The sequence below is a fragment of the Cinclus cinclus genome, chromosome Z, assembly GCF_963662255.1.
Source record: "Cinclus cinclus chromosome Z, bCinCin1.1, whole genome shotgun sequence".
NCBI classification, from domain to species: Eukaryota; Metazoa; Chordata; class Aves; order Passeriformes; family Cinclidae; genus Cinclus; species Cinclus cinclus.
Window position 1 is genome coordinate 77,275,350 of NC_085084.1, and position 60,948 is coordinate 77,336,297.

The 60,948-nt window shown below is 41.5% G+C and overlaps 2 protein-coding genes across 7 annotated transcripts; one reads left to right on the plus strand and one right to left on the minus strand.

Annotated features, from left to right (window-relative positions):
• Nucleotides 1–1,386: 1,386 nt before the first annotated feature.
• Nucleotides 1,387–22,391, plus strand: KIF24 (kinesin family member 24). The gene is made up of 12 exons (XM_062512764.1): nucleotides 1,387–2,000; nucleotides 5,244–5,433; nucleotides 6,684–6,781; nucleotides 8,036–8,251; nucleotides 9,341–9,428; nucleotides 11,315–11,436; nucleotides 13,048–13,153; nucleotides 14,952–15,023; nucleotides 15,676–15,785; nucleotides 16,698–19,067; nucleotides 19,964–20,057; nucleotides 22,251–22,391. Exons 1-12 carry the CDS (start codon nucleotides 1,387–1,389, stop codon nucleotides 22,389–22,391), a joined length of 4,221 nt encoding a protein of 1,406 aa, XP_062368748.1.
• Nucleotides 22,392–26,348: 3,957 nt separating this feature from the next.
• Nucleotides 26,349–60,001, minus strand: UBAP1 (ubiquitin associated protein 1). Of its 6 annotated transcripts, none has more exons than XM_062512771.1 (9): nucleotides 59,893–59,926; nucleotides 59,444–59,678; nucleotides 42,664–42,704; nucleotides 38,183–38,307; nucleotides 35,396–36,319; nucleotides 31,990–32,025; nucleotides 31,340–31,537; nucleotides 29,913–30,014; nucleotides 26,349–28,479 (listed from the first exon to the last, which is right to left on the minus strand). In XM_062512771.1, exons 3-9 carry the CDS (start codon nucleotides 42,695–42,697, stop codon nucleotides 28,339–28,341), a joined length of 1,560 nt encoding a protein of 519 aa, XP_062368755.1. In that variant the 5' UTR covers nucleotides 42,698–42,704; nucleotides 59,444–59,678; nucleotides 59,893–59,926; the 3' UTR covers nucleotides 26,349–28,338. The 6 variants fall into 6 exon arrangements, with proteins under 6 accessions (XP_062368755.1, XP_062368750.1, XP_062368751.1 ...); XM_062512766.1 differs by having other exon boundaries at nucleotides 31,990–32,028; XM_062512767.1 differs by lacking the exon at nucleotides 59,444–59,678 and having other exon boundaries at nucleotides 31,990–32,028; nucleotides 59,893–60,001.
• Between the last annotated feature and the right edge of the window lie 947 nt (nucleotides 60,002–60,948).

A 60,948-nucleotide genomic window follows, 5' to 3' on the forward strand; every position in this document is an offset into this window, starting at 1 on the left:
CTGTCAATTTTGATTTCCCCCACCCAGGATCTAGCAGCCTCAGCAGTGACTCAAACTTTGCTTCAGGATTCAGAATGTGCTGCCTACAGATTAAATAAATTCACTTACATGTGAGTTTTTTGGTCTTGGAATTTGTTGTTGTTGAATGTCATCATTTTAGCCAAAGCATGGAGTCTAAGTAATTTTAGATGTTCTCTACTGCGCATTTTGGTCTCTGTAATGTCTTACACAATCAGTACTTTATGTATTAATCTTTGTGATGTTATTGTTGTTATTACTTCAACATAATGTATTAATTAATTATATGGACTCAAATTTGGGTCCACCTCATTTTCTTCTATAATGTCCTTGTAGAGAGCCTTGAAAGTACTCACAAAGGATCTACCCTGAACTACAGGGAGGAAAATGTAAATAACTTGTTTTTGTTGAGTCTTACTGCAACCTGCAAACATGAGTAAGAGCAGTATTTGTTAAGGTCCTAGACTGAACAAAGATAGGAGAAGCCAGTAGGCAGCAGATATTTGAATTGCTATCATTTTTGTGTTTTATGGAACAAGTAAAAATATCTTCAGATATTAATCCATTGGGATACAGACAGCTGCACCATGCATTGCCAGTAAGACATAAGTGAAGAAGTTGGGGGATTTGGGGCATACTTTTCAGTGATTCATGTTTCTTTTTTGGGTTTCCCAAGAATGCAAGTATGGCATTCCAGTGGCATATATAGATTTAGAGAAATGCTGTCTTTCAGATTTTGCAGAATTGTTTTTTTATTTTTTCTGTCAAAGAGACTCAGAAATGCTCACAGGATTCATGACATAAAAGAGAAGGTTGCACAACAAAACTATAACTTTGCTATAGTTCATCTCTATGATGAATGGTCTTAAATAGGCAGCTTGAGGTGAGGACAAGTACAATTTTTTCTCCTCTGGTTAGTTAACCAGGGGTAGCTGAACCACATTAGACCACGTGCCTTGATATTAAATTGAGTGTCTAAAATTAGGCATTTTACATTCTATAGCTTGAGGACAGAGTTTCAGTAGCTGTGGCATTCATCAAGTAGATATCAGGCGTGTAGGAGCTCTGTGGCAGTGAGTAATATCACCTTGTGCATTTCTTACATGTTGTGTATTGTATATAGTTTTAAAATATAGATTCATGGGTAAAATATTTGTTTCATGTTTTAGTTTACTGTTGTTATTGCTGTTTTCTGTAGTGTTTGTCAGTCTATGTGATAAACTTGGGAGTTAAACAAGCTTCTAGCCTAACTGCAAGTAATGGAATCAGGAAACGTGCAGTTTCTTCATTAGTAACTTTGTCAGATGTGATGTTTCATATGATTCTAATGTTTATTTTGCTTGATTTCTTGTAGGCTCTTGATTGAAGATGGCATCATGCCTTTATGAATGCCTTTGTGAAGCAGAACTTGAAAAGTACTATTCCCACTTCACTGCCTTTGGTCTTCAGAAAATTGATGAGCTTGCCCAAGTTTCTATGGAAGATTACACCAAACTGGGGGTCCATGACATAAATGACCGCAAGCGTCTTTTTCAGCTCATTAGAATAATAAAAATTATGCGAGAGGAAGGCATTGCAGACTTAAACAAACAAGACTTAAAACCACATGGCCTTTTCATTCAGCCTCAGGTGACCAGGTCAGGACCCCGCAGACAGCTGCGTTTCGAGTCCTTCTGTGAGGAAAATGATGAAACAGTTAAAGACTCTGAATCTGAATTGTATCATTCACCTAATATCAGTGCCAAGGAAGAGAAGAACAGTGTAGGGGAAATGCTGGGACACATTCTACCACATGATTCAGAGCCGATCAGATTAACTAGAAGAGACCAAAGTATTGCTGGAGTAGGTACAAAAAATTACCTGAGCTGTCCAGCAGTTTCTGATGATATTGCTCCTCTCCTAGGGGATTCTGAAGCTCCTATTGTACAAAGAGTAACTCATATTTCAGGTTATAATTATGGACTACCCTATTCCTCTGTCAGGTAATAATCACCTTTATTTTGCTTATACTTCAGGTTAGTCATAACTAATTATTTCTTAGTTGTGGAGTAGAATCTGTCTTCCCCACCTCCAAATAAGCAATCCAAGCACCACAGAGCAATGCAAAGTCTTACAGACAAGATAGATATTAATAAGCATTTGCAGTTCTGAGTCTTGTAGAAGGAATCATCTGAATTTGACCAGCTGCTACTCACTAAGGCTGTCTAAGAATAGTCTTTATTATCTTTCAGGATTTAAGGCTTTGTTTTCTTGGTATTTGAGCCAATCTTTGTCTTTCAATGGGACTATCTTTTAAAACATTATTTTTCCAGAACAGGGAATTGCCTGATGTTAAATTTGTCAAGCTTTTCCTGGTAAAATGGATACAGGCTGTGATGGCTGTATTTTTTTAAAAAGAAATTTCTGAACTGAAGCTTTAAAAGGAAGCAGAATGAATACAGCTGGGAAGGGTTACAGACCTGGTGGTGAGAGGGATGCCTTGCAGCTGCTCCTTAAGCATGGACCTGTAACTTTTCCTATTGTTTGGTACTGGAGGGGCTGTGGTTATCACTGGTAAATCTACCCTGGCAACATTTTTAAAGTGCCAAATATTTTTTTCCTGATTCAGCAGCAGAGCACATATGCCTCTGCACATGTAATACCAGTATCTAGCTTGTTGCAATGCAGTCATGGTAGTTAAAATGCAATGAAGAGAGGTAGTTTTATGAAGTTAGGCCTGGTCTGGGAAGTCTGTGGGGGAAAGACTTGGTACAGGGAAAGATCCATGGAGTTGAGGCGTCAATTACAGCTCCCACTGAGACTGCATTTAGATGGAAGGGTTAGATGCTGCTGCCCCAGTGGAAAAGTACTAAGGTGACATAGTAAGTAGAGCATTTAAACTGTGAAATGTAGAGCATTTAAACTGTGAAATGCAAGCCAAAAGTTTATAACTCTCCTTGGCTGGGGAAAAAAACATTCCCACCTTCTGGAGAAGTGTACCAACCTCCAATATATATTTGGTGCATTCTCTCTCTCTTCTGGAAGTTGAGCCAATGTGCAGCTGAAAGGACAGGATTTATAATATTGGCAAATTAAAAAAATGATACATTATTAAACCTAATGGCTCAACTAAAGGAGTTAAAGATTTTTAATCCTGCAATATAGTCATGTTCTTCATTGTTCTCACTTTCTTTCCTTGCTCTCTTTTGTAAGCGCATTCTTCTGTATCTAGCATTATGGTTCATCTTGTGGGCTTTCTGCATCCTCCTCCTGATATGCCTCAACTTAATTTTCTCATGTTTGGAGAGTTGTGCATTTCAGGCAGGCTTGAAGCAGCATGCTTACACTCAGGTTTGTGATTCCTGTTTTACAAGTGTGCTTAACTGCTTTGCTGAATCCATCCATTCCCATGTCACCTTGTGATTTTACCACTGTGAAGGCTTATCTAGTCTCATCTATGAGAAATATTGGAAAACATGACATTCAGATAGCAGAAAGACAAAGAGCTCTTTTAATATGTTCAAATTTATTTTGAACTTGCCCACAGCAAATAATTTGATTTTGCAAAAACATAATGGTTCTTCTGACCTGTTATTTAGTCACATTCCTGATGATCTGTGTCATGACTTTTATTTGATTTTTTGTTTCCTAGTAATGAAAAATTATTTTATTATAAAATGCAATTTATTTTTTAAAGGCATTAGTGAGAAATATAAACTTTGGGTTCAGCATATAGAATTAACATGCATTCTATTCCCATACAAAATATGCTCAACAAAATATGCCTCTGTACTAGAGAGAATTTATTGCTTTTTTCTCATTAACAAAGTCTCTAGGTTTTCAGTTTTTCTTTTCTCCAAATATTGCAACCCTTTCTGGTTCAAGCTCTTAGAGCACCACAGGCACTTGCTGCAGGTCACCAGTTACACCCATTGGCATGACAATTAAACTTCAGAGCCTCTGATCATTTTTTGGACAGCATTTGGTGCCTAGTGATATGCATAAGCTCACACCAGCTTATGAAGCATCTTATTTCCAGTGTTATTGCCTTTCTTTTGTGATGAAAGAATTTTCCAACTAAATGCAGGGCCTGATCCTGGACTGCACAGGAAAGCTGTACTAAAATTAAATGGACTCTAGTGACAAGTAACGACTACTTGTGTGTGGTCTTCAAAGACACATTTTGCGATTTAAAATCTGCATCTCATGTGCTTGTGAGGAATCATGGAGCACAACAGCAGTGATACCACAAGCCTGTGGATGTTAATGAGACATTGAGTAACCTGTGGGTTACAATTTGTTAGACAACTGATATATATGAGTTTTCAGTTGCTATGCTAAGAGATTTTGGCATCTGAAGAGTGTCGCAGAAACAGTGCTTTTGGGCAAGTTGGGGCTTGATTATTTGAAATGCAAATCCAGGCTGAAAATCATTACTGATTTGGCTGAAGACACTTGAAGGAGGAAGAGATGTAATGAATACATTTTGGCTAATTCAAGCCTATTCTATTAGTGAAATGCTGTACACAGCAGGTTAATCACTGAAACATGAAATTACCTCCTGTTTGTGAGGTATCTGGAGGGGGTCTAAAGTGAAATTGCTGAAACATGAGAGCACAACTTTGTTTATGGTCTGAAACCACATAACATTTTTATGAAAAAAAGACCAAAGGAGAGACAAGGATAAGTTCAATATTTCAATTTTTTTTTCTTTTAGGTGAAAGGAACATGGTAATACTATCTCATTTGCCAGTTTGAGTCATTTACTCGTAACCAGTTAGACCCTCTATAATGGGAATAATAAAGTCCAGCATGAGGGGAAAAACAACAAAGTATTGTAACTTCCCTTTTCAAGATGAATTTGTACTTCTATTCTACGTGATTAGGTGGCTAATTAATGATTGTAAATAATTTCAGCAAGATTATATTTCATTACATTAATTTGGATATTATGCCAGCTTCCATCTCATGTTTGTGTACAACTGAAAATATGTTGGTCCAGCAACAAGTTCAGGAGTGTAGCTGTACAAACACAACTATTGTTTTAGCAGAAATGCACAGGAAGCGTTGAGTCTGCTTACAAAAAAGCATCAAAAAATGCACCATGTGAAAATGAGATACGTTATGGAGTTTTTTTGATAGGTATTAATGACAGAAACATTCTCTGATAAAGGTTACAAATTCAGGCATATTGTAGATTCTGTTGTAACCTGATTTTAAAATGTGGACCTCCACTGTTGTTGTAGATCCAACACTTTCGACAAAGAGACTCCATGGACAGAGAGAGAAAAAATCAGAGTGTGTGTCCGAAAACGTCCTCTCTGTATGAGGGAGGAGAGACGTGGGGAGGTTAATATAATCAGAGTGAAAGACAAAGAAACCCTACTTCTCCACGAGAAGAAAGAGGCAGTTGATCTTACGCAATACATTTTACAGGTAACATCCTCCATTGAAGGTTGTACTTACGGGCCAGTCACTTGCATGAAAGGTTAAAGCTTGTTGTGCATGGAGTTTCCATGAGGGAAAACAGAAAAGTACTTTTAATATTTCTTACACTGAAATAGGTGGTGGGCTTTTCTTTTTGCTCAAACTAGTCTATATTTGAGTTGCTTCTGGTTTATGCTAGACTGTGCCAGCAAACCTGAGCCCGGAAGTTTAAGCTCTAGAAGTATGTCTCTTGCAGCTTTCTGTGTATGTGGCAAAATAAACCCTCTGCTACATTGCTGCAGGAGAAATACCTCCTGGTGGCTTTCTAGGGTGCTTCAGTGAGGAGTTCCCTTTCACTGTTTCAGGATTTTAGGTCTGTTTCAATTAATCACATACACCCTTGTCCCTCCCTTCCTTTTTTCTCAAATGCTTTTGAAAATTAAATTCCCTTTTGGTCTTTGTCTGTTAATCCCAAATACTTTGTGCTGTCCTAATTCAAATGTCAGACTTGTGACTGACAGCACCAGGAGCAGAACTGATTTGTACAGGCATCAAGCCGTTCTCGCTCTCCTGTGTGTTATTTTTACAGTCTGGGCCTTAGGAACAACTGTTTGGAGTATCTGGTAAAATTTCAGTTTGGATCTCTCTCAGGCCCAGTTCATGTGCTGCCTTTTACAGTGGGACATATGCTGCATCATTTCCACAGACACTGCTTCTTTGAGTCTAATCTGAAATGTGGGAAGTTTTGATTTTCTTGTCCCCTTCCGGGTACTGGCAATGTAGCTTTGCTTAAGAACAGCTTCTTTCTTCTCTGGCACAAAACTTTTTAAGAACAGAGGAAATTAATCACAACTTAGTCACAAGTAAGAACTAATTTTGAAGGAATCAGGAGCTGAGTCTCAGTTCTTTTAACTGTTACAGTCTGACAGCACATCTGTAGGCTGATTAATTTCATGAATAGGTTTTCTTTAAATAGCTTTTTTTTTTTTCTTGTTTAAAGTCTCTGGTATGTTATGTTTCAGAATGATGGAGATTGAGAAATTTTTGTTTCCTTTTTTTTCACCCCTACCCTGAATCTCTTGGCTGGTGTGTTCCAACATAGGTCATGCTGCATATTAAGTGTGCTAGATCACTCTACGTAATCCAAAGCCATATGAAGTCACTGGAAAGACTTCCATTATTTCATTTTATCTTTGGATGGAGTTGGAGGGAAAGTGAAACATGTTCATTCTTATGTAAAGACTATCTTTGTTTTTCAGCATGTTTTTTATTTTGATGAAGTCTTTGGGGAGTCATGTACCAATCACGATGTGTATATGAAGACAGCATATCCTCTCATTCAGCATATTTTTAATGGGTAGGGCATCAGTGCTTACATTTGTTATTTTTTGCCTTTTTCTTTTCCAGTTTAATGTGTTGCCTGAATTTGCCTTTTTGCTTTTCATCTTTTGAAATGTACCTTTATTTCATGTTTGCTACATTCCTTCCCTGTTTCAGAATATCTTTGATTGCAATTTTGACAAAAATAAATCAGGGAAAACTTTCTTCACACTTGGTAACAAATCTTAGTTACAGAAGAAGGTTAAAATTGAACCTTAAATGCAACAAAGAGACAGCATGGTGAGCCTGGAAAAAAGAAATGTGTCCCAGGATTTCTGAACCCTCATCTTCACTCTAACAAAGGCTCCTGTGTGGCAGAACACACTCATCTGTAAAGAAGTAATATTATCTCTTTCCTGAAACTACTGAGAGATATTTTTGCATGTATTTTTATAGTTCACAGGGTAATAGAAATTATGAATAACCTTGTGATTTATTTTTATTTATTTTGCTTATAGATTTAATCATAATTATATACTTCCTGATTAATGGGAAATTGATGAGACATTTCTATGCAAGGTTATATATATAAAATATATACTTGAATATAATTACTTTTTTTGGTCTTTGAAGGAAAAGATTACATATCCATGCTGAAGATTAACAAAATGGAGTATTTTGTTACTGAAAATCTCCAAGTGTCATCAACAGAAACAGAGTATCATGCTCTTGAGAAAAGGAAAGTGAAAAAGGAGAATGAGGCTTGTACCTTGCTGTGTAATAATCACTAAAGCAATGATTCACATTACAGCTAATCCAGTAATGCCACCAGAAAAGAATATGCTATTTTTACCCAGATTTCCCTTTATTTTTTTATTATATTTTAAAATATAATAATATTTTATTATCCCTCCTGCTGACATTCATTTAATCTGACACCATGGTGAAGCCAATCTGCAATCTAAACTGGCAATAAATTGTTCACTGTGATTACTGAAGCCCTACATCTTTACCCATTCCTCAGGAGTACTGAACCAGGTACAAAATCTTTTTTTTAAGAGGGGCAGGGAAAGGAAAAGAGTGGAAGAGATCCAGCATCTTGTGCCACATCAGATCTCCATAGGGTATACTTGGAAATCATTGTTAAGCACTCTGCAGTTTCCCAGAGATGGTACCAGACCAAACCTCATTGCTAAGGGACCACTATATATAGATACCAGCATTGCAGAATATTATTTAATAGATATGAATGAATGAGATGTGGTACTAAACACATATGCTGTCTTCACAGAGGCAATGCAACTTGCTTTGCATACGGGCAGACTGGTGCTGGCAAGACTTACACCATGATAGGGAATCAGCGGAACCCAGGACTCTATGCCCTGGCTGCCAAGGACATCTTTAGGCACCTGGAAGCATCACCATCCAGGAAAGATCTTATTGTTCTGATCAGTTTTTATGAGATCTACTGTGGACAGCTTTATGACCTACTAAATGAAAGGAAAAGGTATTTAAATAAATACAATTTACTATAAGCCTGTCATTGTGAATCAGCTGGTTACTGTTTGGAAATCAGTTACTGGTTTTCATGTGATTACATTTAGCATACTAGCATTTATAGCAAATGTTATATATGTAATTAGGGTTGTTAGTAGGAATTACTTAGGGAGGAATGCAAAATTGGACAGTAGATACTGTGACATTGGTAGGGACTCCTGGTTTATTGTTTGAGGGAAAAATAAGTACTTATGTTTGATAGCTGAAGATCCATAGGTAGAGAAACAAGCTTTTTGTAGCCAGAAGTTCCTGTCTTAGAATCACAAAACATTTTGAGAAGGAACTTTAAAGATCATCTGTTCCACCTTGCTGCCCTGGGCAGGGACAACAACCACTAGACCAGGTTTCTCATAGCCCCATCCAACCTAGACTTGAACGTTTTCGGCATGGGACATCCACAACTTCTTTGGACAGCCTGTCATGTGTCAACCATTGTGGAGTCCCTGTCTTTCCCTGGTCAAGCATAAACTCTGGCTGTCCCTCCTGCTGTCCCAGTGGGATTTGGCTCTTGCCAATCCCTTCTCTGAAGATCCTGTTGATCTCCTACATGCTTGACTGTGCAGAGCCTGCTCACCTTCTCCCTGGGGACATGTATCTGGCAGTGCAGTGACTCAGCCCAGCAAGCCTCTGGAGGCGATGTTGAAATATGACTCTAACTCTATAGGAGCTGCTTTACAATCCTGTGCAAAAATCCTTAGAATATGAACAGAGCAAAATTTACAGTCTGATGAGAACTTGGAGGAGCCTTAGATGTAGTTTAAAGAGAGACAGGAACTCTAAAAATGTAATTTATTTCTCTGCTTTATTATATTCTTGAACTAGCAGAAATACACTGGTAATGTCTCTTTAGCAGTGAAATGTCAGTGGTACTTGTTATAAATGAAGTACCTCTTCAGCTCTGAAAAAAAAAATGACAGCAAGGCCTCTCCCCTGTCAGTAGCCTCAATCTCTTTTTCGCAGAATCATGGCACGAACATGTGTTTTCATTGCTGCTTTCTGAGATTTCTGATATCTCCTTTCTGGCCTGTTCTGTTTTCAGACTTTTTGCAAGAGAAGATGGCAACCACGTTGTTCAGATAGTTGGACTGCAGGAGGTTCAGGTGGATACTGTAGATCATCTGTTGGAGGTACTGTTTGGGATTAGTTCTTTGTGTTCTGCAGCTTGATTTGCTGATTTGTGCTGTGTGTCACTTACAGAGATAATTTTCTGTGTAGCTGTTTAAGGCCCTGAAATTGGCACCCCAGCAGAGCACGGAGGGGCTCTATTAAAAGTGCCTTTTTTCATTAAGCTTTTTCTTATGTTAGCCACATGCAAGCACGTGATTCACAGCTGTCGCTTCTGCTGCCATTCCTTAGGGAAAGATTCCAGAAGTTAAATAGTGTCCCAGTAAAGGACCTTAAAAGATGGATATGTATTTTTTTTCCAGTGTGGTATCTTGGGGTTCTGTGAACTTAGATTTTTATATATAAAAGGTACATGGTTTTGGCACAGAATATATATATTTGAAAATTACTAGAAACAGAAACTAGAAAATACTTAAAATTGCAATATTTGTCTGAATTAGGATTAAAAAATTGCTTACATATGTGCAGGATAACAGCCAAGTAAAATTAAGATCTTTAAACAGTAGCTGACATTCACCATGAACAAGGCTTCAGTTTTCCTTCCCTACCTGGCTGAGTTCTAAAGAACACTGGACTATTTTCTGTGTTGTCCTGTAACAAGCAGGCTGATTAAATCTACTTTCTATTTAGACTGACTTTGCATAGTTTAATTCATTTTTTTTGGTAAGGAAGTGTCAATTGCAAATGTCTGATACTGTAACTGACTCATTAAAATTGTCATAGTGTTGTCCACTTATATTGCACTTAACTTAGTTGTCCATCTTCCCATTAACTCCAAGCTTCAGGACAAGCTGATGATGCTTCTGCAGGTTAGAGTGCAAATTTACTATATGGTTAATTTACAGTTCCTTGGTATTATCCCATTCCACACACAGAAGAGCTATTAAATTACTTAATTCTTATAGATATACTGGGGGAAGAATTACATTGTTCACAGGCTCTTTTGAACACAGAAATGTCACTGGCTTGCCTCAGAACCTCTTGAGTATTCTGCAACAGATACATGGAAAGAGCTTTGAACACATCCCTGGTTATTCACTACTCATTGATGTTGACTTTGATTCAGAAATTATCTGCACTTAGCACAGATATAAAGCTTAGAAGCTGCAGTGGTTGGTTATGTTGTTAATTGAGAACTGGCCACTGAAAAGCATAATTCACATCTATCAGCTGATAGTGTATTGAATTTTCTAGGCAGTATTTGTTCTTGTAACCAGAAGCAAAATTCATGACTGATCTATGAATGCCCTGCTGCAGTCAATGCTAGACTTTATGCAACAGTGCTTTAAAGTTTTTAAAAAATAATTATCTAGATTTGTACATTGAAGGAGCCTTTGTCCTTCCTTCCTTCCTTGTTTTCTTATGTTATTGTACTGAGTATAATTAATCTTTCAACTTTGTCCCTTACTCTGGCATATTTTTTTTGTTTGTTTGTTTGTTTTGGAAATTTAGAAAGATTTTAGTAGTTCATAACTTTTTGTGTGACTTTCTGGTTAACCATACTCATCTACTACAAGAGAAAGTGAAATTTTAAAACAACACAATAAATGGTCAGTCTCGTGAGTCTCTTAGGTTGTGTCTAAGTATGCCAGCAACATAAGAAAGAATTTAATTTTATAATTCGGATATTTTGCAAATATGAGTGAGTGTGTGATGCAACAGATTCTTACTTGCAGTGTTCTCTATAAGCTCTGTAGAGTCACTACAAGCAAATCAATTCACAGAGCGCTGAAAGAAATACTGGAAGGGATCCATTCTATCTCTACTGCCTTGCACCAAATTTTAAGGCTGTAATGAACCTTTCCTCCCAGTGTTTCCTGGTCTTAGGAGGACTAGATCTATTTCTGAGAGATTGTGGTTTTATTTGCAATTCACTTGGATTTTGCAGGTAATTTTGAAGGGGGGAAAAGAACGTAGCACAGGAGCCACTGGAGTCAACTCAGATTCCTCTCGGTCTCATGCCATCATCCAAATTCAAATTAAAGACACAGCCAACAGGGCATTTGGAAGGTAAGACCAGAAGCAGAAGTGCTCAGTGCAGATGTCAAGCCCAGGGACATCCAAGAGACAAAGAGGAAATCTTAGTGTATGAGTGTGAGTTTAATTGTAAGATAGGGTTAAAAGAGACTTTGATAAGTTCTACAGTCCTTTCTCTGTTTACAAGGAAAATGTTTTAGGCACATCTGCAAGAGCTGTGTCAACATTGTTAGTACAAATTTCCAGTGTCAACATTGTTAGTACAAATTTCCAGTGTCAACATTGTTAGTACAAATTTCCAGTGTCAACATTGTTAGTACAAATTTCCAGTGAAGGAGTTTGACAATCAAATGCATCTTCTCATCTTCAGCGTTTAATTTTGCTAAAGGCAGATACCTGCTGTGGACATATCCACATGTGAACTCATCACCTTTGAAGTCAGTAGAATGAAATTGCCACTTCTGGGATTTCTGCAGAGTGACCTAAATTAGGTCAGATGCGGTTGCCCCTCAGAGCATTTTGTCCTGTAATCGACTACAAAGGGATTGTGGTACGACTAGCCCAGGTGGAGATGATGCCATGACAGATATTTGCCTTAGTCCAGAAGAATCAGAGTACCTCTCATAAACCTCCCTGATAATTTGAGTGTGTGACTCTGATTCTATCTGCAGCAGACAGAAAAAGCAGTTTACTTACTCTTGTGGCATCCACTTTATGTATTCAAAAAGTAATTGTGCCTCTTCTCAGTCATCTTTTCTTCAGACTAAACAACCTCAAGTAACAGGTCTGAGGAAGAAAGTCTGCGCATCTGCATTACTGCCGAGTGTCACAAAATCCTGCTGACACAACCTTCCATTAGCTGCCACTCAGTCTTCTTTCCCAGGATCTAATTTTGAACACAGGGCAAAATGGGAGAGCCATAAACACTGAAGAGAGGAAAAGACAGAACAAGCAGGCATAAAAATAAAAGTATAGAGGTTATGTAGGTGTGGCATCTGGACTGGGGGCTTTTGTGTGTCTGAAAGGAAGGTGGAGCTGAACTGAGGAAAGGGTGCCAAGATGTGCCTCTAAAAGAAGTCAGAGCTGTTGCAGAAAAAGAGGAAGGACAAAGACAAGGATACAGTGCAATAGTCAGTACAGCAGCTGGCACCCAGAGCTAGGGAGTGTGAAAGGCAGTAATGGAGTTTTGTGGAAAGAAACTGAAAGCTTAGTGTACTACTTGCTACACTGAAATTTTCTGTTCCTGTTGTCCCAAATTCCCATTTGACATGGCAGTTGTTTGTTTTACCTGGAAGGAGAAATCAAGACACATACAATTTCTTTTAACTGTGCTCTTAGGAAACTACAAACACAGTGATTATCTGGAGAGATGCATGCTTTACACAGCTTATCCATTAAACTGTGGAGCACTGTCATCATGTGTAACTACACTTTCTGTTATTTAATGTTAAGATGCTCTGACACTGTTCCTGCTGCTATGCTTATTTTGGTATCTCATATATTCCCATGGATGTTTCTTGTTGTTCAAAAGTAGTCATTTCTAATCACTCTTCTGATGTCATGTGTTGCAGCCTGCTGATTTAGTGAAAAAAGAAGAGGGGAGAAAAAGCCCCTAAGATAAATACAACTTTGTTTTTTTTCTAGGATATCATTCATTGACTTGGCTGGCAGTGAAAGGGCAGCTGATGCCAGAGACTCGGATCGACAAACAAAAATGGAAGGAGCAGAAATAAACCAAAGTCTTTTGGCAGTAAGCTACTATTATGTCTAGGGAAGGTTTTGTATTTAATTACTAGCATGTGTTTTAGGATAAACATGAACCACAGAATAATGCGTGTATATATTCCAGGAAGAGGATAATATAACCAAGATATTAAGTATGTTCCATTTAATTTGTCTCATTACTGAAAATTTAAGAAGGAAGAGATATCCTTATGAAAATTAAGTATTTTTAATCCATTCTTATGCCAGACAGGTAAACATAGCATGGAGAATGTTAGGTGTCATATAGTGTCCCATATTTTATATAGAAGGTTTTGTCCCCTCTGAAGAATATTGGCTTGGAATTGCCATGTTTGTTTCATAAAACCACATCTGTTCCTGCCAGTTATTTTTACCACTTAAACTCAGGCTTCTCTTTTGAATCAGGACTTAAGAGCATAAAAACTAGCAATTTATGTGTGGAGAGGAAGGAACAGGAAGAAATGCACTCCTAAGGCAAACTGTCTTTATAAGTGTCCACAGTCAGGCAAAGAGGGACAAAAGAGCAGAAAAATGCCATCTAAGATAAAGCAGAAGTGTCTGTGAGTGTAAATCCTGCAGAAAGCTTTGCACCTCCTTTAATGCAAAGAAGCAAAACTCAGTGGTGACTGGGGGCTTCTCTAAGTGAGGCTGAAGGTGATACAGGTTCCTGGGTATGAGCCAGCAGTGCAGAAGTCAGTGCACACCACTGTACCTCTTAGTGTGCTGTGAATAGGAGCTGGCTTGCTCTGCTTTGGGAATGTAGATGCTCTCTTGCATAGAGGCTTTTCCTGCACTGGAATATGAGTATCTGTGCTGGGAGGTAGCCTGTGAAGTGAATGTGGTTCTGTACTTCATGCTTTCTTGAGTACTTGCTGGTGAATAACTGAGTGTTATGGGGAGTTGGGACCTGAATAGAAAGAAGTCTGATCTTGAAGGTCTTCTCCAGCCTAAACAATTCTGTGATTTCTGAGAATCCTGAGTGTAAACCCATGAAACTCTTTTAAAAGAAACTGTAAAAGCAGAGTCTGTATGTTTTTGGCATTGTGTGAAACTAAGAAGATAGCTGGACAGTCTACAAGTAGTGACTGAATTAAATATAAAAAGCATCTTTGGGTAAATCTTCCTAATCTGTAAAATCTAATCTGCAGCCTGTAAAACATAGCTCTGGCCTCAATGATCATAACACTCTTCTCATACCTTTAAACCCATGAGATTTGAAGTGTGCTGCTGGTTTGAATATTTATGTTGTTTTCAAGTGGAAAACCTTCAGACACTGCAACTATGAGAGCCAGACTAAAGAATTATAATAGTTTGATCTCTTACTTGTTAGAGGTGCAGTTTTTAATAAAATGCTGTAAAAATGAGAAATAAGTGTCATTTTCAGTGGGAGTTTGTACAATGTAGACAGGCTGTAAATGCTTGATGGCAGTATCATCATGACAATACTGTAATCTGCTATCTCCAGAAGAAAGAAAGTCAGAGATATAGCTCAAAAAGCTCTGTCCTTTGGGTACAAGCCCTGCGAGCTGCAGCATAGTGTAGCCCAGACTGGCTTCAGACTAGCTAGACATAGTGCAGGCAGCAGCTCTGTGGAGCTCTGTGAGTGCTAAAGGTATGTGCTTACCCAGGTCCTTGCATTTGGTGTAGCCCATTAGGTAGGGCACAAATTTACCTTGCAAGGGACAACACACAGTAGGAGTCAAAGGTGACACAAGACTTGGGTAGGTTTGGTTTGATGTGGTTCAGTTCCTTGCCAGTGCATGACTGATTGATTTTTCCCTTCTGTTTTTTCTTTCTTTTGGTAGCTAAAGGAATGCATTCGAGCATTGGATCAGGAACACACACATACTCCTTTCCGGCAAAGCAAATTAACTCAGGTAAAATGAGCAGAAAGGCAAAAGGAGAGGTTTCCCTGCTGAGGACAAAAATAAGCAAATAAATAAATAAGTAAATAAATAGATGGCATAGTTCAGTAACTGCTTCCCCTGTTGAGGAAGAGAAGAAATGCATAGCTTTTATAAATTTTAATTTTAAAGGTAATCACAGAATTAAAGACAACTGCCTGTTTCCTCCAGCCAACAATGGGGACTGTCAAAAAAAAAAGAAACAAGCAAAAACTGAAACCAAACTAAACCCCAAACACCACCTTCCAGATTGATACAGAGTTACCATCCATCTTCCTCCAGACAAAACCAATCTTGCATCTTCTGTTCAGTTATCCCAGTGTTCTGGGAGCTTCCATCAATATTTCCTGACTTCAGCGGTAACATCTGCTTTATTCCTCGAACCATATTGGCACCCTTGAGGCATCTGGAACAAGGGCTTGTTTAGAGCCCTAATTAATACTTGTATTAATTTTAAACTGTAAACAAATAAAGGCAAGAAGAACTGAGACAAGAGGACTACATTTATAAAAACAAAAAAGACAGTACCCCGTGTTGAATTTCTTTTGTAGTTACTGCTAATTTATAGAATTTGCAAGGGACATGAACTGCTAAGAACCCAATTTTTTTTTTCTTTGAACCCTAGGTGCTAAAGGATTCTTTCATTGGGAATTCCAAGACATGTATGATAGCCAATATTTCACCAAGTCACATAGCTACAGAGCACACCCTGAACACTCTGCGATATGCTGACAGGTAGGAGGTGAAACTCAGTCTTGCCAAGGTGAAAATCATAAAGTAAAAAGTAATGCGTGATGTTTTTAATTATATTTTATTCTAGTTGTATTGAAAATGTCGATTTAGGCAAGAAACAGAATCTTTACAAAGCCAATAAAATCATTACCTATTCCAACTCAACATTTTTTGGGTCCCATAAGTACTTTCTGATGACTGCTTTTAATGATGAAAATATCATTGTATGCCCTGTAACTGCAGGATTACCTACATCAGCAATCAAAAGTTTTGGTTGAGTTTCATATTGTGATTCTACTTAGAATGTGTGCAAGTCCTTCACCCTTCCTCCTACAGAGCAGGAACTAAATTACAGGCTGTACAGTGCTGGTATTAAAAGGACAAGAGATAGCTTAAAGAGCAAGAAGAGCAAAGGGAACAGTTGAGGGTCAGGGAGGTAGGGGAAAGGGTGATACCAGTTCATCAGCTCTTCACAGTTGCACTGCTGAGTCTGATCCAGGAGCAGTGCAGCCTTGTGCACATTACCTGAGCTTAGAAGCCCCTCTGCAACTACTCCAAAAGTCCTACTTTGAGCCTTGTGGGACTCTGTGATGTGCTGTGGAGAATACCAGCTTGTTTGCTGCATTGTAACGTATGGAAATGCCACCTCCTTGCACTGAAACTGAGGCCATTTCCAGTCGCTTGACCTGTTACGCACTGCTCAAGGAAGCACTTAAAAAGACGCTATAGATTTTTCCAAAAGTCCAGGCATTTTGGCAGAGGGGTTTTGCTACCTGTGAAGATCACAAACAGAAAACAAACCATGATGTTGAATTCCATATTTAGTCTTAGTATGTGAAAACATTGATTTGTTCTGATGATGCCGTTATTTATCTGAAAGTGTGACATCTTATAAATCCATCCTCTTTTTTACAGGGTCAAGGAGCTGAAGAAAGGGATTAGATGTTCTACCCCTGTCACAAAAAGGCGTCGCAGAGCTAGAAATATATCTCCAAAACATGTCCAAAGCACTCCCTCTTTGCCACCTGGGGAAAAGAGCTCTCCAAAGAAAGTAAAGCTAGGTCTTCAGCATCCCTCAGGTGTTACAAAACCAAAGGCATATGCTGCAGCACTCCAGCCACATGGTGTCCCTCTTACCTCTACCCCCAAGGGAATTGGCAAAGGACATACCTACAAAGGAAATACCAGCACTCCCTGCTTCCACCACACAACCCCAGTTAAGGGGGTCCTACGGATAACACACCCCCTAAAGAAGAAAAATGATGATCTATCCCCCCAGCCTGAAAAGAGCCCCTCCATGAAGGATTTCATTGCCTCAGCAGAAACAAAAGAGAGTGGCCAGCAAGACAAGTATATGCAAAACAGAACTCCTGTCCAGTGCCTGAAAGTCCAGAGAGTGCAACCTGTTCAGAAACAGCTTTTTCCTAGAGATGATAATTCCTTTGGAGATGGAAGTCTGCCCTCTGACAGTGAACAGGAATGGGAAAATCCTTTTGTTAAACAGTCTTTTGAACCTTGGGCATATCTGCCTCTGTTTCAGAAGGAAAGAGAAGAGCATTTACGTCTTTATCACCAGCAGTTTCAGCAGCCCCCTATTCTAAAGCAAAAATTGAACTATCAACCCCTTGAGAGGTTTTTAATGCAGTACAAGCCCGAGGAGATTCAAGTGAAGGAGGAGCTGAGTCTTACTCCAACTGAAGTGCAGAGCAAAGAAGGGCTGCAGCTGGAAGAGCTGGATGACAGTGATTTCAGTGAAGATTCTTTCTCACCTGTCTGTAGTCAAAAGAGCATGAAAAGTGGAAATTCCAACAAATGCAGTCAACATTCATTTTTCCTTCATGAGAGAGAACAAGGAACTGAAGAAGAGCAAAAAAGCCAAAAGCGACAGGATTTATTTTTTAAATATGCAATACCCATGGAAGATCATAGATTGGATTGTAGTGAGGGTAGCCCAAAGGCAGAGGAATCCATTAAAACTGCAGGCTGCAGCAATACTCCTGCAGGCTGGAGCTGTGACTTAGATGTTGAATCCTCTCCAAGCAATACTGCAGAAAAACCTTACTGCCTGCAGGAAGATCCTTCTTGTAGCTGGAGAAATGGCAAGGATTTCCTATCTGATCACAAAGAGTACAAGTCCAAACCCAGATGTCTTGTTTACTCCAGTGAAGCCACTTCAATTTCAGAAAAGGATGCTTCAAACCCATATGTATCTCCTGTATTGAAATCAGGAGCTCCAGAGTGCAAAGCAACTGATCTCCAGCATGAGGAGAAGGAAGAATCCACTTTGGATAAAAAGGCTGCCCTTGCAGGAGGTATAAAATGGAAAGCTCAAAAAAATGGAGCTAACCACTCTGTTTTTTCTGGTTGTTCCTCAGAATTCACCTCTGAGCTCCTGGTGTCCCCTCTTGATGGTGAGGACACAAGTGAAACAGAGAAAGCTTCTTCCAACCAAGAGAAGCCTCCCTGCCAGAAGCAGGTGCCAGACAGTGAAGGCCAGAGCAGGTTTGAGGAGGAGGGCTGGCAGTGCACCAGGAGCAGATCTCTGACTGACAGCATGCTGGAGCTGGGGGAGCAACCCCACCAGAGGGGAAGGCTCTGTGCCCTGCTGGGCTCCCCTCGAGCCTTGCACAAGCCGCTCCCACCCACCTGCGGCCTCGTGAAGCCATGCTGCTGTCACCTGGGATTGACTTTGTCCAAGAAGGGAGTCCGGCGCAGTTTGTTTGTTGGGCATGACACGATGGAAACATCCACAGCTGCATCCACAGCTGGATCTGCAGCTGGATCCTCGGTCCCCAGGCCAGAGAGAGAGAGTGGGGGGCTTTGCAGTGACTCCCCCTGCAAAGAGCACTTGGGAGGCAGATGGTGTGGCGCTGATGTTAATCAGCATAACAATGCTGGTAATTCAGGGAAGTTTAACTCAAGTCAAGGGCACCGTGATGATGAAATAAATGCTGAAATACCTGAAAAGAGCTATGCAGCCCAGTCCCCCTCTCGGGAGAGCAGCCTGCTGCTGCAGCCCAAGCCAGGACTGAGGAATGAGGACCTCACCCGTTCTGAAGACCTTTCCAAGCTGTCATTCAGCAATGAGGAAACAGGGTTGCTGAAAACCAAGTTAAAGCAGAGTATTTTTGCACAAGAGACTTTTGCTGCAGATGCAGGATTTGCAACCAAAGATAATAAGCCAATAGCAAATGCAAAGTGCTCCTCACACGTGTCCAGCAGCAGCTCTCCAAATGCTGCATCAGCGATGGGGAAATGGCAGAGGGAAGCCCTAGAAAAGGCACAGTAAGTCTTGCTCATCATAGAGTTTGTAGTGAAGCTTTATTTGTATGTCATATTTACATGTACATTCAAAAACCAATGGTTAATAGTTCTATTAAATAATTATAAGATTAATCATAATTTAAAATAATTATCTTAAAAATAGGTGGTTGCTTGTTATTTAGTGATACTTCAAAATCTCACAGGAAGCCAATTATTCCATTAAAGCTTCTAGGATAATGCTAGAGGAATAAATATTATAATACAAACAGCAGTTCTCAGTAATTAATTGGCTTACTGTGAGCTGCAAAGTGCCTAAAATATATCAAAACCTTCTATCAAGGATCAGGCTATAATTGTTCCATCAATGAAAAGAAAAGCTGTAAGAGCAGCTGGGCAGTCGCTGAAGATGTAGGTATAAACTTCTGAGTACTCTGAGCTGTCACTGTCAGCTCCCAGGGACAAAACAGACTGCGTTCCCTTGACTGAAAATACATTGTTGGTCAGTGAAACTTGCTCAGAGGAATCAACAGCAGCACTGCATTCCTGCTTGGCCTGTTTCTCACTGAAATTACTTACAGACTCATGGTTAGAAGCCATTTCACCAATTAATTAGATTATTGTTGTGCTCCTTGATTCTCCTACAGTGAAAAGCAGTTGTGCTGTCTGAGCTAAAGAAGGGCTGTGGTCACTCATCTGTAGGCAGCCCCGAGTCACCCAGCTCATCCTGAAGCCCAAACCAGTGCAGTCCACTGCACTTCATGGAGCACTGGTGTGCCCTTCCTGAGTGCCAGGGACACAGGGCAGCAAGGCTTCCTCTGGGTATTCCTCTTTCTTGAAGGTTTATTGAGGCCAGATGTGATTACAGTTAGTGATTATACTACAGGCTGTGTAACCAGTGTGTGTTTTTTGTTAATCAGACAGGCTGTAATTCGTGCTCATCGGCAGCAGCTGAATGAAATGGCATGCTTGTGCTTCAAAGAGGAGTGCTTGATAAATCAGATGTCAGCAATGGTAGGTGTTTCAAATGATGGTTTTGGCGCCCATTGAACCTGTATAAATTTATCTTAGAGATTATTGAATTGGTGATGTGATTTTCCTGGTCAGTTCAACCCCTTCTCCAAGGCCTGTCTTAGTCCTGGAAAAGGCCTCTCATTTTCAGCGCCTGTTGTGTCTGCCAGTCTCTACTCTGACAGGACCTTGGGGAGCAGGACATGGATGGGCCAGCCCTGAAGCCTTGTCTCTGATAAGAGAGCCTTCCCTTATCTTGCATCATGGGGCAGACTGTAGCAGGCCATCTATCCCTGTGATGGTTTAGTTCTTGCAGCCTGGGACAAGTAAGCCAGTATCACAGAACAAAGCACACCCATAAAGTAGGACACTGGTGGCATTTGGCTCTTCCCTCTGGGAGCTTCTTTACCTATCACACTGCAGGTGTGCCAACAACCTGGGCCTCGCTTACTGAAGTGTTCTGACCACTGTGGCTTCTGCCTCACACACTCTTGGCTTTGGTTATTCAAGTATTTCTTGGCTTGTTTTTTGCCTCAGATGACAGTGGTGTATGTACCCTAGACCTAAAAACTGGCACCTGCATGGCCCCACTGCTAGCTAGGCAATCCCAGTTCTCTGTTTCTCCTGCATCCCAACAGATGTGTGTCACAGCTGTGTGAAAATACAGACTATGAATATTTTCCAGTGAGAACTCCTATCTTCCCAGTTCCCTCACCTTCTCAGTAAGTCCAAGCTCCATTGCTGCATAGCATTATCAAACCATTTCAATTCCTGACACAGTTCAGATCTGAAGGAATCTTCCCCCAGGGACTTTGGAGTGAGGCCACCATGTGGCTCATTCACTGTGATTTCAAGCTGCATATGCTGTTTTACAGATAACATACAGTTCAGAAAGCAGCACAGGAGACATAAACTGTATTCGTTTTGTGGCAGACAATGCAGTGAAGCAAAGCTATGTTTCATCTTCTTCACTTTTTTAAAAATCTCCTGAGATTGTTCTTTGTAAGTCTGTTGGTCACTGGACACCAGCTCTCTTCCCCACCATTTATTTGCCCCTTGCAGCAAGAAGTTATTTTCTGGCTAGCAGAATTCTGACAAGCTTGCCAGGCCTCCCAGCAGTGTGTGAATAACATACCCTGCAGTTTTATTTCACAGCATGACCTTTTTTGGGTAATGTGCTTGGGCTTCATGCACAGCTTCTCTCCTTCCATTTTCAGATGGTTTAAACTTCTTCAGCCATGAAACTTTGTCTGCAGGAGAAACTCCTGCCAAGACCAGCCATGCACTTAACAAAGCAATATTTAAAGTGCCTAAGAAAAATGTGCCACAGCAGCTGGGTTAGTCTTCATCACTGACCTGATTTCCCTGCAGGACAGAGATACAGTGGAGGAGATACATCTGAAGTACTGCCAAATAAGCTTTTGTGTGACTGATTTTCATGCCCAGCAGCTGAATTTCCCAGCCCTGGGGATGCTGACACCTCCCAGCTTCTCAGGCACAGACCTGTGAACAAAGGCACCAAACTGCTCTCAGCTGGAGAGCAGAGCACATCCCAGTGCTCTGTTATTAATAAAACCCCTACTTTAAATAGGATTAAAACTGCATTTCTGTTTTAATCAAACTTCCATATGGATTTTTATCTATGTGACTATGGAAGGTGTAGAGCTCCTTGGGCTGAGGCTGGGTACAGTGCTGGTATTGCTTATGGCACACCTGCACCCATGGCCCCATGACCTGATCGGAAATAAATCCCTTGTATCTCTCAAGATTGGGCTATTGTATATGATGCATACTATGGCCTAACTCACCATTTATTTTCCTAATCGATAAATCCAACATGAGAGGTGTCAGGAACAGTTCAGTACATAGTAAAACTGGGTGACCAGTCCCAGTACCAAACTTTTGAAAAGCTAACCAGAGTAGAAGAGCAACAACAGCTGCTTTATACATTTTTATTTTTAAGCCACTCTATGAGCTGCAATTTCACCAAAAGATAAAACTACCAGAGCCAATGAATCTTGGTATTTAGAGGCACTGACCTTTGTCTGTGAGGGCTGTGACTTTAATAAGGAAATGCTCATTTAATCTACTAGTCTGCAGAATGCTTTTATGTTCTGCTGCAGTGTAAAAAATAGACTGATTTTCTCCAACCTGCTGATACTTTTCCCTACTGTTTCCTTGTGCCTTCCTCACCAGGATTTTCAGAATTTCATGACCATGCTGGATGAAATCTTGGTACTGAAGTCAAAATGTGTCCAAGTGATGCGAGCCCAGCTTCAGCTCTGTTTAGCCTCCCCTGGCACTGACACATCACTGGAAGCACCTCCACCAGTTTAGACCTTCTTTGCTTCCACATGCACTGGAGCAGCTATAGGAAACCCCAGCCCACACTTTGCTGTGCTTGGTGCTGCAGAGTGTGGGTGGTAGAGGGATAGCTTTTGGTTTGATCTTTGTGACTAGTGTGTGTTTTATACAAGAATGGAGAGAATTCTGAGTAAATGAGAGATGACTAATTAGCACCATAAGCTTTGTATTTCATTAATAACAGTAAGCCACTGTTCTGAACAGTAACAATTCAGCAGCCTTAAGTATCTCACCAAGCAGCAGACAAGTCATGTTCATGTATCATAGCAGCTTCTCACATGTTAAACGCAATTCTATGTTGCCAAGTAAGGGAAATAACTTTGAAGCCAGATACAGGTCTGAACAGAAATGCTCAAAAGCTACCCAGCAAACCTGCTGTACTTTGCAAACAGAAGTGAGGAAAAAGAAAGGAGCCAGGGGTTGTTACACCAAGGTGATTGGACCTTAAGTATTTGGAAGTCAAGGCAGAGTTAAAAGTGCTGTCAGTTTCAGAGGGAGGAAGCCTATTATTGAGTTAGTTCTTGGGATGAACTCTCCAGAGCTCCTGAAAAAGGTGGCTTTAAGTTATGGGTAAGGAGCATTTTAGCAGGGACTTCATACCATCTGGCATATTAATAAGCACATGGTTTTCACACTGCTGCCCAGAGGAAGACACCAGCAGCTGTACCTGCTGCACGCCCTGTCTAATGCCTGCACTGAGCAGAGCTCAACAGATTTCTCACATGAAAGGGTGGTCTGCTTGGAGGCACTGGGCTTCCAGAAGCTGCTGACAGCACCGTTATGTGAAACTGGTATTTGAATCAAGAGCTACGGAGCAATCAGCTGGAGCCCTGCAGAAGCCCTGGTGCTGTATGCATTGCATCTGAGCCACAGAGCCAGTCTACTTGCTTTGAAGGCACCAGTGACCTTGAGACACGCTCGCTGACAACACGCTGTGTGAGTGCTCCCACTCCAAAATTAGGGCTGTCGCAGCACATTCATCCATCTCTGTGTCTCCTCAGTAATGCCTGTGGTAGCTCATTCAAAGCCTTCTCAGTAGCCAGAAATGCCAAGGGGAATGGAACACTGTGGCCTGACCAGCTGTGGGTTTTGCTGCCTGCCTGCACAGCCTCCCTGAGGAGCCCAGGTTGGGCTGAGCAGCAGGACAGTAAGTGCAATGACAGTCTGGGATGCATATTTGGTGCAAACACTTCCCAGGGATATCACCCAATGTAGGCCTGGGGAACAGAAGCAAATCCCACATCACTGCCCTGACTGTTGGGTTGTTTTTAGTGCTGGTTAGTCTCCATCTTGCAACTGAAACTGGATTGCTCTCTGGAGCAGAAAGCTGAGTTTCTCTAGGGTCTGAGGTTATGGCTCTCGAAATGGTTCCTGTGTCCTGGTCACAGGCCAGCAGTAAGCCACACCTGAACCTGGGTCAGAAGCCTCCCTCACTCACCCAGAAAGATGAGGCACCCAGGAACAAGACACATATTTCTTCATGGCACAGAGCATTGGTGCCTGACAGCCATCAGAGAGCTGTAAAGCAGTGGGATATCAGCACTCTGCTGAAACCAAGCAGGGAGGATGAGTGCTTAAAACCAGCAATTCCCTCTACTTCCTGGGGCCAGGGAGGGCTTTCCTGTAAGGTGAGGGGAATACGAGGCAGCTGGGTAGTCTTCCTGATAGCATAAATTAGATGTGGGCACTTAGTTTCCCCCAAATTCTCAGTGAGCATACAGCAAACACTGCTGTCAAGGAGCAGCCGAGGAGTTTGGCAAGTCTGTTTCCAACCAAGGAAAAGGTCAGACTGTAGATGTGTGCACAGGTCACAGGAAAATATGATGCCCAGGCAGAAACAGTGTGAAGGAGGATAATTTTCCCTTCACATACTCTGACATTTGGGAGATGAGTAGTGGGTGATTGCTTTTTCAGGTTTTTAAAAAGCAGCTGAGCAAAGTATATTTACAAGCTTTTCAAGTGTCTTACAGAAGCTGGACATTCCTAAGCATCACACAAGAATCATTTGCACAACCCATAACACCATGTCCTAACCCTGGTATCTGCAGGCATAATTGTGACAAGACAGATGAGTGACCAAAAATTTCTGCAAGCAGACAAGAGTTAAGTCAGCTGCCAGAGTGGAGCCAGCTGTGAATCCCATCTGATCAATTGTGAAAAAAGCAAGTCTCTGGCAGATCGGAGCCCCAGCACCAATTCCCAGAGCAGGAGTTATTTGCTGCCTTGAGGAACGGCCAGGAGTTTCTCAGTGTCCACTGAGAAACAACAAATAATCAAAACAACCCCACACACCATTTTCCAAGGGAGGTCTGATGCAATCTTTTTTGTAAAGGGGTTATCCAGCCAATCCACATGACTGTACCTTCTTAAATATATTTTGTCTGTTCTCCAAATTTTATTTTCTCAATGGAAGGTGAGACCAAAATAAAGAAATAAAGCATGGCCATGAAAATCAGCTCATCCCTGGCAATAAATGGACATGCTTGAAGTGCTGCACACCCCAAAGATACCAACACTGGGTTCCTCCTATGCATCAGAAACTATCAAGCTGTTGTCAGAAATGGTAATGTTTTTATCTTCCCTTTGAGGGTTATTACCTAGTTGCTGCTTTAATTCTTGTGTGAAAATGTGCTAAATGAACATTTTAAGTGTCATCCTCTTCCTACTGTTTGGCATTTCTGACAACTGCTACAAAAGGTTTTCACTTTAACTTGACCAATATGTGTTAAAGTGTCATTAAAGCAATCTAAGAGATTCAGCAAGCTTGGCCATGTACAATCAAGTAAACATAGAACTAAAAAGGATTCACTTTCGTATGCAGATGCAACAATGACTATTAATGCTTATTAGCAGACGCTTAATACTTTATTTCAATAGTTGACAGAATTTAAAATAAAATTCAATTTGCTACAGAACTCTGGTAAAAATCATTTTGGGTAAACGTGATGAAAATGCCCATTCGATTGACTGCAAAAGATTAAGTGGGGCTTGAAATCTGTATGAGCTCCCCTTCTCACAGGGCTTGTTGGTATGGTTTCAGAAGCCCTGACCCACATCCAGAATGACCCTTCCTGGCCTGGACAGCAGCCACAGAAAGCTGTTGACAGAGGTTCTGTGCTCCAGCAGGTCCGGAGCAGAAACCACAAAGCCTGGGGCACTGAGCAGCTGTGGCTCCCATTGCTCGACTGCAGGATCAGAAGCCCTCAGCTGCCATGGGGGTGAAGGGCCATTTCCAGGCTGCTGCTGTCCAGAACCAGCAGGAGGGAGCTCAAAAATACTCTTGTTGAAAGAAAGCACAAGCAGTTTAGGCTCTGCCTCTACACTTCTCACCAGCCTTTCCACCCAGGCACACAGACCTCTGACAAAGGTACAGCAGGGACATAAATCAATGTGACCTGACAGACTAAGGAAAAGCTCCAAGGTCATAAGTGTGACCCAGGGTGCAGCCAATTTCACCAGCCAGCAGCAGGGCAGAGCCCAGCCTTGCTCCAGCCAGCAGGACCCCCCCACACCCACAATGAACTGTGCCTGGACAGAACAGTACCAGATTAAAAAGTGCTGCACAGCACCCTGAACATTGAACTCTGGTCACATTGGGTCTCATTACATATTCATTCAGCAACTCCTCCAAGCCACCCCCTTAATCCCCTCACTCTGGTATTGTGAGATGCCAATGCAGGAAATAAGACTTTATGCCTTCGACTACACAATTTTAATCCAGAAACATCACAGCCAAAGCAAGAGTAGCATCACTAGGGTAGACCCAGGTGGGCACGGCTCTCTGAAATAAGACCTTGCATCTTCACAGGTGCCACTTCCCATCTTCACCTCCTTGCTCTCACCTCCACAAAAGCTCCAACAGCAGAGTGGTTATTCTGTGGGGTTAAGAGCCAGACCTTGGAGGGGAACTGAAAAAAGAACACACACTAATACAATCAGAGATTATTTTATTCAGAGGTTTGGTCTAAATAGTTGTTTCTTTACTGGAAAAGACTTCTTGCCCCTTCAGGACTGTCTGGTACCAGACAGACACTCACTGGGGTAGCAATTCTGAGAAAAGCAGAACAAGCAACACAACCAAATCCTCTCTGCAGTGACAGTAAAGCAGTTTGAATTTTGTTTTCAAGGTTTTCCAATTAATCAGGAACCCCATTTCCTCACTTCACTGTTGCATTTCTCACCTGGGAAGAAAGAAAAGCTGGGCATGACCTAAACTCTCAGAGGCAGCAGCTGCTATCCCACCAGCTGCTGAATGTCCTTTTTAGACAAGCTTTATTTTAGCTCCACCACTAGAAAATGGTGAAGGTCAACAACACTATAAAATATGTGCATGGCAACCTGCCCTGCTCATCCTCATCATCCCTCTCCACATCTCCTAGACACTTGCCAGCAGATCCCTCTCTTGCATCATTTTAAATAAATGTGTGTAATTCACACAGTTGGGCACCCCAGAGAGAATTCCAGGAGTGCACACTATGCCCAAATTAGATGTTTTGGTCATAGAAAGTTAACAACATAATGGAGACAAATGCCATCTCTTTTGGAGTCCTGATGAGCTGAAACCTCCTACTGAAAAACAATCTGATGCAATGAGCTGTTTTGCTCTCCAGCAGTCCAATGCTCCAGCTCCAGGCTCTAATGTGAGTCTGGATCCCCAGGCTGGGATTTTGACATAAAACAAAAATAAGCCACAGAGAAGCACAGCACCTTCCACCACTGCAGCTGCAGCCCAGAGACCTCTGGTTGGTCTGCCAACAAGAGCTGGCAGCACCTGGGCAGGCAGGATCCAGCAAGTTCCTTGTCTGCTACAGCCAAAGAGCATGAGAGATGGGAACCATGACTCTGGGAGTTACATTTCAGGGTTTTATTAGTTGTTCTTCTGCAGAATCAAAATATTTAGCAAATTAGAGATTTCTCAAGACTGCCGATACTTCATCTATTTAGAACTTGATCAATGTACAATGTAATACTTTGAGCTATCTAAAATAATCCCAAACCTGATTTGTAGTACTAGATGGTATTATTATGTAATTCTATAGCAGTGTGAAAAATTGAACTAATGCAGTGAGTATATTTGTTTTAAAGAAAGTGCTTGAAAGAAACCTCCTGCATCACACTGTGTATTATTTAAAACAAAAAGATAACTGACTTTCTAGCAGGGCATTGTCTTAAATATCCTACAAGTCCAGGGGATTGAAAACACTGACCCCAGGTCTCTGCCTTCAGGTTCAAGAACCAACACAAGTTGCAGGTCTAGGTCGTGGTCACAGCTTACCTGCTTCAAGGGAAACTCAGCATTGGACACTTGTGTCTGGCAGAAGTGTTGGATGCATGGGTGAAAAACAAAAACCAAGAGGACAAAACAAGGATTGCTCTTTATGCATAGTGACAGTTTCTGAACCAGTGTTTTACTAAATTACAGACTAACTTTCAACCAAAAAATAAAACTCCATTGCACTAAAGGTCAAATTTAACCAGGTAATCTGGACTGTGACACAGTCAAGTAATTCAGTACAAGCAGACAAGACACCATGAAAGCAGCTTCAAAGAACCAAAGCATCCTAGTTTCAGAACCAACTTAATATTCTCCTGTCCAACTCCAGTGCAACAATGAAGGGGGGAACCACTCCATCTCTACCTATGTACAATTCCAGTCGAGGCTGGGCAGTCTCAACTTTCCGTGGCCAAGCTAGAAAAAGGAAACTTAGGAAAGGACACTTTAAAATTTAATTTAAGAATGAAAGCTGGCCCTCAGTGGAAAGAGAAATGCTGGAGTGATGCACGCAGGCAGGTTTGCTCAGTCACTCTCCCTTGTATGCAAAAAGCTAGACTCCTTCCTGCTGAGAGCAAGTCGCACTGGATGCAAAGGTGGTGGGGTTCGTCCTGCTCCACTGCAGGCCAAGAATCCAGGAATGTGTCTTCAACTGGCTCCTGCACGGGCCATTAGGTCTTCCAAAGCATTGTGTTGGTCATTGTTGTGTAATAGTAAGACCTCCTTAATGTCTTTTAGTTCAAAGCCCATTTCTTTAAATTGACTCATTAACTGGAGAAGTTCTGTGATCTGAAAGACAGACAGCTTGTTATTTGCAAGAGAAAAGCAGATGGATCAATGCTTGTGGAGGTTTAGCACTGAGCCTGTCTTCAGCAGCTGGGCATGCCAGAACTGTGGATTCCTCCTCCCCAAGCACAGCCTATTGGAGCTCTGTTGGCAGAAAGCCTGTTCACACCAGAGCCACCAGAGCTCTGGGCACAGCAGCCCACAGGGACCTTCAGTCCACTCTGTTTGCCATCCTTCACTTCCAAAACCCTCTTCAACCAAGGCACCAAAGCTCAGTCTGCAGGGGTGTCTCTCTCACAGAAGGATATTTACCATCCTGGCCCAACATGAGATCCCAAAAACGCTGATTAATGGCACCCAGCTCCCCCATCCAGAAGCTTCTACTGCACCTGATTTTTTTTTTTAAGTCGCTTGGACTTTGGGAACAGTGCAGTAGCCCTTGCTATCAATTGGCTTCTGAGATCTAGGGCAAACTTGGGAGATCAGCACAAACCCCACTGTGTACATATGATACTTCCAACATAAACTGTGAATCCTCCCTGATCTTTGAAAAATAAAATGGCACGAAGTGAGTCAGCTGATCACTTTTATGAATGCACTGCCATTTACAGTTCATCTGCTCCACTCCAGAGGAAGGAAAAATCCCAAGAAAGCAGGTTGAAATGGGCAATCAGGAGATTAGCCATTTCCAATTCTGGGGCTGAGCCAATAGCAAATGGGCTTCTCAATCTCAGTTACTTTCCATCCTCGCACTGCTACTGCTCTGCTTACAAGATTATCACTTGTCCAAGAAGGGCAGGAAGGCATATCCATATTTGAGAGGGTTGGGTTGTACCTCTAAAGACTTCATGTAAAACTCTGTCACACAATAAGCTGGCAGACTTTAAAAGATCTTCCTGTCCTCTGCCCTTGCTACCTACTCCTGCTGTACCTTTGGTGCTGATAAAGCAGTCAGACAATGAAGCAGATGCCAAAACATGCATTTTCTATCTTCTTCCAGAGGAAGCCCTAACCCGATTTGCTGAGTAGCCAGGCAGATAGATGCACTTGTACAAGAGAGGAAATTCATGGCCAGGGCAGGCTGGCAAGGTTTGAAAGAGAATTTTCTGCTGCTGAAGGTAACTGTGCCTGTACCAAGCACCTCACCCACAAGAAAACTCTGGGCATTCAAAACAGTATGACCACAACAAGCAGGGTCTTTAAAAAAATCCTGTCCCCATAAAAAGGGATGCAAATGAGACTAACAGAACAGCACAGACAAATTCTAATGCTCTAACAATTTTTAGCTTTATCCACACAAAGATGTCTTTTGGCAGTCAGTTTTGGAAACAAGGCAGCATTACCATGAAAGCCAGAATTACTTCAGCCAGAGTAACTGCTGCTGGAATTCCCTGTCATGGCACATTTTTCTATTCCTGCACACATTGCACCCTCACCTTCTCTTCTGAACACTGGTGCATTTCCAAAGCTGCTTCAACAAGAAGTGGATCAAAGCCCTTCTCACAAAGCTGTCCATGTGCAAACAGGTAATCCAAAACCTGTGGAGAATGAAGAAAAACTGTTTGCAGAGAGGCACTTGCAGCAGGCAGCTGAACATCATCTTAGTACATGCAGGGGGGCTGAACATGAATCAACCCAGGACTTCACCAGGGACAGAGATATAGACCTTCCTAGAAGAGTTGAGACGCTCCTTACACAAGAGTTTGTGCAGAGAAGGTAGACAAACCCTTCTGTCCTGCTGTGCTCTCTGACCATCCCCTCCATTCTAGACAAAGCAGCCCTGGAAGTGCATCTTTAGCCCTCTGACAGCAGAGCATAAGTTTCATTGTGCTTTTTATATCACAAGTTTTAAAAATGAAACCATAGGTCCAGCAGTCAAGACTTGTCTGCTTTTAGCTTCCTCTCAGACAGCCACAAGAGCTGATGCAATCTCAGAGCAGTCAGCCTTTGAAGATCAACTCAGTATACTGGCAAGTGAGCTGCAAATCCCAGCTCACGCACACAGAAACTGCTGCCAAATTTGTTATCCATCCTCAGCTTTAAGGGGGAGGGTCAGGTAGGCAATGCTAGGTATGCAGAAGAGCAGAGCTTTCAAGTAGAACAACATTTAAAACCATCCTTTTAAGGGACCTTCTTTTTCCACTTGATACCACAGTTCACTCCAATGCAGAGCTTAAGCCACTCTCCGTGTGAAGGGAAAGGGCCAGCAGATCAGTGCCAAAAGCAGGAGTCCCTGGGACATACTCTGTACAGCACATAGCCTGCTGAGGGCCAGCACGGGAGGTTGGGCCATATTCTCCCACTTTGAAGTGTTTGAAGCAGAGCCACACTTTGCCCAGCAGCACTTTGTGCCCAGTGATGTTGTTTGAGCAGGCGTTGGAGACGGTGCTCGAGCAGGAAGGGGCAGCACAGGGCACACACAAGTCAGTCAGTGGGGCCTTGCAGGAGCCTTTCAGAGCTGTCTTAGGCCTGCAGGGGACAATCTCTCCACAAATAGAGATGTCAGTATTGTAAACCCTCATGCTCAGTACAAGGGAAGTTGGCTGGATTTCTGTCTCATGGCTCTAAACATGGCACAGAGCCATAGTAACCTTCTTTTGGATGTGTTTGTGGCTCCTGGAGAGACTCAGAATCTCTCCCCACAATTTCACAAAGAGCCCATCCCAAACTCAGCATGGCTCCAACCCAGCACCTGCAGGTGTGGCTGACTCTAGCAGTCTCTCACCAGAAATAAGTACAAGGTTTAGGCTGCAACCCCCTGTCAGAGTAAAGTATTTCCCCCACCCATTTTGCAAACCCAAGATGGCTTTCCCAGCAGAACTAGATCCAATCAAGCATTTCTCTGCACTGCATGAGCTCTTACCTGATCTATGTTCTGTCCCTTCTTCTTCATGGCTTTCAGGACGTTCTCAGGCGAGTAGCCCATGTTGACCACAGTCTCCACACAGTGCCTCTCGCTGGGGGAGAGGCCCTGCTGCAGCTCAGCTGTGAGACCGCCCAGCCACTTCGTGCAGCTGCTGTTATTGGGCACTTTAGACACTGCAAAGTTTTGGTGTGTTACCTAAGGGGAGAAAACCCAGAGGCTGAGGTGATCGTCATCTCCTGCATCCCCACATCCTGTTTCTGCCTAGTGCCAGAACCAGCATACCCCATGCAATTAATCCAGAAGGTTATCTAGAGTGCCCTGGGGAAGTTACACACCGTGAGGATGAAACCAAGCAGCTTGATTCCCACCATACTCTTTTAACACTCAAAGCAACAATCAACAACCCAGATTCTCCACAGTGAACCCTCTCCTGGTGGTGTGACAAAGCCTTTGAACACCCAAGCCCTGCAACAGTGAAGGCTGGGACATAGCCAAACCCTGCAACTCAAAAAAAGCACAGATTGCTTCCCTCACCTCAGGTTTACTCATCACCTATGATTTTCTGTACTCAAAGGAACACCACTTATCAAGATTACCATACACATGATCAAATGCAAGCAAGCACACAGGTGTATTTGGAAACTTACCACAGGGATTTCTGTTTCCTGGTAGTCTGGGTATACCTGCTGGACAACACACAAATAAAACAAGTATAAACATCATGCACCAGTCAGCAGAATTTGCCACAGCTGGGAGAGGAGGGTTTTAGAGAAGATTCTACCACAGTATAGCAGACTTTAGGGTGTGATCAGGCTTCCACATATGAGATGCTGATATTACCCATTGCCTGCAGCTATAGAATCATCATCATCATTAGGATAACTCCTCCTCTCAGCACTCAACAAACAGATTATACTCCAAGAAGGATGTGTGTACCCCCACAATAATTATAAGATTATTTATTCTGTCACTGTAACAGCTGCATGTTCACACAGCCCCAGTTCAGCTCCTGATCAAGTCTACACTGCCTAAGTAACAGTGATAATTTTGAAGTCATTGCCTAAAGGCTTCTCTGGGCTTTTTGACTATGTGAAGGGGTAAGAGAAAAATACACCTCTTTTCTATTCTCGAAGCACTGAACTCCATTCACCCCACAGGAACAACTCCAAAGAGCATGTGAGTTTTCCACCCAGCACTTGTCCCACTCCCAGCATACCAGCAAGGCTGGGTCATTCCCCTGCTGTGCATTTGCTCTGCTTCTGCAGAACCTCCCCACCATTTTGTACAACCTTGCCCAAGTTAACAACAGTGCAAAGTCAGGCCTTGGCCTCACCACAGCTACATATTTCCATTCAATACATTTAAAACTCCTGCATTTTAAACAGAGTTATAACAGACTGCAAGAAATCACTGTGGACCAAGAACTGCTGTTTTTAGCATTTCTTAATACTTATTATGCCAGCACAGATTGCTTGAAAGAGCACACATCCTTCAGAACGGCATTCTTAGTGCCCAAACTGAACAACAAAAAGCCCTGTATATAATACCAATTCTGAAAAATAACTATTATGATTTTGAAAAATTCCATTTATTTACAAAAAGATCCAAAACCACCACCAAGGAGGTTTTGTTCTGCATTTCCAAACACCTTCTAGGGTAAGAATTTCTCTTCTAGAAGACTAACCCTGAGATATCACATTTGTTCTGATGCACTAGGGTCTCCAAGAACCTATTCTTGTGGTGTGTTCCTCACACACATCCTCTCTCCAGACACTTTTTCAAGGACAAGAAGCACTCGAATATAGGAATCATTGAAACAGGGAAAACAACCCTGAAATCAGCTAGTGGACTATCACACCAAAGTATGATGCTTCATTATTGACACTGCAGCCAGGAAAACCAAAAGTTTTTCTCACACCAGAGATTCAACAGTCTGGGAAAGCCAACTGCTCCTACTCAATCTACTTGAGTTTAACTTCAACCTCCTGTCTTCATTAGTCATTTCTACCTGTGCTAAAGCTGCAAAAATTAATGTACTGAGATTCAAGAAAAAATAAAAGTGAGGAGAGGGGATCTCCAAAGAACTTATGTACCCTCAGAGAAACCACAGATTTATTTCCATAGAAAATTCCTAGAAGATTCCTAGATCCAAATGAGTGGTATAGCAAAAACTCCTGTGGTAACTGCAAATTCAAGTTAGAATTTCTAATCTTGTAAGAAAAAAAAAAAAAATAAAATCACTATGGAATACATTGGGATACAAGCCTTCTGCTCCCTGCCACAGAGATGTCTGTTTTCTTTCTACTGTTTTCATACTCTGAGGACTTTTGTTACATTTACTTAAATTCATTTGTTGTAATTACTTAAATTTCTTGTGTATCAGCCATTAGTTTCCAGTGGAACCATACTGTGGAAACAAAACAAGTATAATCTGAAGTCTTGGAAGTGAAACACAACGAACTAAACATAATTATTGGTTGACTACTTCCACAGCATAAATAGTTTCAAATTAATGAATTAGTTTTATTAGTTCTCCTAGTAAGTCTACTAGATTTTTTCCCCCAGTTTGTATCATCCCTTACAGCATTGCTGAGAATACACTTTCCCTCATGGTCTTTACAAACTTTTGTTCGGCACAAAGATTTGAATAGTTTGAGTGCAAATTTAGGCATCTTAATGCAAATCTACCCAGTTGTAAGTGATCTTTCCTCCCCAGAGATGCTATGTGTTCCCTAACTGAGGTCATACAGACCCCTCTCACACCTGTGACCTGCAGCGGTGAACAGCACATTGCTGCTCCTGCCAAAGTTGACAGTATTGAATTTGTTCCAGTCATTAACAAACAGCTGTTCTGCTGTGCTCTGTCAGACACACTATTTCCCAGAATACTGTACCTCACAATTATGAGTGCATTTACCTAACCCTGGAAAGAGGTGGGAGGACAAAATGGAGAAGCATCACTTGTTTCAGAGCACATGGTGTCACACAAAAACTTACAGTATGCCACTAAAGCCACAGAATCACTGAAACGCTGCTTATACTGGACAGACAAAAAAAAGCCCACATTATTTTAGAACAAGCTAGAGGATCTGACTACACAGCTTTCACTAGTCCTCATGAGTACTGCTGTCCAGATCTATGGTTCTTCGTAAAAAAATAAAACCCCACAAGCTTTAATCTGTTCTTCTTCATGAAGAGACAAAACCAACACCTAATGTGAAGTTACTGTCCTCAAAGTAATTTTATAACTTGCAACAGGATTGAGGAAATGAAGAATCAATCTCCCATCTCAGAGCTGTATGGTGACCAACTGTAACACAAAAAATACAAGAAGATGTTCAAGACTGGTTTTAGTCTCCACTAAGCAATGACTCCATTCTCCTTCACAAGAAAGGGTGAACACAAGATTTCACATCACTATAATTATTTTTTCCACTAAAGATTAGGTTTTTAAAGGATCTCAGGAAGAAAATTGAAACTAAAAAAAAAATAAATAGGCTTACTCCACTGCAGATCAACCACAAGCACTTTTTTCATCCCTGAATGACACAGCACATGAATGTGTTTTAACCTATTATTTCTTCTATTCCTTGAGAAACCCACATCTTCCATTATTTCCAGCAAATAAACAAGCAAACCAAGGAAGAAAACCAGAAGAGATTTGATTCAAAGCCTAACAGCACTTCAGAATCTGATATATCTCATCTGGGTAGGACAAAATGCAGGACTGTACACAGAAGATGCCTTATATGCTTAGCTCAAAGGTATGCAACTATCAACAATAAATGAGAACTGAAAGGCTGGAAGAACAAACACTAGAATTGGTCTAAAAATGTCAAATTTGGGGGGAAATGCAGAGTAATAGTCTGAAGATGAGAATTACCACCACAGACCTGTTGGATTGATTAATATGCCACTTAAATTAAGAGGCTGTACAAGTCACTCCTAGTAAATGAAATTATAACCAAAGCAACAGGGTAATTTAAAAGCAAGAGTTGCCTCTGCACCTCCACCTCTGACCAGCAACCCCAGTTCCACTCACTCCATGTTTACCGTAGTCAATGTGCTCTGAGATGATTCCTCTTCTGTACAAACAGTCGAAACAGCCAGGGAAGGCAGCCTGGATGAAGAGGATAATGTCTCCCTGCCACTGTCCTCATTTAGAGCGGAAAGACCAAGCACATGGTGTCCGTTCAGTTCGCTGGCTTTACTCTGAGCACAGGTCTGCAAAGAGCTAAGCAAAGTGCCATTGCGGAGACAGGTAGTGCTGTGGAAAGTGCTCGTGAGCTTTGATGATTTCTGCTCACCCTCATCGGAGTCAAGCTTAGGGAATGACAGGGATTTGATATTACTCACTGAAGTGATGGGGGAAAGGGACACTTTGGAAGACAATGACATCTTTTCACAGTTTCCCAACTGTGGTAAAGTGATAAAGCCATTGGGTTTGTGAAGGGGTTTGAAGTCCAGTGTGGCCCTTTCTATGGATGCCAGAACTTCTTCATCTTGCAACACAGACTCAGACCCTCCTTTAGGCAAAGTATTATCTAACAGCTGGGCAACAATTGGCCCAGTAGTACCAACATGAATTTCGAGGATATTTTTTAATTCCTCCTTATCATCGATAGTTTTTAATTCCAGTTTGTCAAATGGGTCTTCTTCGCATTCAAAATCAGCTGGGTTGAAATCTGCCTTTGGTCGAGGTGGACTGAGGACCTTTTGCTTTACAGAGCTGGTGTTGGCTGGGGTAGGAGTCAGAATGTTATTGTGCTGCAGGCTAGCAAGGATGGGGTTAATAGGAGGAGGCATGGCTTCAGGGCAAGGTCCCTCTGAGAACCCCATCTTGGTGCTGTCCTCTGGAACTGCTTTTGAGTTTGCTAGAGCTTCTTCTGCCTTGCGTTCAGCTTCTCTCTGGGCAGCCTGAATTTTTTTGATGTCTTCAGCCCACTCAATTGTTTTCTTTTCCAGTGAGAAGTCATACTGGATGGGGGTGGAGGGGGAAAGAGAGAAGGGAAAGTAAAAAAACAAACTATAAGGACCACAGCTACTACTTCCAACACGGACATAAAGTAACACAAAAGATCTACATTAATTACCTGGAACAGCAACATTTTTTCACAGACTGCAGATTGACAAAGCAGGCAGACACCAGAAATATTTAATTTTGCCACTAACAGCAAAATCTGGCTGCAACCTGGATTAGAATACTGTATTTTGCCTCCTTCCTATGGTTAGTTTTGCTTTAGAACTGCTCACCAAGATCAGTTTCACAGCCCTCCCACCTTCTTCCCCCAGGACAAGGGAAGCAGCAAGGGGAAGTCTAGTGAAATATTAGATGAATAATCACACGCTTATCTGGCAGCACCAAACTATCCCCAGTCCACAAGTTCCACAGATCATTCAGCAGAGTATTTTTGCATTCAAAGGCCAGTACAGTATTACTCAGTTTCCCCTAAAAGATTCCTAAAGGACTTGATATTACGAGTGTTACACCCTTTGGTTTAGGCAGTATTTTCATTCCCACTCCAGTGCAGTGCCTCACCAGCCAAAGGGGATACAGTGGCTACACCAGTGAGAACACATACAGGCAGCACCAGATTTTGCTATAGTTACTCATGTGACAGTATCTCAAAAGCTTTCCCCATTTAACATCATGTCCTTTAAGGCCAGATCAGCAATAGGAAGGCATCTATTCACAACCAGTGTACTGACCAAGGAGTGGCTTAGTTATAAAGGGCAAAATTCTGAGGTGCCTAGCTCTATCTTTAAATATCCATATATTTTTTCATTCTAAAAAAAGTGGGTGGGAAGCTCTGTTTCCAGCATGTCTCTCTCTTTAACAGCACTCAATACAGCTGTAAAAAGAGTTAAATTCCACTGAGAGATGCACAGTCCACACTGTGCAGGATGTTGCAGTCTGAACAGGCACACTGTGCTGGCTGAGCCCCAGCTTGGCAGTAAAATGGAGACACAGCACAATCAAGACAGAACAGTACATCAGCATCTCCTTTAGCTCCCCCACACCAACTTAACGGAGTGGAAATATGGGTATACCTGATTACCTGAGAATCAGGTAACTGTTTAATGGCTATGAGTGAAAAGCCATGAAGTAGAATAACAGGGTAATACATAGGGCAGAGAGAAAACAAAAGCAGCAAGAAAAAAGCAGAACCACCTACAGCAATCTGTCACAGACAAAGTAAAAACAATCATCAGTTGGGACTGGTCAAGGAAAATCATGGATCCAAATCAGAAAACACAACTCCATTAGACTTCCTGTATCACAAGCTGCATTTGCAGATTAGATTTCCAACAGTTACGCTAAAGCAATTGGTTTTATGCTACTAACAGCTTATTTTACCAGAAACATGTTCCTCAAGACAGGGAAGCCATCCATGTACCAAGTTGTAACCTGTTTGCCCTGCAGCTTAGAAAGAATTCTCACTCAAAACTACACAGAAGAACACACAAGAACTACACAGGAAATAAGAACTGAAAATTATGCCAGGCGTATCAGTTCTTAGGATTTTTCCCCTTAAAAATTATATTCAAATTTCATCAAGGTAACATTTAGAATTAACTACTACACAAAACCACTGTGCTTCTTCAAAGCAGATAGACTAAGACAAATGCTTAAAAATAAAAGCCTAATGGCTTTTTAAGGCAACAAAAATTAGAAGCTTTTTGCATGACCCATCATATTTTACTTTTCTATATAGCCCAACAGATCTTCTAGAAATACAAGATTGACTGTGCGCAAACTGACAACTTGGAATGTGCAGCACCACTGGTTGGGACCAGGGGTGAGCGGGGAAAGAGAAGGAAGGCAAAATTATCACTTACCTGGGCTTCTCTGACAAGCTGAGAAGAATCTGACAGACAGAAACCAATGGGTAATCCAACCTTTGCTGGGGTTTTGAACTTGTCTCCTATCTTAAATGGGACATCATCAAGGTAACTGAAAGGCCCTGAAATCAGAAGCAGAAATTGCATTAAGAAAAAGAAGAAAAACACAACACACAAATTTCACGCCTTCAATTCAGGCTCACATGGCTGTATTTAGGAACTATTTTATCTCCACTGCAGCATCTATACCAGATAACAACACAAATCGAGTGTGAAGCTGATTGGACTTTAGGTTAGGGAGTTTGCTCAGATATTTAATTTAATACCTAAATTCTAGCAAAAGGAAAACCCCCTCAACACCACAATGCACCAGATTTTGATATCAATGTGACCATCATCTTAGCTGCCTTTGCAACAACACAATTCCTACAGAAGTGGAAGTTGAAGCTCTCCTGAACACGGTATTCCATCTCTATAAAAAGATACATAATTTTTTGTCGTAGTCAAAATGGATTTTAAAATCAGCCATCTTTAGAACAACTAATACAAACTACAATCCAGGTTTTGACACACAAGTCGTAAGTAGTACTGGGACAGAAGTGGTCACAAAGGCAAAGTGATGAATCAAAGCCATTCTACTTTAAACAAAACACAGTGAAATACCAAGGCTATTTAGCACAGCAACTCTGATTTTTGAAATAAGGCAATCAAACTTTATCAGGCCCTATACCTGTCCTTGTTTTCTGGTTTAACACTTTTCCTGCAAAGGAAAAAACACTTAGATCTCAGCCACCTCCAAGCAGACAGACTATTTGCATGTTTTCCTTAGGCAGCTGTGAAGTATGAGAAACCCAAAATACAAACTAAATAGCTTTTCCATTAACTGGTAGTGGTCTCTTGGATCACTGCTCTAAGCTTTTGGAACCACAGGGAAGGTCCTGGCATGTATAACAATCTGAGGAGTGACTCTAGGCCTCACTTGCAGCTTCCCCAAGTGACACAGATACAGGAAGACATTAGAGGCAACATCTAAGACTGTGTTCAGTGACCAAACCCTTGCTCAGTGAACTGTGACTTGCTGTTTTTATCTGACCCATTTTCATACTCAGATGGCAGTTTAAGTACTGTTTGTGCTCCCTCACTGTTGATTCATCTACAAGGCAGCCACAGACTCCCAGAGGCTGAGCAGCTTTCATAAACAAGAACATCCTGTCAATGTGCAGTTAAAGGCTTACATGCTGTCATTACTTGACCTCTCATACTATGCACACACTGCGTGGTCACAGAGTCCTGTTAGGACAGTTTGAAATTATCAGGATGAACAACTTAGACCCCACCTGCATGTCCAGGATGAAAAGTGCTTCAAGTAGAACAGCATTTTCAGTGATCATTACTGGGAATCACATATCCAAGCACTGCACAGCACAGCATCCAGACAGCATCTCACTTAGCCAACACTGCCACTCTTTGCAACACAACATCTAAGTTGTACTTGAGCTGACAGTTTGAGAGCCTGATACGCCAAAGCATTTGCTTATACAGAAATAACTGTGGCAGCCACTGCAGCCAGAGTGGTAAATCATGGCCAGGTCAGAGACAACCAAATTTGCCAACTGCTGCTACCATGGCCTGGCAGTCTATTGGCATGGCACAAGTCCTGTTCTAAACCAGATGATCCAAGCACAGCAGGATTACCTCTCCACATGGATACCCCAGCCCAAATTGCTCAGTGTGCAAATCCTTGTCTTCTTATACCTATTGGCAATATGTAGTGGGCACTTCCCCTTGCACAACTACACCTGAAGCACATGCCAGCCACAGAGGCTAATAGCACAAACTTTGCAGTTTACATAGCAGCAATCTTGTTTTGCACAGCAGATAAAAAATACTAAGCACACCTAGACTAGCTATATTGACAGCTGCCAGCTTAACCCCAGAAGCTTAACTAAGGCATAAAAACTTTCTACTTTCTTCCCCGTATACTGATTTTTTAATAACAACTTTTACTATAACCTCACCCTGAATATAACTATGACACAAAGCCTAAAAGCACATATTAAAAACACCTCAAATGGTTTAGGACATTTGATGGCCAAAAGTCTAAGGCAAAACACCTATGCACACAGAACTCAGTTTGTTCCAGCCCAGTCAGAACAGTACTAGCATGGTGAAGCTAAAATCTCATCCAGAGAGCCAAGAATCCTTTTCGTGAGCAGATCACAGTGAACACACTGAGGAGTAAAAGGTGCAAATTCTGTTAAATGCCACATTCTAGAGCAGTAAGAAAAACCTACATAAAAAAGCTATTATGAAAGACATTGTTAAAACAGTCACCTGTGCAAGTGAGAGGACTGGAGTTATTACCAAACTGTTATTAATAATTTAGTATCTGTTTATTTAAATCTCAATTTAACTTTAGTTATTCAGTATCTGTTAGCCACTTCATCCTTGTATTCATTAAAAGCATACTGAGTAATTTCTGGGAACAGACCTAGCAAAAGGGTACTTGTCAGCCTAGCCTTTGGCACTGTGCTCTTGTACTACATTGCTGGCACAACAAACTACTACAAGAATAGGATTTCCCTCCACTTCAGTATAATTCATAGAAGTGTCCTTCAGTTTGGCACCAGAATGGAACCACTTCAGAAAAACAAACGAACATACAACCAAAACAGTTAGCAGTTATGAATGGGGAACAGTTTTGAAACCATGTGTAACTTTGTTGCTGTGGTCACACCAACCACTTACACAATTGTCAGAAATCAAAAGAGTTAAAAAGCTTTTAAACTGTATAGCAACAGCAAAACTATAACTGAAATACTGAAGCATCACACTTGGCATAACCCATGCAGGAAAAGGGATTTCTTTCTCTCCACTCATACCTTGTGTTCCCATTTTCATCTGAACATGGTCCTGAGCAATCTGCTCTAGGTGACCCTGCCAGGGGTTTGGACATGACAATCTGCAGATGTCCCTGCCAGCCTCAACCATTCTGTGATTCAGTGACAACCCTCTGACCTCTAATAAGCAGTTCAACAATAATTACAAGAGATACATAAACTATATTGACTGATTTCATCAGCCTGCTAGAGATACAGAGCTGAAGGCAGCCAGGGGGAGGGATGCTCCACTGTAAACCAAAACTCACTCAGTGAGATAACCATGAAGACTGAAACAACTGCCCTGATGATCTCTTAAGACATAACTAAGACAAGGAAGTTGCTCCACGACTCCTTAGAAACTATACTGTGAAATTGTGATTAGGAACAGAGGGCACACAAAGGAGCAGATAAGTTAACCAGGCAGCTCACAGCACCACTTGTTTGAACCTTGTTATTTTGAAGCCAGGAGCATGTTCCACCATACCATACTGTTCTGGGTAATATTTAAGACATGTTGAATTCTAGCCATGAGCAGCCTTTGCTAGCCAGGTTAGGTGAGGAGAGAAATAAAAACAGACATAAAAGAGATGCAGATCAGAGTGTTCTAGATAGAGAGACTGTTTACAGACAGAGCAGCAACTGCTGAATAGCTGGCAACTACCAAACGAAAAAAATAGTTGTCTTGCAGCAGGGTCACTGGGCCACAGCAAAGGAGGAGATCACCTAAAAATGAATTTTTGATAGGCTATTTTTATTAATCCTTAACCCCATGTTTAAGTGAGGCATTTATTATTTTGTACTTCAACTTCACATTTGCAAGACTGAATAAAAAACTCCAGGAAAAATGGAATTCCCAAGGATCCTTTTATTGGAAAAATTATCCAGAAAGAGCAAGGCTGAATTTCTAAAAGGATTAGTTTTGATAGCCTGAAAAGTCATGATTACTGATTTGAGGAAGCCACTTTACATACAACTAACTGAACACTAGTGTTCCACAGCAATATCAATTACACTCAAATTACAGCCCCCTTCTCTAAAAAATAAGGACATTACAGGAAAATAACTCTTATGGTACCAATCACTTGCAAGACTTTATGAATCTCATCCATAGAAGACAGAAAAATAGAGTCTCTTCTTCACCTGCCTTCTGAACCAGGTTAGTCCAATTTAGGAGACAAATTCATGGCTGAGCAAAAATGAAGCACAATTCAAAGTTGTATTAAAAGCTTCACTTTCAATTCAACTTCTCATGTGACTTTCATAGGAAGATGCTACAGATCTAATGTCCACTTCAGCAAACACCAGAGCAGGTTTGATTTTGAAGAGGAATTTGCTGGGGGAGGAGAATGTGTTATTCTGCCATGAAGGAACAGGGAACAGCCAGGGACCGATTTTCAGTTTAATCAGAGAACAGGCAAACACAGCATCAGCAAGCAACTATGCAAGAGGGAAGTCAAGGCACACCATTCCTAACAAAAAAAACTACTCAGAGGCTAATCAGATTAGTCTCTATGGACAGTCTAGGCTAGGACATTAGTCAGCAGCGATAGTAGGATTCATCCTGTTGAAAAGACAAGGATACCAAATTTCACTTACCATGGGAGTCGGATCCCAACTTCTTAGAAGCCATTTAGAACCTGAAAAACATTTCAGAACAGCTTGAACAACTTTGTATATGTAGCACAAAGTGCACCCATGCAGATCCAGACTCCTATCTCTAGGTTATGGAACACATGGCAGACACCTCATGTGCCTGCTCCCAAGACAGATAAACAAACATATTTTTTAGCCTTGAAAACAATTGAATAGACCAATAACTTAGCCCAGGGTCTGCCAACTGAAATAGCAAAATAAAGGGAAAAAAAAAAAGCCCCAACCAAAAAAACAAAATAGTGAACAGCAAAGACACAACCAGGGTGATCAAGAAGACAGTTACAGATCACAGCACTCAGAGGCCACTCTGTCCCAGCCTCATGAAACACACCCTGCCTCCCTTGGCATTAAGAATAGTTCTTCCTACTAAAATACCACACTGATCGTCTTCTGTTTAATCCCTGCTGCTCTAAAAAAAACGGATACTACCTTACTGGGTACACAGCCAGTTAGCCAGCATGGCACTCACCTAGACACACTGGGCAATGCCTAAAACAGGTATAAAATAAATGGCACCATGAGGAAGGTATGTTGGACACATAGAAGAAACCAATGAGAACAGGCCCCATCCACTACCCAAAACACTTGGCAACAACTTCTAAAATTCGGATGTGAATCCTACATGGCCAAGATGTTAAACACAGACGTGCCTAGCCAGTTTTTAATAGAGAGTAAGTCTGCCTTGCGAAAAGAGTTGTTAAAGATAGAATTAGCTGTCAGCTAAAACTCTGCTCCAGGATGCTTATGGTATACTCAATAACATGGGTTTTTTGATAGATTAGAAGTACATCACAAGGTCTATCTCAGGACACCACAGCATAATTCCTAGAGTAACTGAATTTATTTGTAAGTGCTCCTTGTAACATTATGCATGACAGAAATTCAGTTGCCCTTTGTCTCTGAAATTCTCTGGCTCACAGACTGAAATGCCCAACAGTTGTTCTTCAAAACCATGGAGGCCTCTGGTACATGCCCACAGGCAGCAGAGCACAACATGGGGCAGATCTAGCATTCATAGCCACCATTCCCCAGTCAAGGATTCCTGGGCTCACTGTTCCCATTGCAGATTCCAACTCAAACGTTACATATTAAAGGAAGGTGAGGATTACACAGCTCAGCTATTTCCTCCCTGCTGCTGCTGACAGGACCGGGGACAAGAAGAGCCAGTTTCAAGTACTCCAGGAGAGTCCCTTTTGCAGCACAAAGATCCCTTTCAACATTATGTTGAAATCAACAGGTGAACCAGCCCTGGCTAACAGGAATCCTACACAAAGCTAAAGCTGTACGAAGATCACCCATGTGCAACCAGACTTTGTGAAACACAGTGGGCAGATGCTGGGCCATGGGGAAGTGAGTCATGCTGGCCAAGTCCAGGTGCATGCTGCACATAAAAACTGTGTGTCATCCTGCTCAGTGTTTGTCAGGTTCTTTTCAGAACTCAGCAACCTCTCTCAGTAGTGTTATCATGTCTGAAACTATTCCACTAAGCCAGAAACTGGTTCTGGCACCTTGTTCTCAGAAACAAACAAAACATTAAGGCCTCAAAGATGGAAAGAAAAGGAGGTGAAACAGTGCTGAGCCTGCCATCCAAGGAAGGATGCCAAGGGCAAAGCCACCTGACTACCCAGCAGAGTTGCATGTCAACCACTGGAGCTGAACTAGCCTTACAGTCCCAGAGCCCAGACCACAGACAACAGCACATGAAACAGCTGCACTCTGCGACCCAGGCTTCACTGCCAGACAAGCTGCTGTGTTGGTAAGAGCAGCAAGTAAGCCATCAACTGGATTTATTTTTAGTGAAAAAGCCACGTGACACATAAAATCATCCAGCCTTCACATCCTCACCACCTGTCTCTGAAGACAATGTCGCACTGTGTGCAAGTACTGCCCACTCTTCACTGAACTTGGGACAAAGCCTCTACACACTTATTTTAATTTCTCAAAGTTCTTTTTTCTAGTTACTACCTCAGGCTGAAAAGCAACTCCCTTTTTAGAGGATTTCAAAAACTTCTGATTAAAGAAAGTAGCCTCCTGACTTTACCAATTTAAATTGATAAGGGGGTTTGCACAAGGCAGCACCAGTTACTACAGATTACTGCTCCATGGACATGAGTGGCAATGCATATAAACCCCAACAAACCCAAACTGCCCATCCAGCTTCCAAAGAGTTTTGCAGTAGCCTATCACTCTGGAGCCACATAAAGTCTCAGTGTCATCCCACATAAGAGATTTGCATCTTGCTTTTGCTGCCAGTCCTGTAGTAAAATCCTAATGTTGACGTGGTGTCTGCATTAACTTCAAGATGCAGTGGAAAAATAATTCCTCTGTCATAGACAACACTTTAATTAACCACAGAACTAGCTAAGGCACATCAGCAGCAAGCTAGTCATGAACTGAATCCTTTCCAGAGGCAGTCAGTTTAGATTCATGTAGCATTTGAGTTGATACCACACAGGTCTTTCTGATGCGCTGTGAGTGTGCACTTATTAAGACACCATTACTTCAGAAGGCACTTGTCAGCAAACAAAACTAAGCACTACACACAGTAACACAAGAACAGGCTGTCAGACACATTTTATCAGCCCCTTCTCAAAGAAGGTTTAATTAAAATAGTGTCTTAAGACTAATCAGATTTGACAGGCTAGTCAGGGACCACTTCTACAGGCGTATAGCTGTTGCTCCGTTGTCCTGGCTGGGAAAAAAGTATTTGCATCCAGTTAGATGGTTACTCATGTTGTTACTGTGATTCTGAATATTATTAGAACATTAATTACACCATGCAGTAAAGGTTTGCTTATTTTTCTTATCACTCATTTTGAAATTTAATTTGAAATCTGGACTGCTTCCAAAGCTTTATTCCAAATCAGATGATGGATAAGTGCAGCCCTACCACTGTTCCCTTTGATCTCCAGACTCCAGAACAAGATGCTGAAGGGCACTGGTAATAACAGCATAAGGTGGCATGGATTTTGGAATGATACTTTAACTGCACATTGTAAATTGACAGAGGACAAAAACACTTTTTCAACACTCTTCTTGCTCTAGAGGTACCAGTTAGTTGCACAGTATCACAGGGTGCTCTTACAGCCATCTACAACCTCTCTTCTATAAATGTAAACCTCCTTAGCCTCACTCCCTTGCTCCTGATTCTGGCCAACTGTCCATGGAGAAGATCACAGCTGCAAGTACCTAAAAATTATAAGGAACTGAAGCACCCTGATGTGAGCTCTTCTCTACCCACCTGTATAATTTTTTACATAGTTACACTGAAGCAGCAGGTCAGCATTGTTAAACCAGCCAGTCAGAAGAACACAGCACAGCAAGAGCCCAGGATGAGGGCAGAGGATGTCAGAGCTATCATGACAGAAGGGGAGGGGGAAACAGGGAAACAACCACAACAACAAAAAACAACACAAAGATGCAGAAATAGAAGTGGCAAGGAAAAACGGATGACAGCAACAACTGGCACAGAGAGGTGATGAGCTGGAATGGCTTGAAAAGACAGAGGTGACCAAGGCAATTCACTGGGCACATCATCACTTAAACCTGAATGACATTTAGTTGTGCTGCCAGACAAGGAGAACACAGAAAAGCATGACTTGGTGCAAGAAGGCAATGCCAAAGGGAGAGTCTCATCAACAGAAGAGAACAAAACAATTATTACAAAGAGTGACTCATTACGAGCTTCTGGGAAGTTAGGGTGTTTTTTTGCTATAATTTCAACATTTCTTCTACTTTCCCTTGAGTTTGTATCTTCAATCCTTTTCTTCTGGAGTTGTGACTAGACAAGTTGGAAGTATCCTACCACTAATGATATCTGTAATTGTTTTATTCATGGTAACTCAAACCAATGTAACCATTTGGCAAGAAGAACTTTAGTCTTGCTGCTATATTCCTGCATTTGGGGTGCAAACATATCTAGATTCCAAACCATGTGAATTCTCTGATGTAATTTCCACCTAAAATTCAGATAAATGAAAAATTAATAACTTATGGGTGAAAGGAAACCAAAATGCCTCAAGTTACCAACCACAATCAAACCAGTACATCTATGATTTTCAGAGAATGAGACCTGATCTTGAAACTTCCATCTTATTTGTTAATACACACTGTGTAGTCTACACACTAAGGATGCACCATTCAGTCTGAAAACTACAAAAACAAAAGGCTGAAAAAAATAAAAAGAACTTTCCTGCCTATATTATATTAATGAACTGATTTTTACAGTAAAGAAAAAGGTAAAAATCACTTCGATTCAAGTGATTTATTTCTAACAGTCACAGGTGTCCAAAATTTAGATAGCATTTTCAGTTTTCACTATACCTACTTGTTCCAGTGCAAGTGAAGGGCTATAATGAACATCAGGTCTCAGAACATATAATCAAACAGCAAAAATAGAAGTCAACAATGCCTGTTGCTAAGGCAAAACAAAAGTTAAGTTTCTCATATCAAAGATTCCTGTCTATGTAAACGTTCAACCACTAGTACACAGCTCAGATCTCTTACGACTTCTCAGCAAAAAGCTGGTAAGTTCACTACAGTACAAAATAAATTCCACCCTTTTACTGCAGTTTCCCGATAGATGACATCACCCAAAAACCTGCAGCAATTTCTTCTATTTTGTACCTCTAAGAGTTCTGCAGACAAGAGCATGTGGAGGTACTCCCCTCACAATAAAGCAATGATGTTGAGCCACTGCTAACAGCTCTCTGTACAAAGCTGTAAAATCACACGACATATTGCAATTACATACCTACAACAATCACTCCCTCTACCACCACCCCAAAAAAAACCCAAATCAACCAAAACAGTAATTAAAAAAACAAACCAAAAACCAAAGCCAAGAAACCCCAAGACCTCCAAACCAAAATCTCACAAAGGAAACAACAACAACAAAAAAAATCTTTCACTGGCCCTAACAGAAAAGCAGAAAAGTAAGTTCTAACTTTATTGATAAAGTTAATGAAATAAAGTTAATAAATATCTAACTTTATCTAAAACTTTATCTATAGTAATTCCTCTTAAATGCTATCTCAATCCAGGAGATAAAGTAAACTAAATTTTAAGACTGACAAAAACAAATCAAACACTCCTTGAAGCTAACAATCTTATTAAGTTGCTATCCAAATTTCAAGCAACAACAGTTTAAACAAATCAAATTATATCTTCATCTTACTGGAGACAAAGACAAGTGGTCATCATCCTACAAGTAACCAGAGTAGGGCCTACACTGACAAGAGGGGACTTGAGGGAGGGAAGTGTGAGGTAACCCTGCTGCATACATATCCCATGGATTAACAATCCATGCAGCTGTGAGGAGAGACCTAAATCTGAAGAACAGCCTACATCAAACTAATGCATTTTGTTATTACTAGTGCAATGACTGAAGAGCAGAGCGACAGGAACAAACAAAATAGTACTTTCTAAAGCACTTTTCAAATTCATGAGTAGGAAGTAAAGGGAGAAAAGACCCTGAAGAATACAACTGTGTGCAGATCACATTTCTGGATTACAAGACGACACAGGTGATGGTCACAACATCCATTATGGAGTTCATCATGCAGATGTTCCATTGCATCTTCCTAGCAGTGACAAACATCATGAGACATTGATTCATCAAATAGTGCCATTGCTTAAGGTGACATAGCAAGCAATCAGCCTTTTGGTCCAGGGTCTCTCTGTTGGAGGCTTCTACATGCTCCCAGAGAGCCGTGACATCTCTCTGTCATTCTACAGGGATTCATGGCACTGGCATCAGACACCTGCATTTCCAGACATCTGCATGTCATGTCCCACTTTGCTCATCAAAGACAAATTAAAGACTTGTTACAAGCACATACAGTTTGGCCGGTTAAGGATTTAAGGTTCATAACTGATATCAGACAGCTCCACTCCTCTTTTAAGATCCTGAATACATGTTTGAAACATAAGGCAAATTGCCATACATTTCACCCAGAAATCATGGACAACCGTACACTGGCTTTGGAAATGAAGCACACTAGTACACCAATTTTTAGTTACTTTGTGACTTATCAGCCACACAGGTTTCCAACATAGTTGAAGATTTTACACCACACAAACATCTAGAAATACAAGTTTCACAGGCAGGAGCACAAGGAAACAGGAAAGTACTTACAGGCAGCCTGTGGTCAAAGCAGATCAGGGCAAACTTTGTCTTTGGCCAGACAATGACATGCCAAACAATAGCATGGAAGATGCGCCTACTCTAAATTCACATTTAATTGTGGCAGCAAAATGGGTGACCATTTAATAAGGACTCTTTCCAGAAAACTTAGTCCTGTCATAAGAGAAAGCCATCTGTAACAAACATCTAAGGCTGGACTGATTTTCAGACTCTGGAAACTTGGGCATAGTACAGATTCTCTTCATCCAAGAGCAGATGTAGATTTCAGAGTGCAGTTTAGTGGTCTTTACTCAAGTTATTTAAAGATCATGTAAACGAAACAGCTGAGAGAACCGAGATGTGTTTTTTTTACTTTTTATAAACTTCAAGGTCAGCCTCATTAATCTACAAACTACAATACCACCACCACCAAAAAAAAAAGGTACTTCTTCCAAAGGGATAACTTCCCCTCCTTGAAGCACAATAGAAGAAAGACAGAAGTTTTAGAGATAAAAATACAAATGTGTCATGCAATTCCTACATTCAAAGAAAAAAGTGAAAAAGATGACCCAGGACCCATACCAGCAATGAGGGCTGTAATAATCTCAATGCAGTAATGAAACAAGCCCCAAATTTGATGAGCAGAGTAACTGTTTTTAACTGCTGTTTTCCTATATCTAAAGTTAGGATAACAAATACCTGCCAGTTTTGAGTTTGAAACTGCCAGATGGCAGGCATCTGGTAACTATCAACAAATGTAGCTACTTCAGCTTAATTACTGTAAGATTTCATACTACTTCAAGAGAGTAAATTTTTTCCAAGCAATCTTAGCATTAGCCAGAGCCAGGCATGGGCATTAACTTTCCTCGTTAACCACAGCACTTTAGAAGAAAGCTAATATTTTAACACAACCCTTCTTGAGTTAGAGAGACTGCTAACTGCTAGTTTCAACAACTAAATAGCCAACTTACTCTTTTCTTCTGGTAAAAAGATGCATGAAAAAGCAGTGGAATATCCTGCACATTTAGAATGCATGCCTGCAACCCAGACTATTAAACTAATTAAAATGCTGCTCTATTTGTTGAAGTGGTACTTCAATATGTAACAAGCTGATTCTGAAGTATTTGAGTATTATTAATACTTCAGACTTGTCCCATTTATGCATGAGAGCTAGACAGACACTCTCAAAATGCTGCCAGCACAACAGAGTAAAACAGCTTTTCATCTACTAACTACAACATACTCTTTTTCATTCAAAAAGCATTTTCAAGTTTTTTGTTCTTATACTCTTCAACCAAGAGAGGCAACAGGTAGCTGACCTGGTATTGCTTAGAAGCAAGTTCAACTCCATTGATCATACCAGGACCTACTCCCAATACCAACACAAAAACTCCAACTATTTTGGTACATCAAGCAATTTGCATTCATTAATTTTCAATGTTCGTTTAAATACATTACAATTAAATTACTATGTAAAAATTCCATTCCAAAGAAAGCCACAAGGCTGTCACCTTTTCCCTGTTAAAACTCAGACGAGAAATTGTAAAACTGCTTGATAATTACGGTTTTGGTTATAAGTTTGGTGAAATATTGACACTTGTGGAATTACTTTAATGAAGTAGACAAAAAAAAAAAAAAGGCCTGACAAGAAATCAAGTTAGCAAATCTGTCAAGAAATCCAGTTAGCCAAAGCTTTTAAATGGAAAAATAAAATCTGCCAGCAGGTCAGACATCACTTGCAATTCCATGTATTGGATCTCAGTCAAAATATGCACCTCCTGCACTGTACAAGAATAATGAGAAGTATTATACTACTACAGATGCATCAATTTTTCCTTTTGTACTTGGGTCACATGCACTACCCACTCTTACCACACATTTAATATTTTCCCAGCAAAATATAGCGTGATATTGATAGAAAAAATAGCCTGTTACATTAACTATTCCACCTCCAAACAACCCTGCCTGCCCTTCAGCAAACAGGCTGAAACATTGATATTTAGCATGGGAGCCACTGTTTCAGACCCTGATTGCACACTCAGCCCCAGGAGTTTCAATACACATCAGGGCAACAACAGCCTCCTCCCATTCCTGAAAGGATCTCCCCCATCATGTGGTTAAAACTGTTAAACTATTTCTGCCATCTGATGTTCCTATTTCCCACTAATACATCTTGTTTCTCTCAACTAAAAGAGCCACATCCTAAGAATATAAATTCCCTGCAAACTCACTTGATTCAATCATGGAATGTTTTGGGTTGGAAGGAACCTTCGAAGATCATCCAGTCCACACACAGGGAAGGGTATCTTTCTTTCCATCAGGTTGCTCAAAGCCCCATCCAACCAGTCCTGGAACACCTCCCAGGGATGAGTTATCCACAGCTTCCCAGGCAACCTGTTAAGTTTCTCACCACATTCACTTCTTTCTTATGTTCAATCTCAATCTTCTCTCTTTTCAGTTTCATCTTTCAGAGTTGCCATTTTCCAGGAAAAACCTCAATTAATAAATTATTCTTTGTCCAAATACACATTGGAAGGCAAAGTCCTAAACACTCCATACTCCTGAAGCAACTAAGAGCTGGTCACAGGACACCTGGAAAAGTGCGGTCTCCAAAACATTATTTTGTAAAGTGACAACATCAGCTCATTGCATCTTAAATCTCACTCATTTTCAAAACATACCTCATAAGGTTTGATTTGCTTTTGGCTCAACAGGGTTAATGTGAGAAACTTGAACTGCATCCTAGGTGCCATGGGTGCAACATTCTTTACAAGCTTATAAGACTTTTTCTGGGGTTTATGCATTTCTCCAACACATCAACATGTCACTGGAACAGTCTCAGCTTTCAATGCGAACTCATTTTGTCCTTAATTCATGTGTCATTCCTGTTTAGCCAACAGGCATCTGTCTTCATCTAACCCATTTTATCAAGACTGAAACAAGAAAATAAACATAGACAGAAATACACATCTGAAAAAATGCCAGGTTTTGCTGCACTGAAGGATGAAACTACAAGACCAGGAAGAAAACACCCTTATCACTGTTCATGACCATTTACTTCAGCTGCTACCATATGTTTACTGAGCTGCAGCCTCATCAGGGATATTCAAAAATTTAAAAAAATGTATCAAGCAAGTGAAAAGATGGTCTCAATGCAGTAATGCCTAAAAATCAATCTCATTTCATCTCCAGCATATTATCAGTCAATTCTGCTTTCAAGTCTTCCCACTCAGTCCAAACAGGACTGAATGACTGTATTAAAAAGATGAGCTAGATGGGAAATAACTACAGGTAGAAAATTCCAAATCAAATTTCTCCACCACAAGTCATGTTTTAAAGTGAAAAAAATGTCATTGTTTTAATTAACAAGGAAGTGGTGCATAACAGAGCATTAAGAGCAGGAAACTGATTTAAAATGAATAGTAACTTCTTAATTATTTCTTGCAATGGCTTGTAAACTTTAGAAGAGGCTGGAACTGATATAAAGATGATGTTCTGCCCTTTAAAAACACATAGTAACAGAAGCATCATTACCAGCTATAAAAAAAAAACCCAAAAAACCAAAACCAACCTCCATATATGAAAACAGCAGCAGACACCTGAACAGCTCAGCAAACTGGTGGTACCCACACTGAATATACTCCTGAAATAGTTAATTTGGAACACAGGAAGCTAAGTTGCCTTGAATAAGCTTGTCTAGCGTAAAAAATAAAAATTTACCTCTGAGCAGTGAAGTAAAACTGAGATTGTCCTCAGCTATAAGTGGGTCTATTACAAAACAAGAGCATGATAAGTAAATGAGCTGCTTGCTGTGTTTTATATTAGAAAACTTCATGGGCCCACACTACCTGAAGGCAGCATACTCTCCCCTGAGCAGAAACATCTTCCTTGCAATCTCTTAATTTTGTAGTTCTCAAATAGCAAATGCCCCTCTATTAGGAGATGCTTAAATGGAAATATGGTTCAGCCTGTAATACAACTATAAATTGAAAAAATCAGGAATGGAAGCCACAAGCAAGAGGGAAAAATCAAAGAGACTGTACATCCGTTAAACAAGGTTTACTCTGTGTGCAACTGCTACAGCTGAGGTTACTAGCAGTGAAGATACACAAACATGTAAACAATCCTCACCCTCCAAGAAGGAAAGCAGAGCAACTACTCAGTCCCTGAGATGTACTTCTCAAAGATGCTCCAGCTGCTATACTCACCTTCACATACTGCTTCAAAAAGCCTTTCTATACCACAGGTGCAATTCGTTCCTCCCACATAAACACTACTTGGTAGATCCATAAGCACCATAAAATAAAATTCCTCACCCACATACTTTAATTCCTACTGTATCAATTTAAAATGAGCTTTAAGATTCAAATTTCTTCACTTAAAACAAACTGTCAGGGTGTGCTTTCCCTCTGTGTAAGACAACGGGTCTGCCACCTCCTCCAGCACTGCAACCCTGCTTGCAGTTAATATTCAGGCAGGTGAGTTTAAGGAATAGTATCAAAGTCAGCACTTACAGAGTGAATTTTCAATCACAAATGCAGAGAGCAAAATCCACAGACTTGCAAGGCAGTAGGAGACATACACACACATAAAATTACAAGCCTCCCAACAGTAAGGGCATATGGATACGGAACTTTCAGTGCTCAAGTGGAGTGGAAAAGAGAAAAGAAACCAAAGACGCAGAAAGACACTGCTTCCAGATGAAATCTAGATACCTACAGCATATTTATAATGCCAGGAATTAAATGCTTCTCATTCATTCTATTTCCCCTGAGGGGAAAGTAGTTTTGCAGAAATTCCCTTATACTGTTAGCACTGCATAACTCTTATGAGACTCCGGAATACTTGTCAAGGCATTTAACCAGCAGTGAAACTGTTCCTGTATTGCAGGTACGAGAAATAAGGCACAAAGCTGAAGGGCTTGCCCACAGTCATCTAACTCAGTCAGCAGCTGAGAGTCAGAACACAATTTGCTTCCCAAATTCCAAACGCACAGACACCCCGGGAATCTCACTGCAGTCTCCGAAGTTTGGAACAGTATCTACTCCCTAACAAATTACTCCCAGTCAGTCTTTCTCATCTCTCTATAAAAGCCCCAAGGATGCACTTCAGATTTGAATATGGAATTTGGTGTAGTCCAAACTTTAAGTTTCCACTTCCAATTAATTTAAGTCTGTATTTTTGTATATATACTATATATCCTGTCTGAATTAGCAGTATTAACTTTTCCCCTGCACATCAGCAAGGTCTTCAGCAGCTAGAGTAATGAATGCAAGCCCCAGAACACTTAAAGCAATGAATAACTAAACAGAAGTGGCTCATTTTATGTGCAAAAAAACTTTCAGAGATGAATTAGCTTAATTTTCTCAGGACATTTTGACAGATCTGACTCAGCTTCAGCACTCTAGCCTTACTTTATCTTATAACTAGACCTGACTAGGTTGCTGGATGAAATTGCACTGTGACCACACAAGAGACAACCCATAGCTTCTCCCCTCCAAACATTTAATGCTGGCAAGAAGATAGAACTGCTGACAGCACAGAGATCTCTCTTAGTGGACCATCATAGTAACCATGACACAGCAGCGAGATCTTTCTTCTTAAGAAGCAAAGTGGTGACACTGTGGGCTGACCATGCCTCCTCTGAGCTATCAGATTTTATCCTGCCACCTGAGAATCAGTCCCAGCCTGCCCCTCTCATAACCCATATGTCTGATTCAATCCATCTTACTTTAGGAAATTAATTCAGTGCTGCCTAACAACAGAACATGAGTACCACATTTAGATTACTGCAGGAACATCAAATTACAGGAGAAATTTGCCTTGAGTGAAGATTGCCATAAAATGGATACACAGCTTCTCTCCCAACATGAAGGGAAAGTGAGAAATCCTTTCCATTCCTTGGTAGAACCAATTTATCCAGAGTACAGCCAGATCCCCTGCACTAAACAAGGTTACATTTCAAGTGTTCATCTCCAATATCGTAACACATACAGAACGTTCCCAGAGACAGGGAGACCTTCAAAACTGTACAATAACTGTACATCAAGTATGGGAGCTCAGTAGGAACAGAGTGACATTACTGCATCACAAAAACAATCATCACAGTCATTTTGCCAACAGAGTTTCCAGAGTCCACCTCCAGCTTCAGAAGCAGATCAGACCACCTCACCCTTCTAGCCAAAAATCAATTTCTTCACCTTTCTTCATTTATCTTTCATCTTATAACACAATTGTGGATTCTATAAGCTGCATTTATTAAAGCTTTTCCAGTTGAACACTTTCATATAGATGAGATTACAGACCATAACCATACCATAGTATTACTTTTATATTCATACTTGAATTTATTAGCTCTCCCTTTGCATTCAAATTCAGAAATATTCAACAGTGTTAATTAAAAGCAGCAAGCCTTTTACTGTGTTTTCTTTGATTCTCTTTGCAAAAGAGACATTACTAAGCACTTACTCCCAGATAAGTAAACACAAAACATGTATTAGGCTCCCTCCCACAAGCAAGAATGAAGCCTTTAACTACAGGTACTTTTTTTTTTTTTGCCCTCTCTTATCAATAAAGAATATAAGGGTACTTTCTGGAAACAGTGCTTTTGTACATTGTTACAAACACAGCAAGTAAAATGAAACTCAATAATCCTCCACCTGTTTCCTACCAAGACCTCAAACAAACGGCTTGTGGTGACATAATACTTAATTAAAAGATTAAGAACACATTCTTTTCTTGGAAGCTATGCAGCATAAAGCTTTTCTGCCCCTTTTCATCAAACACAGTTTTATTCCAGATGATTAATGGTGATTTTATTCAAGAGTCCCTTCCCTGCCATGTGTGCCTCCTATATTTCTACGTGGAATTATTACACACTACCATGCAAGGACACCATATGATGGTATTAGTCATTAGGGTGGAACCCAGTGTGGCTTTGCTGTATCACAAAAGGAAACACTTGAAGTTTTAACAAGTACTTTGGAGAGTGTTAATAAACCAGGAATCTAGTTTTATTTTAGCACTCGGAACTGATGAGGTGCACTAAATTGAACACACAAGCACCTTCCTGTGTCTAAATTAGGCACAGGGCTAAAACTTGACACAGCACAAGGAGTAACAGGCAACCTTTGTAACACACCCTCTCAAAACCATGGAATCAATCTCATCAATCATTTCAGTCATTACTTCCTCTGCTGCTAGCCTAGAGATGACGGTGCAAGCACAGACGTATACGTAAGAAGGGCTTAAAATCTTTCACATAAGCTAGTAGATACCAAAAATGCTGAGCCTCAGTAACGCAGACCAGACAAGAACTCATAACTCTTTACTACTACTTTCCACAATAACAACTATCAACAGCTAAATACATTAATTGTACTTGTATGCAGATCATCCTTCAGATTAAGAAGTAACCACATTTTGGATAGGACTCACCCTCTTCTGATTTAAAATGCTACTCTCACGTAAAGAGTTTCTGACACAAAATGCAGCTGAGATAATTCAAGCTGAGTCAGTTACAAACAGTAATGCTACTAATGCAACATGGCATTTTTAACCAATCTGCTTTCCTTCTAGAAGGGAAAATCTAAACCTAAACTAGAGCAATGATATTGTGTTTTCCTTTTAATATAATGCTGTGTTACAAGTACATTGCAAACTTAAGGGATTCTGGAAAGACCTTGTAGCTTTCAAAAATTAAGAAAATGCAAACCAAATCGAGTTTGGGCATACAGTATGTCCTTTAAAAGCTTCTCATCCACAGAAAAGACAGCATTTCTTAATACAAGAAAAAAGCCTTTGCATGCAGGGATTTGGAATAAATCTGATGACTTGAGAGAGGGAAAGCCCCCAGTGCTCAGGTTCTGATGAAGACCTCAGCACAAGACAACACAGACGGCAAGAGGTCATTAGGGACACAGAACATGAGCTTATTCAAACCAAGTCAGAGGGTCAAAGCATTAAGCAATGCACTTGCATACCAGAGAAGATTACCTACCTAAGTAGTTAACACACAACAACTGTGAGTTCAGGCTTGTATGGATCAACTGCACTAATCCCAAGGGTCGATTGCAGAGTGGTATTTGCTGCAAGATCAATAGCCTTGCCTTCCCAGCAGCGTAAGCACACACAGTGCAAGGATTGGAGAAACCAAACTTTGATGCATCCTAGAAGACCTACTTTTTCAAACAAGAAGCTATTTATAAATCATAAACAACCCTTCTTTGCCTTTCCTTAAAAGAACTGTTTTCACAAACTGCTTCAGAGCTTTCCCACTATGGCTCCACTAGATCTTCCCTACACTGACGTTGATCTGAATTGCACTAATCAATTTTAAATAGATAATCATGCCTTTAGGTAGAGATCCTTGTAAAATGACAGCTGAAACCCTGGAATTCATGATTGAAGAGACAAGGAGTGATTATACTAGAAACAAAATATGAGAGAAGGTTGGACAGAAGTTCTACGTAATAAGGAAGACTAAATTTCTCACAGACCAATTTATCAAAATATTCAACCCAGTATCAACCGTAAAACACGGAAACAGACTGCTGTTAAAAACTCACAATACAGAGACTGGATATGGACAATTATCAATTAACTAAATTGGACAATGACATTATCAATCTCTAGAGTTTGTGAAATCAACAGGAAACCATAAGATTACACAAATTAAAAAGAAGGATGAGTAAGGTGACACCCTCTGTGTCATTATAGCACTTCTGCTACCATCACCAGGCAAAACAGCTCTGGTGGTCATAGTGTGACAGATGAGGCTGGATTGGTCCAGAAACCTGACTCCATTCTGTCAGTTACAGGCTTTTGTCTCAAGGATAACAAAACATCATGTGAATAATGGAGATGGAGCTCTTCCACATGTTTTTGATGATTTTTCACCATTACAATTTTTCTATCCATCAACATAAACTATACAGTAAATCTCCCAGCTGACCAGTATACTCTTTGAATATTCTGAAAATTTAAGTTCTCGTCATTAAAGAAAAACTAACACTTATTGATTCACATATCTTAGAGTTTCTTGGTTTTCCCTCTGAAGTTTCACATCCCTCTGTTCCAGCTCACACTTGAATAGCATTTTAGTAGCAGCAACATCTTCCCTGACTCCTTTGTTCCATAGGACATGCACAGGAGAAAAAAAAAAAAAAAAAGGAGATTTCAAATATGCAGGCCAAGTACACGCGGTGAGGCAAGGAAATGACCATCACTTTCAGTCTTCTTTCTGAGACTAAACCCACAAATTTGCAAAAGCTGTTTAAAAATTACATACTTTCTTGTCTTCCTCCCTTTAGATTTTTGCCTAAAAGGTTTAAGCCACCCAGTGGCAACAGTAACCTTAAGAACCCCTGGCACTTCTGAATTGCAGCTCTGTGTGTACTGGAAACTGAAGTCATTGTGAGCAGCAGTTCTGTGTGGTGCTGCAACCCAACATCACCCTATACATGCCTCAAAACACTCCTCGTGCTGCTGCCACAGGGAGCACCTCAGCCCACCCTAATGCCTGTGGCTGCTGCACAGCTACACAGATTTGCCCTATGGAGAAAAGGGAAGGAGGCCTCAACAGGTTTTTCCCCAGTCTTGCCTGAAAAATGCCAGGAAACCAGCCTGTTGCAGGAGTGCCTACAAAGAAGCAGAAAGTTTTCTGCTCCAGGGCTGATAAGGGAAGGTGAGGAAGAGGTCTGGCTAACTGTAGCACCTCCCCTTTTTCCTGAACACCCTGGATCACAGCTGGAGTAGGAGTAAGATCCCCTTGGCCAAGCTCCCACAAAAGCCTCTTAGTCCCTTAACAGGCTGTGGGACGCAGCAAGCCTTCCATCAGCAGCACAGCCACTGAAGCACAACCCAATTGCCCCTTGGTATGGCAACACTGCCCAGCAAGAACACAGACCTCAAAGTGCTTAAATCCAACATGAATACATTTTACTGGGTCCTGGATGGCAGCTATATTAGTTCCACAGCCAAGTGCCAGAGTCCACCTACTTATCTCTAAAGAGACAACATCAGTGTTGTAACATTTCTGTATGACTAGGGTTTTTTCACTTGTTCAGAATTTTTAATGTCGTAGGGAATAGAAACAGTCGATAAGGTGGCTACTCATTTCCATCTACTGTAATTTCTTTCACTAATTAAAAAAAATAAAAGAAAACCTAACCTTCCCTTTAGTAGGAAAATTTTTGAGCTATCAAAACATGGGAAGACAACCTTCAAATTATATTAATATAAATAAATAAATGCACTAAGTGTCTTACTTTTAGTAAGCACTGAGCTAAAGGGAACACAAAGCATTATCAGGAAGTTAGAAACAGCTACATGGAAGTATTCTTACACCAATTTATACATCCATGGGATGTTTGCTTCTCAAACTCTGAGAAAGATGTAGTCAAAAAGCAAAATAAGCATAAAAAGAGAATTGTAGGGCTACAATCCATGTAATAAAGATGACTGGATCTTTAGTCTACAAGAAGATGAAGCCAAAGAATGAATACTCCATGATTTAGCAGAACTCCAAAGTCACAAGTAGCATAGGGAAGATAAACACCGTGATTTGCACAGCACAAGAGGCAGAAATTAACAAGTTACCTGAAGGCACACTCGACACACACCACACCCCCAAAGAAAATCGGATGTTTGTTTTGGTTCTTCACGGATTTAGTTACTGAGAGGAAGCACTTCCGAACATCACGGACACCAACAGCTTACTCGGATTTCAAGAACCACTGAGCAAACTCATCAAGGGCAAACTCATCAGGGCTTGCTAGGCAGAAAAACACTCCTTTGACTCCGGCGGTCCCGGAAACTGCTGGAAAGCAGGAACCTGTGGGACAGGAGCGTCACTCAGCCTTGCTCCGCGAGTCCAGCCCAGGGCCGAGTGCCGGCACCTCACTGCTGCTCTACCGAGCGGGAGCGGAGAGTCCCGGTCCTCAGAGAAGAAGAAGGGGCGCGGTCTGTGCCCAACTGCCCCCGCCCCGTACCTACGGCCCCCGCGGTCCCCGCCCGTACCTGCGGGGAACCCAGCCCCGCTGCCTCACCCAGTACCTTCGGCCCCCGGCCCCGCTGTCGCACTGTCCCACGGTCACCAACCGCCGTCCCTACGGGCCCCGCTCGGCGCCGCCGGACCCGGGCGACGCCATCTTGTCTGGGCCCCGCCGGCGGGATGGCGTCACGCCGTGACGTCACCGGTGACCGACGGGCCAATCGGGAGCTGCGGATGCTGACGTTGCCGGGGTGTGGGCGGGGCGAAGGCGGAGTCACGCGTCTTCCCTGGGGGCGGGGCGGGGCCAGGGTGTGTCCGTGCGCCGTTCGTGTCCGTGCGTCTTTAGTGTCTGTGCTCCTGTTCCTGTCGCTGTCGCCTGCTTTTGTCAGCCGCTGACCCTGCCCCTGTCCCATCCCTACCTCTGTTCCATCCCATTATCAGCCGCTGTCCGTGTTGCAACCCCAACCCTGGCCGTGTTCCATCGCTGTCCCAACCCTCGTCCCCGTCTCTGCCCTTGTCCCTGCCCGTGCCTGCTCCGTCCCCGCGCTGTCCTGTTCCCTCCCTGCCCTTGTCGCTGCTCCTGCTCCTGCTCCTGTCCTTGCCCGATCTCTGCCCTTATCCCTGCCCCTGCCCCTATTCCATTCCCTATTCTATCTCTGTCCCTGCCCCGTCCCTATCCCTGCCCCTATCCCATTCCCTGTGCTATCTCTGTCCCTGCCCTTACCCCTATCCCATTCCCTGTGCCGTCTCTATCCCTGCCCGGTCTCTGTCACTGTCACTTTATGTGCTCCACTCCCTGCTTCTGTCCCTGTTCCCGGGGATCTGTCCCGAGCTTCTGCCCTGCCCTGCAGTCCCTCCAGCCCCTCCTGCCCCTCTCTCAGCTGTGCATCTTGCCAGGACTCCCCAAGGGGCTGAATAAAGGTGGTGAGTGGGAGATGGAGAGGCCATTTCATCCCTCACCCTTCAGCCCTTCCCTCAGCATCCATGGCCACGTCACCCTCCTGAGGGGCTCGGGGGACATTCCCACTGGGTTTTCAGCCTTTCGGAGCCTTGCTCCGAAATTCAGGGATTTTGTCCAAAATGAGCATGGTAATTTTATATGTGACGGAGG

Excerpts from the sequence above, each read along its gene's own strand:
- KIF24 (XM_062512764.1), top strand. The coding sequence starts at position 1,387 with ATGGCATCATGCCTTTATGAATGCCTTTGTGAAGCAGAACTTGAAAAG. Across the intron at positions 2,001-5,243 it reads CTACCCTATTCCTCTGTCAG|ATCCAACACTTTCGACAAAG; the intron begins GTAATAATCACC and ends CTGTTGTTGTAG. Across the intron at positions 6,782-8,035 it reads ATTCAGCATATTTTTAATGG|AGGCAATGCAACTTGCTTTG; the intron begins GTAGGGCATCAG and ends CTGTCTTCACAG.
- UBAP1 (XM_062512767.1), bottom strand. The coding sequence starts at position 42,697 with ATGGCTTCTAAGAAGTTGGGATCCGACTCCCATG. Across the intron at positions 36,320-38,182 it reads AGCTTGTCAGAGAAGCCCAG|TATGACTTCTCACTGGAAAA; the intron begins GTAAGTGATAAT and ends ACCCCCATCCAG. Across the intron at positions 31,538-31,989 it reads AGGAAACAGAAATCCCTGTG|GTAACACACCAAAACTTTGC; the intron begins GTAAGTTTCCAA and ends TTCTCCCCTTAG.